Source organism: Zootoca vivipara, chromosome 2 (assembly GCF_963506605.1).
Source record: "Zootoca vivipara chromosome 2, rZooViv1.1, whole genome shotgun sequence".
In the NCBI taxonomy this organism is placed as follows: Eukaryota; Metazoa; Chordata; class Lepidosauria; order Squamata; family Lacertidae; genus Zootoca; species Zootoca vivipara.
In genome coordinates, this window is record NC_083277.1 from 61,902,067 (window position 1) to 61,974,155 (window position 72,089).

The following is a 72,089-nucleotide window of genomic DNA, read 5'->3' on the forward strand; positions in this document are numbered from 1 at the left end:
TGTGTGCTGTGTGTCAAACACTTGAACCACTCAATAAGTAAAGAATTTAAAAAGTTAAAAGAGAAATTCATGGGATTCTAACATATTACATGTGATAGATGGGGTGCTACCAATAGAGGCATCCCTGTGTCGAGTGCTTCATCTCTTCCTTGTAATAGGTAGGGATACTTGCACATATAATGGCATTATGTATTTTCCCACCTCCACCAGTAGCAGCCAATAAAATGGGGAGGAGACAAGGAAATTTACAATATGTTATTGTCTCACAGTGTGTGGCCTTAATCTGTATGGGGAGAGAGGGAGAACTCAGAAAAGGAATGCTGTTTTCAGTGGCCTTCCCATATCACCTTACTTGATTCCACCTTAATTTCATATTTACCACTAATAAAATAGTCACTTGGTTTAGCAAGCAAATTACAGGAATTTGAGCTGTACTGGTAAAGTAGTAAAATCTACTCTGTGGGGACTTAACCTGGCACAGTGCTCTTCCTATTACTGTACATTTTGCCAGTAAACCTTCCTCCAACAAAATCTCTGATGGGAAAATTCCTTCAAGAACCCCTACAGAGTTATTGGTTAATTGAAACCAAACCCACATTTTGCGGATTCTCAAAATGGCCATTCGCCTCTACTTCCTACAGTCGTTGTGGTGTGCAGGACAAAGGGAGTGTAAAAATCTAAATGGAATCGTTCCTCCCTAAAGCATGTAGGCTACCTACTTAGGGATGAGTTTAATAATCCTAATAAAGATTGCACCCCCTCGGTTTAAATTTTATAATTCTTCCAGGTCCCAGAAATGTGCAACAATGCTGGACAAATACTCCCCTTGGCCAGAATGTTGCATAGTGTTCGCTGGCCTAAATAATTCAGAGCCCTTGGCACACTTTTCTGTGGCTTTAAGTAGCTGATATGTGAATCATTGGTCTACTGTTAGTCCCTAGGGGTCCGCAACCCATGCTTAGCCTGACCATTAATTCATACTCCAGTGGGTAATTGTTTCATGAAACAATGAGAAATCCTTTCCCTCTCCTCACAGTGCCTCACCAGGAAACACTTAGGATTCTAACTGAGCCAGAAGCAGCAACCAATGACCCATGAAATCAAACAGATTTGAATAAAGTGTATGAGAAGAGGCAGTACTACGTGGTGCTAAAAACCACCCTCTTGAGAAATGCTTCCTCTAAAAGTCCACACCATACTGCATTACATCAAAAGTGGTCAGGAGAAGCTCACATGTGTAGCTGAGGCTGCCAAGGGCACCAGCAGGTCGACCCACAAGTGCATCCACACAGCTCCAATCTCACCGCCATCTCACCCACCCTGCGTGCAGCAGGTGCTGTTGTTGTGAAACTATTGCTGAGGCTCCAACCCACCAGGAAGTGGAAGTATGGGATTCTGTCTATGCGGAAGTGTTATGTATGACCTCTGTAGAAGCTATAAAATGGAACAATGAGGTTCCAATTCAGCAGGGTTTTTTTGTTCACTTAAAAACAACTCAAGTAATAAGTGCTCCTTCCTAAAGAGGACTGGCTTCTGTTAAGACATGTCCATAGGACCATTGCCTTGCTCCGACCAATACGTTATGTTTCTTGGCAGGTCCTTTAAAAGTTGAATGAAGCTCAGTTTTTGCATTTTCCCAGCAGTATGCTTTCCCCTCTTTGTTTGACGTGTTTATATTGAGGGCTTATCCAAATTTAGCAACACATGTCAGGAAAAATCACTGTGTGTGTGTGTGTGTGTGTGTGTGTGTGTGTGTGTGTGTGTGTGAAAGAGAGAGATTTCCTGCTCTCCATGAGTTATAACTTTTCCCATTTTTTTATTAATTCTTTATTTGCAAATTTAACAAAAAAAGTAAATTAAAGATTAACTTACCTTTGAAAGGATTATACACACACACACACACAGTGATTTTTTTCTTTAAAAATGTTTAGGGGTACTTTCATTTTGACTCAAGAAAATCACTATTTTAATAGTTCAAATCGGGGAAAATAAATACAGTAAATGGACTGTACAATGATTCACAAAATGAACCCCTGCATCCCCCCCCAAAAAAGCAGTGTGTGTGTGTGTGTGTGTGTGTGTGTGTGTGTGTGTGTGTATCAAATCATCATCATCAAGAATACAACTACATTCATTCATATTAAGTTATATATGTAAAATAATTTAAGTTCCCCAGGCATCCAAGTCAGAATCCACACAACACTGATGTCTATATGAAATATGTTCTAATATAGCCAGGGCAGTGAGGTCCTCAGACCATTGTATGATAGACAGTGGGTATTTAAGTCTCTTAGTGACCATAATCCACTTTTGATGTTCTGCCATTAATCCCCAAAGCACAGGGATATAATTTAATATTTATGTGGAATCCAAATTGTAATGCAATAAAATACAATATTTAAGAAATAAAAGAAGTGATGAAATGCAATTTGAAAACTCACGCAGCAATTAGCACACACATGAAAATTTCTACGACAGAAAAATCATTTGGTCTTCCACAAAGATGCTCAGCAATTTTCACATGGTCAATGGGGAGAAGCAAAGATGAGGAACCATGGCTCTAGATCACAGCACACTTTATGAGTGTGATTCATTATCTTCTTATTCAGAGAGCCATTAGCGGTACAATAAAAGCTAATTCTGGTTCCAGTCTTCATTCTGGTCCACAGATGCTAGTCCCATCAGCCTCAATGGGAGTTGTGCCATTGCGTTCCTTTGGGCATCCAGCCACACTGATTGAAATCATTTCAACACAACTATTACTCTCAAGTTTCACATTAAATCATTTCATTAATGTGGCTAAATTCTACAATCAGTCTCACAGACAGGACAGGACATCGAAAAAAAGAGAAGAATGCAAAATGAACACACAGACCAACACAACCAACATTGCACTTTCCTCCTGTCCCATAGAAGCAAGTGCTAAATTGGCATGAAGGAAATTAATTAATTTTTACTGTCTGCTTTAACTATTGCTCTCTGAGATAATTAGAGAGGTGAAGCTATGGGAGGGAAATAGTAATTGGCCATGGCCTGGCAACATTTTGGCTGTCCTAGTCAGACAGCTGCTAAAAACATAAGGCTGTGATTTTTTTGTCAGCGTAAAGAAAAGAAGGCCAATCTGTTTGACAAACTTGCATTTTTTCTGCATAGCTATGGAACAGACAGCTGCTGGTTAGTTATTTTTATAGAAATCAAACAGGTATGGCATAATCAAGAATGCTTTCTCCGAGATTATGATGCAACTCACAAAGAAATGTCAGAAAGCAAGCTGTCATAAACCTAGACAGTCTACTCATTCGAATGAGCTTTCGCTGTGACTCTACGTACCCTCTTCTACAAGGGCTAGCACTTAATTTTTTTCCAGTTTTAGGGCTGCATTCCCTTGTAGACAACATTCCAGGGGCCACATCCGTGACAGTGGTGACCTGGCAAGGAGCAAACAGACTGGAGGAAGTCTGCTGATGTATTTCTGACCTCACTGCCATCTGGCTCCTCCCTCTCTTCCTCTCAGTAAGCAGCATTGACATGACTGCAACAGGACTGCTACACCATGTTGTCTGCTACCGTTTATCAACTGCTCCATAAAACACCCGAAGGTGATTTATAGATAGCATTAAAATTTCACGTGTAATACAGGTACTACAGACTCAGATGAAATTCTCCACTTGCTGAAAAGGGAAGACTCTGGTGGTTTTGCAATTTGCATCTGCTTGCTGCTTATGATACATCTGGGGTATACATTTAAGAACCACATTTTGCTGGTCATAATATAGCCTTGTGGACTATGATAGCAATAAAATTGACTGCACATCAAGGAATGTAGTTGGGTAACATGTATGGCCCCAGGAGATAACATTCTCTCACACTAATAATCCATCACTTGATTCAACACAGAAAGCTGTGCTCTTATGCATATACAGTATTTCTTTCTTGAACTTAGTTGAAGCAGGCTCTATTGTATCATTACTTTCTCTTGTTCTATTACGGGTAACATGAGTTAATCCTGTCAAAGTCTAGCTAGAACAAAAGAAATAAAAATTCAGTCTTAAGACAGCTCCTCTGAGGCTCATTCTCTCTGATTAAGCTTTGCTGATGCCTTTTTAAGGAACCACTATTCCTTTACACTCCCCAAAGCACCAAAGAGCCATTCTGCACACGAGTCTGTCTATCACAAACGACTGGGGAAGGCCAGACCTCAGAAAAAGATTTGTGCTTTGGCAGTAAGAAGGCGATAGTGGTAATGGGGAAGGCACAGGAGGAGGAGACAGAAAGGGAGAGAAGGACAGAGAGTAAGACTCTAGGAAAGAGGGAAAGAAATGGCAAGTGGGCGGGGGTAAAAAAAAACTAAAAAAACTTGGGGTGATGCCAACTGATCAAGAAGCTATTAAATTCCAGTTGCTGGGGAAATGTTCAAGAACCACTCTCTATTTCTCATCAGACCAAATCACACACCTCCCCTTGCCGGATAATCTGACTCTCAGAATTTATTTATTTCGTGTATTTATTACCTGCACTCTGGGTAACACACAAATAAAGCAATGGAATATGTAGTCAAAACAGCTAAAATCGCTCCATTGTAACTGATATAAAAGCACTAACAACAGAATGAACAACCAACCAAACATGCCCCAAAGCTTGGACACTGTTTTATATTTATTTTTCCTATAAAAAACACCCACTATGGCTTATTTTCAGGGGATGTCTTATTCCCCCCCCCCTCCTGCCATGGCCGGCATTGCTGCTGTGCCTATCACTATGTCTTATTTTCGGGGTATGGCTTATATTCCTTGAATGCTTAAAAATCCTGCTATGGCTTATTTTATGGCTACGTCTTATTTTCGGAGAAACAGGGTGTGTATGTATATATATATATATATATATATAGAGAGAGAGAGAGAGAGAGAGAGAGAGAGAGAGAGAGAGTTTGCATTCCATAGCTTTAGTTGCATAGCAAATGCCATGTTTTCAAGTGTTTCATAGCATTTAGTGACATTCCAAACAAATGGAATGTTGGCTTCGCTTCCAAATAAAGAGCGGAGGAGAGATGGACATAGAAAAAGAGAGAGAGGTCCACACTGCCCCATTGGGACCAGACATGAATTAGCAGGCTTAAGCTGATAAGGTGGAAGCAGAAGGTGGGTGACTCATGGGAATCAGGGATGGAGCCTTTAGGCTCTCCCTTTTCCACCCTTCCAGTGCTACAGAAATCTTCATGGGAGACTGAGGAGGGCAATGACCATCCGTTGGAGAAACAGACTTACATGCCCAGTAGGAGTACAGATTTACAAACTCAGCAGTTTCGGAAGCCAAGAGAGTCTTACATGTAAACTTCCCATACCTCATCTTTAAAAGCTTGGCAGGAGCAGCAGGGGAACTTGTTGGGACATCTTTATTGCTTCTGCTGAGTTCTTGAACTTCTGACTCTTGACTTCCACTGCTATGCCTGCTTCTGGACCTGTACCGTTGCTTGCTTGAAAAAAAATCTCCTGCATTGCAGGGGATTGGAAAAAGATGATCCCTGGGATCTTTTCCAACTCTACAATTCTATGAGTCTATGACCTCTGTTTTATGTGTGGGTAGGAGCCTTCTGTTGTTGTGTTTGGAGTGGGAGTCCGGGCACGCAGATTCTTTGATGGAAGCCATGGCTGTTAAAGTGGTACAGGAGTGATTTAAATGCATGATATGGATGCGACCTTTGTGAGTTTCCCTTTCTTAGGGGATTCAATTGACAATTCATTCTGAACCAGGGGAAATGAGTAGGCGGCTGAGTAGTGGGAGAAGTGTGTTGGCTGAGGGTTGCCAGCTGCCCTCAGCATTGTCAAGCAGTCCTGGCCTGTGTAGAGAGGCTTGGATGAGCTTGGCTTTAATAGCAGAAGCAGGTCTGAAAGGCAGAATTTTCTATGAAGGTGTGACTGGAATGCCATTTTCCTGTTGCTCAGTATGTGGTTTGTTTTTTTTGTTTTTAAAAAAATCACTGTTAAAAATAAAACTACACCAGCCAGATACTATCCGTGCAATCCTATACATATCTACTCAGAAGTAGGCCAGATTATGCTCAATAGACTTACTCAGGTGATTAGGTGTATCAGGCAACCTAAATGTATCAGCTCAATAACCAAAGAGGTGGTGGGTACTTGAAAACTCAAGGACACCCCCCCCCCCAATTTAATATGTCTGATTTTTTTTTGTCAGTTCTCCCTTTTGTCTGCAGCTTATCTGCTTCAATGCTTTTGAATAACCTTATGGTTAAAGGATGGGCTTTCTGACATATCAATGGTGCAAGTAATTAACAGAGTAGAACTGCTGCAACTGGGATGAGAGATGGATAGCAGGACATTCTGTAGATGGATTCAGATTCTGTGATAAATGACACAAAACTTGAGCTCGCCTCTCATCCCGATGGCAGGCATTGTATGAGAGCTCACAAATGGGACAAGTATTATTTGATGAGAACACCATATTTAAATTCAACAAAGAAATGTGATTATTACGCTGTCATCCAGTATCACTCCCATCTCTGAAATAGAGCAGTTTTGTTCCACTTTCAATACCAAACATTTATTTGATCAATTGTATATATTAAATACTATTTCCTGTCCTTGCTCTGAGAAAGAACAAATTTCTAGATGCAGAATGCACCTCGTTACTTGAATGTGAGCAGTGCTATATTTCTGAGGGGGAAAGTACCAGAATTCACCATGAATGCCTCCCTGCTTCTTTTAGAATGGTAATGGCACCCTCCTGAGAGGTGCTAAAAATGAGTTCCTGTGAGTTTCCCCCTGAAAAAAAGCCCTGGATGTGATACACCACTTCTTCTTCTTCTTCTTCTTCTTCTTCTTCTTCTTCTTCTTCTTCTTCTTCTTCTTCTTCTTCTTCTTCTTCTTCTTCTTCTTCTTCTATCACTCGTAGCTGAGTAAGATTGTCTTCCATAAACACGGTTTTAACAATGAGTCCGTAAGTGACTGTGGAGGCCAATTCTGGATCCACACATCCTTCCACAGTGGGGACATTGGTTTCTGGCCGCTAGTTGATCATGGTGTGGATTTGCCAAGCGTACCTTCGTCTTGGCACGTTTCTCCCTTGCATCTTGAGTTCGAGTGTCTTCAAAGCCCATGACACCTTTGGTAAAGGCTGTTCTCCAACTGTAACACTCACAGGCCAGTGTTTCCCAGTTGTCAGTGTTTATACTACATTTTTTTTAGCTTTGCCTTGAGACAGTCTTTAAACCTCTTTTGTTGATCACCAGTATTACACTTTCCATTTTTAAGTTCAGAATAGAGTAGCTGCTTTGGAAGACGATCATCAGGCATCCACACAACATGACCAGTCCAACGAAATTGATGTTGAAGAATCATTGTTTCAAAACTGGTTATCTTTGCTTCTTCTGGTACACTGATATTAGTTTGCCTGTCTTCCCAAGTGATGTGTAAAAATTTTCGGAGACACCATTGATGGAATCTTTCGAGGAGTTGGAGATGGTGTTTATAAGTGGTCAATGTTTCACAAGCATACAGTAAGGTTGGTAGTACAATAGCTTTGTAAACAAGCATTTTGGTTTCCCGGTCAAGCTTTTTGTAAGCTTCTGAAAAGATATTTAGGATAGTTTGGAGGTCATCCTCTGAGCGTGCGCACACTATGTTGTCATCAGCATACTGAATCTCTATGACGGAAGTTACGGTAACCATACTCTTTGCTTTCAGCCTGCTCAGATTGAAGAGCTTTCCATCTATTCGATATATGATTTGTACTCTGGTAGGGAGTTTCCCTTTGACAAAGTGTAGGATCATGGCAATGAAAATAATGGATAGAGTTGGGGCAATAGCAAAGCTGAGAAAAGTTGGGGGGGGGAGTTGCCTTGTCGGTCAGGATCTGGATTCATAAAGGGTTAGTTTGAGAGGACCAAAGTAACTTGACTTTGTAACTTTGTGGATGATCAGCGAAACTGCACATTTCCTGAACAATAAAAGAAGTTCAGTGTTATTTTTGTTTTCTTAGTTTTGTTATACTTGTAAATCAATGAATCAGTCATTAAAACTTCGTAAAGGGCTATGACTTTTAAAAAAAATTACTTTATTTTTTATGATATGATATTACTGCAAATTCTACATTCTAAGGAGAAATCTGCTCATTATTATTATGTAGAAAATAAAGTTGAAGATGCCACATGCAAAAACAGCAAATAAATAAATGAAAGAAGTTCAGTCATATGCTTGGATTTGGCACATAATTGCGGATCATAATGTGCCATAAAATGTATTGGACAATTTATATTGATCAACCAAAAGCATACTGATAGACTGTTCCAAGAGCTTGCAGTGGTGGCATCCCAAACAGAAAAAAGGGCTACTAAATCCTGTTTCTCACTCCTGTTGCAGTACTGCTTCCCCTCCCCATACACACACAAAAAAAATGTTGCCTGAAGCAAAGATCACACACACTAACATGCATTCTGTGTATAGGAACTGCAGTTGAACCTCACTTCACAGCTAATGACCAAACAGAATCGCTTCACCTGAAGGCAGCAGGCTAGATTATGGAGAGCAAGACGAGCTGATGAAGCACACAGAGCTCTGTCCTCCCAACATCTCACTTCTGTAACAATTTTTCAGTTATCTACTGCCTGAGGCAGTTGCTCACTCACCTAATAGTAGGGCTGGCCCTGGGGAAGGGGATCCCTCCCCCACCCACTGATTGGCAGAAGAGCAGGAAACATGTGAGCTTGTGACTGTCTGAATGTGTTCCTGCATGGGTGCCTGTGCAATGTGTGGTGAGTGTGGCTGTGTGTGCACTACATACCTGTGTGTGATTGTGTGTGTATGAAGTATGCGGCCATGGGGTGGCAGAAAGTTAGCCACTTCTGTGCTAGAGTGCTAAAATCAACACATCTGTATTAGTTAGTGAATGTCCCATGCTAATTTTTGATGGAGGAGAAGGGCAGCTCATTACAGCGAAGACTTTCACTGGCCTCTCCCTTTACATAAGAGCTGGCAACAAGAATGCACAGATGAGAAGGCCCACATTATATTATGGGCATGAAATATTGAATGGAATATGGAAGAACTATCAGTGAGATTCTCCCAACAGTGGTGAATAGTTGTCCAATTCTCAGTATCTGCTATTTTCATTCACAGTTTACCGGTAGAGTTAGATGAATGTAAATCCAGACTGTAACATGGAAATCTCATGTTCCCACTTGTTTCTTTATAAACCTGGGTGTAGATCAGCCATATGTTTCGCACCACAAATGGTTATTGGGACTATCACATTTTTTTTACACAAGGAAAAGAGAATGGATTTAGTAAACAAAACCAAAAACTCCCAGCCATAATTGTGTGAGCTTTCGACACTGCAACACTATTAGCGGTTACACTTCAGAAGAAATTCTGAAAGTATCAACCACCATCCTGCAGTAGGAAAACAGTTTCAGGCAAGCAAGCTGTGACTCTTTATGGAGGAAGCAATCTAGGCAGAGGAGCAGCCATGGCGGGCAAATGCATTCAGTTCACATTTTAAGGTGAAGTTACCCAATTCACACTTTCCAAAACAATGGACATACTTCTCTGAATTTTGCAATGCAGCTTTCCAGCCAACACATGCATACAAAATTGCATATACTAGGGTAAAGAGTGCCTAAAAATGCCCATATTTGAAAACTAATATAATTTGTAATATAGAATACATATACATTAGTAAATCAGCTTTAACATTCATTCTATCAGGGGAGACTGCATTATGAAAATGTGTTTAGTAGACAAAATTTCATACAAAAATGTGCATATTAGGGGGGAAACCCCACAAAATGCTGAGCAAGTTTCATACAAAGAGTTTTTTAAAAAAATAAAAGAACTGAAGAACTAAAGCTGAGTGGGAGAAATCAAAGTTGGCATATTCACCCACCCCTAGAAAGGAGTAAGTATGTGTTGGTCAGTCCCTGAAGCCTAGATTTCATCCACTGCCAAGCTTGAGCCTTGTGTTTTCTGGCAGGCTGGCAGGCATGTAAAGCGGGCAAATGCCAACACCAAAGACAAAGGGCGCGAGGCTGGTAGCAGGCCTTAGGATCTCAAATTTCAGCGGCACCCTGTGTGATGCCAAAATTTGGTGCCCCCTGCCACCTCTCACCTTGCATTCTACCTCATAGTTGTGGAGGCCCTTGGAGTGCCCCCAAAGCCCATGCCCAGTGGTCATGCTCCCCTAAATCTTCCACTGGTGAGGCAAGTTTTCTTTAATTCAGGGGTAGACAACCTTTGGCACTCCATATGTTGCTGGACTCCAGCTTCCAGCAGCTCCACCCAGCATGATGATGAAAGCTGTAGCCAAGCAACGCATCCTGCTGCAACAGTCTGTACTAACAGTTCCCTTTTAACTTTCAAGGAGCCTGTATTTCCAATCCAGAATACTTTAGTGGCACTTATGCTGCATTGAGCGAATGGGACAGATTTGTCACAACTAAAGTATTTCAGTGAGAATAAATAAATTCAGTGAGTTCAACAAAATCATTCCTTGTTTTGCCTTCAGATGGAACATTGGGTGTTTTCTCTAGCCATCTCAGTGTGTTTCAGTATTTCCCGATCTGTATAAATGAGAGCACATTTCTGGACAAAACTGCTGACTATGGATGACCTTAGGTTATTGTTCTTAATATGGAATTTAATTGAAGTGGTTTTAGGGTGAAAGTGTTGGTTTTGCATAGATTCTTAAAACATATTTCAGTGGAATATGCCAATCTGTGTTTTTAAAAGCCTTGTGTTAAACCACTCATTCATTTGAAACAGTTTTCATGCTATTCCGTGGACCATTCTGGGGCTCTTCAATGAGAAGAACAATACTGGCAGACACTGTTTCATAAAAGATCATTTACCAACCATGACCAAATTTCCCCTGCAGAGCTCATTTGTGAGATGTGTTTTGTATTCACGTGGTATAATGGTGTGGTCCAGTGGCTTGGACAATGTTCTGCTTAAAGTGCTCACCCCAGGATTGTCTGCAGTGTGTCGGGCTGCTTGGGAGAGGTAGATATTCTGTGGCAGGTGAGTTAATAATATGAACAGGTAGAATGAGAACCACCACTGATTTTGAAGACCTGGTCAAGCTGGTTAGACATGAGCTGTGTATCTAAAGTATTGCATTTGTTAGAGCTCAAAGCTAACAAGAATACCGAAATGAACAGCATATGCAGGTCATGTCTTGATCACATGCTGACAAGCCAGAGTTCGTCTGAATGAATAAAAAACCCCATAAATTTCATTTTTTTGTTGAGAAAGAGCATATCTTTGCAATAATCTTCAACATCAAAAACTTTGATGCCATCATGCCCACACACTGAAAATTGAGGTTTTCTAAACCTAGGTTTCCCACCAAAAAAAAGTACATTTATGAAAAAAAATTACGCATTCATAAAATCTTTTGAGTGTTGGTGTATTTTTTCCTGAAATCTTCATCCTCTTATTGAGTTTTGTGTAAAATTTCAAAGAGGTCTGATCATTGGTTATGGAGGGAAAAAATGTACAGTACATGTGTCGATAGACAACACATATTTCACAAAACTTTGAAGTGCTATAAAATTAAAACTATTTGAGATAGAGGGGAAAATTTAAGGGGGTTTCTTTCAGCCATAAGGGAAGGGTGTACACCAAGTTTAATCAAAATCCGAGACAGTGGGTGATGAACCCCCCCCCCTTTTTTGTTGATTTGATGTGGACTGACCCTAAGCAAAAAGGCCATGCAGAGCTGCCATGACATAGAAAGAATGTTAAGGGGGGGGAGTAGGTGCAGTTCTTCCATTTTGTGGACATGACCAAGCCAATCTGATTGAATTGCATTTGAATCTACAGGCAGGTTCAGGAGCCTGGGGTTGAGTCAGTTCACTGCATAAAATGGACAAAATTATTTCTTGCTGGTGTCTATTCTTACATCATTAGTAGCCATAATCCTCCAATATCAGAAGTAGTAAACTTTTGAGTTACTATGGATCACAACCAGGGGAGTGCTGTTGTGGTTATGCCCTCTTTCACGACCTTCCAAGGGAATCTTGTAAGAACAGGATCCCGGACTGGATGGGTCCTTTTTCTGATCCAGCAGAGCTCTTGTGTTCTTAAATTCCAGATTCACTTCAAATGTTATGTTAGGCAAAATTTGGTTTTAACTCTACTTAGGAGCAAACTTTGAAGGACTATCCTATGCGGAGGGGTGTATTAATGTGCTGGAACGTGATATAAATCCTATCTGTGCTTATTTAATTCTGTCCTGTGAGTGGAGAGCTTGAAATGTTGGGGTGGGGAAACCATAAACGCTGCAAATCATTTGCTCTACCTTGTCCATCAAAGGCAGACCTTGCTTCAAAAGCAAAGAAAAAGGTGAGATAAATATGAAAGCTGAAATAAATTGGTACTTGAAAGAAATCGGCATAAAGGGGGGAAACGATGTGGCAAAATAAATTAGTCTGACGTTTTAAAAAAAATGAGGAAGAGGGAAGGAAAGACATGAAGAAACTCTCAGAGATGTCACCCACTCTCAGAGATGCAAATAATGTACGAAATAGTGTGTGAGAGAAAAGAAATAATCTCCTTCTAATCCCTTTCCAGAGATTCTGACTTTAGTAGGAAGCAGCTGGCAAGAGAGAGTTTCTTCTAAATTGCATGGCAGACCAGCCTGGGAATTTTTTGCTATCTCCCCTAAGGAGTAGAGCCCAGTCCTTTCATTGGGCAAAAGAAATAGCTTTGTGATTTTGCAGGTGTGAAATAAACAGATCCGTGAAGGCCCAGGGGAAAATAATCAGTTAGCCTTTAAACCAAGGCATCTATTTTACATATGTGATTCATTCCCAATTGTGTGAAGCACTTTGGAGAAGCATTCATATTTGGTTGTGTTGTGTGATATAATGTTAGGCAGTGTACTGTGCAGAGAGATAGGATTTAAGAGAGGGGGGAAGTTCCTTCTGAGCTTCCTTGAATATTGAGTGTGCAGGCTGTGGGTAAGGACTGTTCATTGATTTATTTTTCATATTTTGTTTATTATGCACTCAGCTTGGGCCTTCCAAGGAAGCTGGTGGTGGCAACCTCTGAAATATGAAAAACAGATTTATAAATTTAATGAAACCCACCATTTTAAGCCAACTAACCATTCTTTAAAGTTGCCATTATAAACAGCTGCAGCAGACTCAAAATCGATTTGAGACCATCTGAGCTTCCAAACACCCAGCATGATGTCTATTATGGAATAATGGCTTCACCAACTTTCTAGACATTATGGCTCAGTTCAGACATGCTTGTATTTTGTTTCTGTTAAGAAAGACAGAGGGCAAGGCTTGGGCACATAGAAGTGTTTTTTCAAAAAAAATTAATAGACCTGGTTCTCATGCCTGGTTCTACAGCTATGAGCTAAGCCAGGCATGTCAAACTTGCGGCCCTCCAGATGTTTTGGCCTACAACTCCCATGATCCCTAGCTAGCAGGACCAGTGGTTGGGGAAGATGGGAATTGTAGTCCAAAACATCTGGAGGGCCGCAAGTTTGACATGCCTGAGCTAAGCCATCGCTTGGCTTATCCTGTCATCTAAAACCATGCTTCTGGTTTAGCTCTCACCAGAGGCTTGCCCAATGGTTTACAACTCAAGGCTTGGCTTAGGGCTCGTCCACCCTCCCACTTGTTCCACCACTTTCCCCCTGAAAAACTCACTATTTACCACTGAACTGGAGCAAACATCACTCTGTTTTTCTGCTGATTGATGCTTGTTCCTGTAAACAGTGGGTTTTCCCAGGGAAAGCAGCAGGACAAACGAAAAACTGCTTGGACCAGTGCCTTAAAAAGCATAGGACTAGCATAAAACTTCTTGGACCCATGCTTTTGAGGCTTGGGCAAGTGGAAGTGGCTACAGTTTTATCACAAATTTTTGTCTCCATTCCTCCTTCTCCTACTTTTCCTCTCTTCCTCCTTCTGCTTCTTTTCAGGACCCTCTAAGGACAAAGTTCTGGCGGGAAACAAGCTGGAAAGGAACTACAACTCCAGGGATACAAAAATATTTCTCCAATTCATGGTTTGAAGGACAGAAAACATGTGGCAGACCCCTTTTCTCACTCCCATGCTCTTCTTTCTTTCGTCCCACCTCATGCGTACATCTTCCATTTCTGTTTCCTACTTGTTATCATCCAAACCAGAGACAGAAAACCACGATCTAAGCTAGATTTCTGATTCTGCTTTGGCTAGAAACTGCCAACCATAGCGTGTTAATTGAAACATCATGAAAATCTCTGGTTTGTGCTGAAAGGGAAACTGAGTGCAGAGCCCCATGTCCATGTGAGAGAAAGGGTGTGAGAAAGGAGAAAGCATGAGTCCATAGTTTCACAATCCTAAGGAACAGCAACATTTATTCCATCTATAGCCCAACAGATGACTGAGTCAATGTTGTTGCCACTCTTCAGCAGGGATGTATTCACCCTCACCCTCCTTCCTCAAAGAGGACTTGGAAGAACAGCTCCCAGAGGGCAGTGGTTGAAGGGTGGAACATGTGTGAGCTGCTGGCCAATTGGAAAGGAGCTTAAAGGGCTGGCTTTAGAAGCCTGCTCTTCTCCTGAGCTCTTCCTCTATCCTTTCTGCTGCCATTTCCAATCAACTCCAGCTGCATCCTTTTAATTCCTTTACCAGTAAGGTAAAGGGACCCCTGACCATTAGGTCCAGTCGTGACCGACTCTGGGGTTGCGCACTCATCTCGCATTATTGGCCGAGGGAGCCGGCATACAGCTTCCAGGTCATGTGGCCAGCATGACAAAGCCGCTTCTGGCAAACCAGAGCAGCACATGGAAACACCGTTTATCTTCCCGCTGTAGTGGTTCCTATTTATCTACTTGCATTTTTTTGACATGCTTTCGAACTGCTAGGTTGGCAGGAGTCATACCTAATTCGTGACAACTTGGCTTACTGCATTTAATGAAGCAGGTGTAGTGAAATGAAGTCTTCTGTAGTGAAATATAACATTAGCTCTCTTTGATTTTATATTTTAACGTAAGGCAGGCCAAGCTTTGAGATTCGCCAAGGCAGCCCTGGTCAGTGTGCCAGAATGTGAGGACCAAGAGGTGTGTTTGTGTGTGTACACACAGTCTTGTGACTAAACACTTCCTGGACTTGTGGCAGATTCTGGTAAGCATCCTCCCCAGTTGTCCTCAAGAACACCAAGATCTCAGAATTCATTGGATTCTTGCTATTTTTTTTACCACAACCATAATATCTGTAGAAGTAGTCTGAGCAAAACAAGGGTGGCAAACATCAGCATTACCTTTAGGGTCCTCCAGGTCTCTTTATTTAATATCCTCTGGATTGTGTCTGCAATTGCAGGAAAAAAAGAGAAACCTATATCCATAATCTTGAGAAGCAGAGCCTAATAAGGAGATCTGGAATTACTTTTCTAAAAATCCCTTTGACTCTTGCGCATTTGCTGTGACCAAATGGATGGGAAAGTGCTGACAGCGTCACTTCAAGAACCACTCATGGGAAATATCTTTCCTAATCACCCGTATCTTAACAAGGAGACTGAGTTTGCTCTGCTCTTCAAGATGGCCTTTCCTGACGCATTAGATTCAGTTCTACTGTGAAAGAAAGAAAGAAAGAAAGAAAGAAAGAAAGAAAGAAAGAAAGAAAGAAAAAAGAAAGAAAGAAAGAAAGAAAGAAAGAAAGAAAGAAAGAAAGAAAGAAAGAAAAGCTCTCATATCAGTGGCTGATGATAACGCACCTGGTAGCTCCCTTCCCCCTCTCTTGGTACTTTAAGTGTTCGTCTCTCCAATTAAATATCTGGGGCAGTAGTTTTCCCACTCAGTAGTTGCCAAGGGCCAGTTTGATGTAGAAAACATTTAATAGGGCCTTAGGTGTATTAAATATATCTCTCGTAGTTTGCGGATTTTGAAATGTAAAGAAGGAAAATGGTTTGGTCTTTTAAGCTTCCCTTGAAACGCTTACCAATGATTTTAGCTGGGCTGGGCTGGGCTCTCCGAATTTGCCTCAAATTTCACTCTGCCTTCCTTTGCACGCTTTGGACTGCAGAAGACTGGGGATCTGACAAGAACCACCTTCAGCCACTCCTTTCGCACACAGGATATGAAAAAGCCATAGCAGAGGGCCACGACTCAGCAGTAGACTATCTGCTTTGCATGCAGAAGTTCCTAGGTTCGATCCCCAGCTGGGAAAGGCCTCTGGAGAGCCACTGCCAGTCAGTGTAGGTAATATTGAGCTGCATGGACCATTGTTGTGACTCAGTATACGGCAGTTTCCCATGTTGCTAATAAATCACATAACCTTTAACACAGTTGTGTCCCACTGGCCCTAAATGCAATTTCCATGCATTAGCCAGAATTTCTGCAAGGGGTGTCTATGCACATTTGTACTCTGTGTGGCATGGCTTCCAGATTGTGTGGTCAGCCCATGTGTGCTTAGAGCTCAGATGCAACATGCGCACAATATCTGTATAGGTGCTGCTCATGGAGGCCTCTCCCGCCGGTAACAGGACACTCATGAAGCGTTCGGCAACAGTCCTGTATCTCAGCGACTCATATCTGCTCATATGAGCATGCAAACAGCAGAGTAAACGAAAGCTAGGCTGTGGGAGTATGTAGCATCACTATTTATTGCTGTACATCAAATCAAACCAAATCAAAGCAAATCATAATAAAGAAAATAACAGTGCGAGGAGCAGCTCACGCAAACACCCTGTCTGTCTGGGAGACAGAACAAAGAGACAGAAAACAAAAGCACATAGAACGGAAGTTCAGTGTCTGAATTTCCGCTTCCACACTCCTGTCAATATGGAATGTAAATAAGGATCACATGATCCAGCAATGAGAGAATGAAATTGCTAACACTGCTTCCAGCACTTCCAGCTATAGCACAGAGGACTGGAACAGGGCAGGAATAGTCTGGGGGATCCCCTTCCACATGTTTACTATAGAAGTGGAAGAAGTGCCCGAATGTGGCTGAGATGTGTGGTAGATCTGTGATGAGAATATCCCTCCTACGAAAGGAGGGTCAACTTCTTTGTCTGTGCCATTTCCCTTGTTTATATCCACTCCCCAGCCCACTTGTTGTTTTGTTCTGTGGGAGGATATACAGGTATTCAGACCCATACTGTATCATATGGTGCCTGTATGTCTTTTGCCACAATAAGAAATGCCAGGTTTTGGAGGCAATTTCAGTTAGGGAACCACCAGTGCAGCTGCTTTCATCTGATACCCAATGAGGGACAGGGGAGAAATTCAATTTTGTTTGCATTTTAATGAGAAACAAGCTACCATATTTTTCAGTCTATAAGACGCCCCCATGTATAAGACGCCCCCTAATTTTTTGACATTATTTTTAGGGGGGGAAAACCCTAGTCTTATCCACGGGAAAATACGGTAATTCACATTTCTCAAACCAATAGATGAATCAAAGCAATTATCATTCAAAATCCACAGTTCTTCAACCAAGCAGTACGTACAAAAAATGAGATCAAAATGCATTACGGTAGGGAGAAATTTCTTGCAAGCAAAATGTGTATATTATCCAAAACAGCGTACGAAAATGTTCATTTGGGAAATTTTGCAGTTAAAGGCTGATGGATTTTCATGAGATTGCTGCAGAAATGTGGGGGATTTAATATGGAGAACTAAGAGAAACTGAAAACAAACTGCGGGAGGCAGTGGAAGACAGGAGTGCCTGGCATGCTCTGGTCCATGGGGTCACGAAGAGTTCAGACATGACTAAACAACAACAACAAGAGTAACTGAAAGAGTAATGCATCTATATTCCTAACCCACCTCAGTTTAAAAACTGACCTGCCGAAAACCTTGGAGATCCTTTTAATGGATCTTCTATATCTCATACTCATTAAGTTGTGTCTTCATTGATGCTTCCACAATCTTGTATTTTTCCCCCACTGGTGCTAGACCTCATTCTCTCAATAATGAGCTAAAGCTTGCAATGGGAATAAGGATGGGTGGATATGCCCACACATTGTCTAGAACACATACATACACAACTAACTTTTCCTCACAGTTTTCTCAATTCCTTATACTTCTAAATTCCTATAGGATACTCTTATATGATGCTTTGGTGAAAATGGATTACCCCAGTAGCTGGGTGGATGGTATATATAGTTTATAATATGAACAGTAGCCCTAGTGATTTAAATTTATAGCTGATAGCTATCTTTTTTGGCTTAAATAAATTTGAGAAGGAGAAGTGGTATAATCCAGAAAAAGGCACAGTTTCATTTCCTAAAATAGCATTTATTGGCCTCAAAACAATACCAGGTGTTTTTCTTTTAAATTATCTGATCTTATTAATTTGCAATGTGTTTGGAATTTCCGAAGGCTGAAACGTACCCATAAGCTTCTCACATCTCCTATCTCCTACTAATTCAGAACAGTAGGATGAACTACACAGAACAGAGCAGTTACTGGGACTGCAGAGGCGGTACCACTACAATTGCTTAACCCAATCAGAAGTTTGGGAACAGGAATGTGCGCTCAGAAAGGAAACTCAATTTGCTGGCACCAACAGACTAGTAAAGCTGACTGATGTGATCTAGTTCCTCAGGCATAATATTCACATAATAAATAATGCTTGAAGTCTCCAACTACCGTAACTTTATATGGAGATGAAGGACTCTGTAAAACAAGAAAAACATCTGAATGGACAATGCTAAACAACAAATCAGTCCTACAGCTCTCTGCTAACAGTAGCACTCACCCAGAATCCATATCTCAAATTTAACAACTAGGAGATTGTCTCTTAGTACAGCAGTCCCCTTTTCCAATGCAATTGTTTTATTTATTGTTGCACCTTACGGCATTTCTTAGGCAGTCATGTTTTATGGCAAAATGCCTTATACCGACACAGCTAAGATGGAGCAGATTGGAATGCAGGTTTGTGGCACCAGAATTCAATTTATACACCTACTCCTTGCTGGTAATCAGCTGCTACATCATCATGTCAGCGACACAAGAGTTTGAGCGAGACCCAAAGGATAAGTTGAAAGACATTTTAAGTTATTTATCTTGTGCCAGTATATGCTTCTGATTTAACTCCTTCCAGAGAGTTTTGTAATTCGTAAATCCTTGATGTACCACATGCAGTCATCTAGGTTCTGCTGTTCTCAGAACCCAAGTAGTAATGGCAAGCCATGTTTGCGATGCAACAATAAACTGTGGCTTGCTGCAATGCTGCAAACCCAAGTTCAGAGGGAGGAGAGCGTCCCAAGACTCTTCAGTGTTCCAGTAATTACCATTCTTGTATCATACTATACAACAGGTGTTTGGTTTCCTGCTTGGTCCAGTCTTATTAGTACTTTGTGCATTTTGATAAATTACTTCTTGGGAATCATTTCAACTGTTTAGCGCTGCCTAATGGAAACAGGAATATATCTACCGTCCCACCAGGAATACATCTACTGTATTGTTTCAAGTTCATTACCTCTCTGTTTCCTACTTAAATCAGGATATATAAAATGGGTTTATCAAGATGGACGCCCATTTTCTTTGAGCCCTGCTCCATCATATCATAGAGCAATGTGGTTGTAGTTCTTCATTCTCCTCCTTCTTCCCTCCCTCCCTCAATTTCTCATTCCTTCCTCCGTTCCATTGGTTTGGCTTAGAGGGTTTCTAGGTAATCAGCTCTGACAGACACAGTTTAAAAGTAGGGAGGAAGTGGGTTTGATGGAACTCATAGTGTGTTGATTGATGGATGGCATTTATTGTACTTTTATGGTATGTTTATTTTCTATTAATAAAAATTGTTCACTGCTTTGGGGGACTCTGGGCCCAGAAGTGGTGCATATAAATAAACCATAACATAACATTGTGTTAGCTGTTATAACAAATGTGGTTACCTGGGCTTCAGAATAAATAATAAAGTTGCATCTAAATAATAAATGCAAATGCTTCCAGAGTTTGCAGTTTGTTGCAAAAAAATAAAAGCCATAATGTACCTGTTTGCAAAGCATTTTGTTGGTAAGGCACAGCATCAGGTAGCCAATGTTCACATCTTAGGTTTGAGGGTCCTAGTTCTACTCTTAATGGTAGGATCTGGGTCTGCTGCACTAATGATTCTGTAATGATGCAGTGCATGAGAGAGAAAAAATAAGGGCATTCTAGATTATATGAGCTGCATAAAAGCAGCATGGCCACTGTAATTATTTGTCCCCTAGTACAAAATATCTCTAGGCGACTTACAAACACAACTAAAATCAATCATCAAGTTTCAAAAAATACAACAAGAGCACCTTCCAAACATGGAGAAACAGCAATAAGCATGATCATGGCAAGCCAAAAGCCTGGGAAAAGAGATACATCATTTATCAAAATATTAACCACAGTGTAGAAGAGCGAGCAGTAAGAGTGGGATCAAAATGTAATAAAACGCATCCTACTCAATGTATGCCTAGAGGGGTGTTGTTAAAAGTGTTGACCCTCTCCTGGGAGTTGGCAACTTTAAATATATCTCTAGATTGCAGCCGCCCCAAACGCTGTATATTAAAATCTTCTCCATTTAAGAAATCTTGTCCTCAGACATTGGAGGATCAATTTCTCCCTTTTCCTAGCAACTGCTACAAACTGGCTTTCGCTGCTCTAATCTGCGTCCTTTCTTTTCATTTTGCAGGGATGCACCAGTGTTCTCGAAGCTACGAACATGAGTTTGACCAAACTGCGGGAGGCAGTGCAAGACAGGAGTGCCTGGCGTGCTATGGTCCATGGGGTCACGAAGAGTCGGACACGACTAAACGACTAAACAACAACAACAACAACCAGTTCTTTGCTCAGACACAACTACCGGAAGTCCCATTTCATATTCATAAACAAAACCAGATGCCTTTTTGCCCCTCTCTTTCCCAGATGATCAGAGCCTGAGCTCAGTCATGCAGATATTTGTTTTAGCTTCCCTGTTGTGTCATCTGATTTGATTCCTGAGAAGGGACAAATGCCTCATCCTATTGTGAGCTCTTCCTAAGCTTTCTTTTCCTATAGACTTGCTCAGAGACAGCAATTGCTTTGCGAACAATAGCCCATCAGATGATCAGCCAACAGCAGGAAGCAATTTGAATGGCATGGTGTAATGAAAAGTATATATACTCTAATCACAACATGAAAGCTGTGCTCTTCTTAGGGTTTTTTTTTTATGATGAGTTGCATCCTTTGCTGAGATCCCAGCTGCAGATGAGCTGTCTAAAAGGACAAGCGGATATACAGATAAATTCGTGCCATCAGCAAATTTCTGCGGTGCTCACATTTACTCTTTCTACTTCTGCAGTTTGTATGGCCCACATCTTTGTCAGCTCTATAATAAAATCAACACTTCCTTGGATTTGGGGGGTGGGGCAACAGATGTTTACTGAGCACATGTTAATGGATTTGAGATTTGCAGTGGGGGGGAATTGGACATTTATCTTTGTGATAATGAAGAGCAACCCTCTCAATTAGCATTTGTCACCTACCAAAGAGGATTTTGAGAAGCAGAGCAGAGGATGTAAGCTACAGTAATGGAGCAGCAGAGCAGGATGTGGTTTCTATGGAATGAAATAAGTAATCGGGAATGAAGTCCTTTTTATTGGCCATAGTTTTGTATCCTTTAGCAAACACTGGTCTCACTACTTGACACTTTTCTTTCATCATAAGAATGGAAGAGCCTTGTAGAATCAGACTAAATCAGACCTTGTTGCTTGGGAAAGACAAATTGGTCAGTTTTTGTATCTCTCAGCTGCTCCTTTACCAACTTCCTTTATTATATTTCATAGAAACATAGAATCATAGAGTTGGAAGAGACCGCAAGGGCCATCCAGTCCAACCCCCTGCCAAGCAGGAAACACCATCAAAGCATTCTTGACATATGACTGTCAATCCTCTGCTTAAAGACCTCCAAAGAAGGAGACTCCACCACACTTCTTGGCAGCAAATTCCACTGTCGAACAGCTCTTACTGTTCTTATTTCTTATTTCGGCTTTAGATGTGTGAATTTCTTCTTTAAAAATCTTCATCAGTATTTTTGTGTGCATTTCTCTCAATATACACATTTCCACATGCAAATTTGTCAAATAAGCAGTTTCAGATCCCCCAAGTGTCCCTATATTCCAGGGATGTCCCTGATTTAGAGAACCCATCTTGGCTTCTGATTTGATTATGGAAAGTCCCACTTTTCCTTAAGACATCCGTAATTTCATTGGAGAAAGGTTGGAGGGAATGGGGTCATCCAAACCCCGAGGCATCTGAAGGCAATCCTGTATAGGGAAGGTTTTCCTTTAATGTTTAATGTTTTGTTATGTTTTTATATATGTTAGAAGCAGCCCAGAGTGGCTGGGGCAACCCAATAAGATGTGTGGGGTATAAATAGTAAATTATCATTATGGAATGGAACATCCCTATTTTCATGAGAAAATGTTGGAGGGTATGCAGTTTTTGGAAAGTGACTTAAATGCATTTTGTATGCTATTTTCACTGCTATTTGCATTTTTATCCACACATGCCCCAATGGACATATTTTGTACACCCTTTTTGGCTGGTGAACATTGCAAAATTTGGATAAGTGTGAATTCTGAAGGATAGCTGTGTTTCAGTTTGTGTATTGCTTGGGGAACTGCAAATTAGATAGGTTCACATTAAAACCTAATTGAACTCAATTACTCCCCCATCCTCTACTTCCTGCCATTACTTGGGCAAGATGACCTTCCAGGCTTTTTGAGCCTTAAACACTTTCCAGAGCCCACTTATGCTGCTGTGTGTGCTTGACAAGCCAGCTGTAAGGCAGAGAGTACTTGTGCCAGTGGAGCATTTTCTTAAGGCTGATGAGTTTATCCACATAATTACAGTGATTGTGGGGAACTACAATTACGAACTGGAAATCATGGCCCGCTGGTAGCACATAGAGCCTCCACCTGAAAATCTGGCCTGGGAAGGTAATGGTCCATGAAATGAATAAGTTGTGCCTTTTAGTGAAGAAGTGCATTTAGGTTCAGAATACAATGGGACAGATAACCAAGTTGTGTATCCCGTGACTGGCATATTTCTTTAGAGCAAACATATATCTGCCCTCTTTCTTTACTGAAGATAAGTCTCAGTGTATAATTGCAAAAATATGGAAATAGGATTCTTGTTTTGTTAATACTGCTAAAGAAATGAATTGCTCTTGAAGCTGAATGCATCTTCCATAGAGATTCACAGAGGCATATACAAACCTGATTGTATATGGTGACAATTAATCCAAACCATATTTAACTTATATATGAAAAACAAGGACAATTAAAACTTGGATTCAGCTGCACAGCCATGAATTATTCTGATCAGGAATGGAAACTGCTTTTTTATTCAAAAGGCTAAATAAAATACCACCCTATATATCAGCTGAATTTCATTACAACTACCATTTTATTGCTGCACTTCAAGAAAGAGATTTAATCCCTTGCTTGGATATGCATTGCTCTTTAGGACAAACAAATAAAAATGAAATACGAAAAGAACCTTTGGCAGTATTCATACTGAAATATGCACTTGCTAGGTAATTGCACTAATTGTGACAAGACGTATGTGGTGGTGTGTTAAGGGTGTGAAATGGAAGTTGGAGAACCCAGAAGCAAAGGTTCTTCTTACTGTTGGTCCTATATAGTGGCTTAAGACAGTGTGTTTCAATAAGACTATTTCATACCATGCTAACTGAAAGCTATGTTTCTTTTCTTTTTTTATAGCTGGTAACCATTTTGGTTTTCTGGGTCCAAGGCAAGTTTCTCCAGGAGCAGTGATACAACCACCTCCTTTAAGGCAGCTGGGACTGGTCCTTCTTGAATGGAAACCTTCACAACTTCCTTGACACAACTGATAAGTTCCTCCCCACTTGGTGTAATGATCCAAGAGGGGCAAGGAAGCATATGGTGAGCTACAGCTGTTCAAACCTCTTTTCAACATCCCCAAGCATTCACAACTGGAATTCAGTAACCTGTAGTGCCTGGACCATGTGCAAACTGACCATAGATCCACATAAATCTGTTCAAGATCAGATTATATGTGACATTGTGTAAGCAATTTAACACTGCTAATAATAATAATTTAATATTTTATTATTTATACCCCGCCCATCTGGCCGGGTTCCCCCAGCCACTCTGGGCGGCGTCATATTTTGTGTTACAGGTAGGTAGCCGTGTTGGTCTGCCGTAGTTGAAACAAAATAATAATAAAAATCCTTCCAGTAGCAACTAAGTTTGTCATTTGTATGAGCTTTTGTGTGCATGTATCGTGTATCTGGAGAAATGTGCATGCACACGAAAGCTCATACCAATGACAAACTTATTTGATCTCTAAGGTGCTACTGGAAGGATTTTTTAAAAAAAATTGTTTCATATTCTGTGATTAGAGATAAAGTATTTCCTCATAAGCTGCCCCTTGAGTACCTGAGCAGTCATAATATCTGTAAACCATAGTGTCGACCAGTACTGTGGATAATTAAAACTCAAGGGATGAATACTTCAATTGTTATTATTGATAATGTCTGCCACAAACTAATCATGTGAACATTTGTAAGATACACACACACACACACACACACACACACACACACACGGTCTGATGTTAATCTAGTAAAGACTTTTCTCTCTCCTCTCAGTTTCCTAGTATAAGGGATCACAGATGACATGCCACTGTTGAAGCCCTATATTCCTGACATTGGCCAGATATAGCCAATGAGAGAGCCAGTGTGGCATAGTGGTTAGAGAATTGAACTTGGACATGAGATATCAAGGTTCAAATCCCCAGCTGACCATGGAGCTCACTGGGTGACCATCACTGTCTCTCAGCCTAACCACGGGGGAGGGGAAGAGCCATACCATACTGGCCAATGGCCATGCATGAAGAAGGCAAAGGAGCTGATCAAGGGGAAAGAACTGCTTCACCTGATGAGGGTATTTTAAAATGAGCTTACATCACAAAGAGAGAGTACAGAAAGCATGGCCCACACACCCAGACTCACACACACTTCTTTGTCTAAAGCAAAATTATATTTATGGAGCGAAACACACAATAGTCAGAAACGCTTAAGAAAATAATTGGTGGGGGTGGGGCAGGGGCAGTGAATGTGTCTCCATTCCATAAACTTCTGCTCCCTGGTGGTTTGCATGTTATCACACTGCTATCTAAAAATATATCTCCACTTCTGAAGCTTCAGACTTCATCCAAGTAGAATAATCCAATCAACATCTGAACAGAATTTCCAGGAACTTACCAGTTCCCAAGTTCAGTATTCTTTCTCTCTCCTGGTCAACTTTCGTTTCACAAATACATTGTCAATTGCTTCCCTTGAGACCAAGGTTGGAATGAATTGTAATTATATGCCAAAATGACCATTTACCTTTATTTTTGATTCAAATATTAAATGCTGTAAACATAGGGAGAATAAGGAGCTAGTCGCTTTTTTATATGAACAATGATCTCCCATATCTGACTTCCAACTGAGCATATAAAATGATACATGGTGTTTATACAGTTTCACATACTTTGAAATGGACTTACTCATGACAAGGCAATTGCCTATTGATATTTAAGCATTTCATCATTACAGTACCCTTTAGATTGTCTCATCAATTTCAATATATCAGCATTACACATTAATTGAGGTGCACTTGTCCAACATATAAAATAAATGATCCACAATGTGTAGGGGGTTCTAAGAAGTGCTGGCGAAAGGCACAGTTCAGAATATGAACAAAATAGTAATGGTGACACCTACAATTCATGCAAGAAAGGACACTCTGTTCAAGTTAGTAAATCCAATGAAAAGAAATAAGAATTCTCATGGAGTAAACAAACAAACAAAATTCCTTGCAAAAAGACTTGCTTTCTGGTATTCTTCCAGGGGAGATCCATTCATTATGTCTAACATCTGCCATACTATAGAAATTGAATTTAAAATATTTGATTAAAATGTAAGCCGCCACTCTCATTAGTCCTTCATTCTGATTGCCAATAACGTTTCCTTGCAAATAATGTTCTATGTCAAGTTTACTGCTGCTGGATTTCTAGTTACATTTTGTAATTTGAGGGTGAAGGGAATGTTTCTCTCTCTCTCGGGGAGATTCTGAGTAGGACTGTATTTGAGAAGGATAAAGGATTATTCATATTGAATCAATGATTTTCAAGTGCTAGGTCTAAATGACAGCACTAAAAGAAAAACAATACAAAAGGATATAACTAAAGACAACACATGAACCTTATTAGTCATTTTAATTTATTTATTTATTTACAGGTTTTCTTACCAACCTTTCACCATAAGGTCCCAGAGCGGGTTGCAACAATACAAAATACAACTGTTGATATGCACTTCTGCGGCTGGTGAGCCTACCAAGAGAGTGCCCTCTGCAGATCTTAACAGTTGAAATGATCGGAGGGGATGTCTTCCAGATACAGTGGTACCTTGGTTCTAAAATGCCTCGGTACTCAAACAACTTGGAACCCAAACACTGCAAACCCGGAAGTAAGGGTTCCAGTTTGCGAACTTTTTTCAGAAGCTGAACACGCTCTGTTTTGAGTGTTACGCTTCCAATTTGAGTGCCACGCTTCTGTTTTGAGTGTTATGCTGAGGTCTGTCTGGTTTTGCTATTTATTTTGCATTTTTCTTATTGCGGCGCTTTTGTTTTGTTTTTGTGACTGTGTGGAACCCAGTTCAGCTACTGATTCATTGATTGTGTGACTGCAGTACATTGTTTATTGCTTTCATTTTATGGATCATTGGTCTCGTTAGATAGTAAAAATCATGTTAAATGGCTGTTTTAGGGGTTGTTTTTAAAAGCCTGGAACGGATTAATCCATTTCCCATTACTTTCTATGGGAAAGCTCACCTTGGTTTGGGAACACTTTGGTTTTGGAACGGACTTCTGGAAGGGATTAAGTTTGAGAACCAAGGTACCACTGTATTTGGGGTCTGAGATGACTATTGTTCTCCACCTGGAGCACCACACTTTTAATTATGTTTCCTGCTTTTATGGATATGACCATACCTGCCAAGTCCTGGACGGAAAAATCCAGGATTGGCAGCCCGTGACACCAGAAGTTGCGTAGACACAACTTTCGGTGGTGCTTTGCTCTTCTATGGGCACCAGAAAATGGCAGTGCCAGCGCCAGAAGTCGCTTCTACGCATTACCGGAAACTCGTAAAAGCGACTCCTGGCGCCAGCGCCGCCACTTTCTGGTGCCCATAGAAGGGCAAAGCGCCATCGGAAATTGCGTCTACGTGTTTCCGGACACGTTTAGAAGCAACTTCCGGCACAGCCATTTTCTGGTGCCCATAGAAGGGCAAAGCAGCACCAGAAAAATGGCCACCAGCAGAAGTGGATTTAAGGGAGAATAACGGGATTAAAAACCTATACGGGAGACCACCGGGAAACGGTAGGGAAAAAAGGGGGTTTCCCGGTGAAAACGGGATACTTAGCAGCTATGGATATGACTTTACTAGGTTTAGAATTTTGTCTGTGGCTTTTCGATTGTTATTTTTCTGCATTTTATTGTTTATTTATGTAATAAATAAAAAGCTACACCGATTATGAATTCTGCATATGCAAAAAGGTTGCATTAAATGTTGCTCCTTTGAGAAATAGTAAGCTATTCTTGAGAGAGAGGGAAAGAGAGGGGGGAAGAGGGGGGAGAGGGAGAGGGATAGTAAGAGAGAGAAGTTTCTAAAATCTGGACAAAGATGGCGATACTGTGGGTGGGAAAGCAGACAGCTAACATCACAATATATATTTCATACAAATGAATAAGACTCAGCTTCCCAATGCAACATTTGCATTGCCATACCAAGATTACTGTACCGCATTCAGAATATTGAAGTACCCAGCTTATATTGAATTTCTGTAAGTTTACTAATTTAGAATCATAAGGGAGTCCTCCAGTTAAATGATTTGCCTTGCTTCTGCTTTCACTTCAGCTATTTCGGTTGACCTGGTCCTCATAAATAGGACAGTGAAAATAATAAAGCCTTGATTCACCATTCCACTCTCTTTTCATTACCACTACAATAAAGTTTATTATCTGGGGAAAGGATAGGAAAGGAAGGAAAAGGGGGGGGAAGTCTGGCAACACATTAGTGTTAAGTGGCTATGATTTAATTAGTGCCTAATTGATTTCTAGGCAGTAATAAATGGACTTTTATTAAAAGGTGACACAGATGTCAATTTAAAATCAACTTATAACAAACCCTGCCAAAAAGAGAGCTAAATTTCAAAGTCTTCTGAGGAAAACTAGACAAATCAATTAACCTCTGGAAGCCCCTTCCTAGTATCTGAGCAGTTCAGCCAAAGGGTAGCCAGTGACCCTTTGCCTGATGACATTGGGACAGTTTAAGGAATCATTGCCAGGGGTGCCAGAATCACAACTATAAAAATCAACTGCAAAACTACAAAATTTAGTGTGTTAAAATATGGCATTTCATAATTTGGACCATATTGTTCTCATAGCAGAAGTCCAGTGGGCTAAATGGCACTTGCTCCCTTGTAAGTGTGCATAGGACTGCACTGTTAGTCTCCTGCAATGTAGGATCATTCATTATGAAAGACTTGAGGCCACATAGAAGTTTTACTATTTCAATTAACACCCCCTAATTAGTTGAGTTGGCACAAGCGCTTCAGTTATCATGAGCTGCTGTTCTGACATCTTTCCTTAATACCGTCTATTATGGTCATACTCTCTTGGTTTTAGTAATGCCAGACTAGTCTCTCAAAGCGTTTAAGCACTAGATACAAAGATTTACTTCTGCATTTCAAGTATGATGTAGTCTAATGAATTCCTGTGCTTTAGCTAATCGATATGCTTTCAATATGATCTAATTTCATGCTGGATTGCCATGCGGAAATTGTAATGACAATTTACAAAGAGTGAAATGTTATCTGGCAGAAGAAGATAAGGGGACAGCCCTGCGGCCTTGAGAACTATTGCGAAAAGTGACATCACTGTAAGGCTTCCTGCCAAGAAACAGCAAGAGTAACTGGAGTTTGGAGAAGGTTACTATCAGGCAGAATTAAATTACTCAGCACTTGGCTGTTAGTCATGTGATGCCTGCCATTTTGAATAGCGATGGAATTCTATTTGTTCTTGAGTCCTCACACCTCTTATCAGTAGCCCTGTTCAGCCCCGTTCAGGTGACAAAGCGGATCCACTAAACATGTGAAGGAGGGGGATGTCTTAACCCTAAGATATAGATTAATACTCTAAGATATAGATATATATATACAGTAACCTCTAAGCAGTTTACAAAAAGACACACATTTAAAACAGTAAAAAATGGGTATATAAAAACACTCAAAAGGTAATTAAAAACAACAGTAAGCTTTAAAAAGAGATAAAAACACATGTCCAGTTATACATGACTGGATAAAGGTAAAGGGACCCCTGACCATTAGGTCCAGTCGCAGACAACTCTGGGATTGCGGCGCTCATCTCGCTTTACTGGCCAAGGGAGCCGGCTTCCGGGTCATGTGGCATGTTTACTTTCCCGCCGGAGCGGTACCTATTTCTCTACTTGCACTTTGATGTCCTTTTGAACTGCTAGGTTGGCAGGAGAAGGGACTGAACAAAGGGAGCTCACCCCGTTGCGGGGATTCGAACCGCCGAACTTCTGATAGGCAAGCCCTAGACTCAGTGGTTTAACCCACAGCGCCATCTGCGTCCCACATGACTGGATAGGTTGGCCTAAACAAAAATGTTTTAAGCAGCTACCAAAAAGAGTACAGCAAAGGAGTAATGATCTTGTATGGCAACTAATTCCTCTTCCCAGGGAACTCTGGAAAATGGTGCTTCTCTTGCACACAAGGTTTGTGTGTGTTTTTTTGGGGGGGGGTTGTTGTTGTTTTGCAGCATCTGCACATCATTGGTATCAAAATGTCAGTCTCTATCCCACCCCCAATTTAATCTGAATCTAGCCTTTCCATGGAAAATCTAGTATGTTGTTTTAAAAAACTGTTGCCAATTACCCATTTTCAACAATAAGCCCCTTAATTCCCATGAAGTGACATTCCTTGAACATCGTGGGTCATTGTCAAATGATATTGCCTGGACATCATTCATAATGATACAAAACAACAACAACACTAGGCCTATTGTTCAGTGTCAGACTTCTCACAATTTCATAACAGTGTCCCTAGTACACACTACAGTGTTTAAGCTTATTTTGGAGACAGCTGTAAAGAATTGTAAAGTTGCAAGATAATATTGTATGTTGTTCCAAAAATACCAGAGTTTCATCCAAAGCGGGGGGGGGGGGGAGACCTTAAATCCTCTTAAAATGCAAAGAGCAGCAGGCTGCAAATTCCAGAGATAAACAACAGATGTACTTGGTTCCCGGCACTCCCCCCCCCCCCCCGGCCAAAAATATTACTTTTCTTTCTTTTTTACAAAACAGATTCTGAAGATTGAGAGAGAAGCAATTTCTCATTCACAAAGGATGCCCAATTGACAGTAAACATGTGGTTCCAGATTCATAAATTTCCTTTTTTATGCTCTTGGATATCAGAGCAGAGAGAAGGTGATGCAATGAAAATAGTGAAAGCAAGTGTGTAACTAGAAACAGGGTCAGAAGGATGGTGACAATTTTAAATGAGAAATGCTTCCTTGCGGCCAAATCGACTGGGTAAAACAAAAAGAGAGAGGTGTGTGTGTGTGTGTGTGTGTGTGTGTGTGTGTGTGTGTGTAGATTGTTGTTGCTGTTGTTGTTGTTTAGTCGTTTAGTCGTGTCCGACTCTTCGTGACCCCATGGACCACAGCACGCCAGGCACTCCTGTCTTGCACTGCCTCCCACAGTTCGGTCAAACTCATGTTCGTAGCCTCGAGAACACTGTCCAACCATCTTGTCCTCTGACGTCCCCTTCTCCTTGTGCCCTCAATCTTTCCCAACATCAGGGTCTTTTCCAAGGATTCTTCTCTTCTCATGAGGTGGCCAAAGTATTGGAGCCTCAGCTTCAGGATCTGTCCTTCCAGTGAGCACTCAGGGCTGATTTCCTTCAGAATGGATAGGTCTGATATTCTTGCGGTCCATGGGACTCTCAAGTGTCTCCTCCAGCACCACAATTCAAAAGCATCAATTCTTCGGCGATCAGCCTTCTTTATGGTCCAGCTCTCACTTCCATACATCACTACTGGGAAAACCATAGCTTTAACTATACGGACCTTTGTCGGCAAGGTGATGTCTCTGCTTTTTAAGATGCTGTCTAGGTTTGTCATTGCTTTTCTCCCAAGAAGCAGGCGTCTTTTAATTTCGTGACTGCAGTCACCATCTGCAGTGATCAAGGAGCCCAAGAAAGTAAAATCTCTCACTGCCTCCATTTCTTCCCCTTCTATTTGCCAGGAGGTGATGGGACCAGTGGCCATGATCTTGGTTTTTTTGATGTTGAGCTTCAGACCATATTTTGCGCTCTCCTCTTTCACCCTCATTAAAAGGTTCTTTAATCCCTCCTCACTTTCTGCCATCAAGGTTGTGTCATCTGCATATCTGAGGTTGTTGATATTTCTTCCGGCAATCTTAATTCCGTCTTGGGATTCATCTAGTCCAGCCTTTCGCATGATGAATTCTGCATATAAGTTAAATAAGCAGGGAGACAATATACAACCTTGTCGTACTCCTTTCCCAATTTTGATCCAATCAGTTGTTCCATATCCAGTTCTAACTGTAGCTTGTAGATTGTTAAAATAGTATCCATAGTGCATTATCTTAGAGAAACTTCAAAATGTGTATATTAGGCAAATCACATGCAAACATGTATGCATTGGGGAAATGTGTAAAAAACAATGCTAACAAATTTTCATAAGGTTTTTTTGTTTTTTTTACATTGATCACAAACAGTTGTGTACCCAGCCACAGAGCTCCCTGCCCTGGCGTGACTAATCTAGCAAGGCGGTGAAATAATTGGACATGACAACAGTCTGGGATTCAAATTGGCCACAACTTTATTGATTTCAGATGTAGGAAGCCTTGGCATAGGCACTGGGCATATATCCCTCTCAGCCCCCTGTTGCCAGGGGGGACTGAGCCATGACAGGGTCTATTCGGGGGTGGAACCATTGCAAAACACAGGTTTACATGGATGGCCCCCAAACACTGAGGGAAGCTCCATGGCCCACTAGCCCTATGCAACTGGCACTTTGGACAGAGACTTCCCTCCAGACCACTCTAATGGGGGTACCCTCTTATCGTCACCACAGAGAGAGGGGGGTGGGTGTGTCACCACTTCATCGCACCCCGACCGGATGATGAAAGTCTATAGGATTCTACTGAAGGCCTACACTGCCAAAGCTGTGACTAGTGCTATGGGGAAGGCGAAACCTGTAGCGCATGGGAAATTCCTTCCCGGCCCCAAATATGGCAACCAGCCAGAGACCACAGCAAAGCCAAGGTTGTATATGGCCTTGGTCCTGTATACCTGAAGGAGCGTCTCCACCCCCATCATTCAGCCCGGACACTGAGATCCAGCACCGAGGGCCTTCTGGCGGATCCATCACTGCGAGATGTGAGGTTACAGGGAACCAGACAGAGGGCCTTCTCGGTAGTGGCACCCGCCCTGTGGAATGCCCTCCCAGCAGATGTCAAGGCAATAAGCAACTATTTTACTTTTAGAAGACAACTGAAGGCGGCCCTGTTTAGGGAAGCTTTTAAAGTTTGATGCTGTACTGTTTTTAATATTCGGTTGGAAGCCACCCAGAGTGGCTGGGAATAAATTATTATTATTATTATTATTATTATTATTATTATTATTATTATTATTTTAGACATGCTTTTAGGAAGAAGCCTTCACACTTCAGTGGGACTTACCTCAGAGCAATGGCTGTAAGATTGTTGTAAACACTCAGTCATAAACTACATTTGTGTGTGTGTGTGTGTGTGTGTGTGTGTGTGTGTGTAAATGTTGAATTTCTGAGTTGACAGTATAGACACAACACCAGCTAGATAGAGGGTTAAATATACAGACTAAATTCTAATCTAATTTTTGTACTGACACAAGTACATGTGTGTTGACACCACAATGCAAAAAAAATAAATAATAATATTATTTTTTAAAGGATTTCAATTGAATATTGTTTTGGCTTAAAAGTTTTATCTGTACTTTCTACTGCTTTTCTGCTTCCCTGACCCGTGCACATCTGTTTCCATTTCAAACACAATTTACACTTTTAAGAGAACTGGCAATTCCACAGCTTAATTAGTGGGTCAAAGAGTTTGAGGCTCCTCCATGCAGAACAAAACTTCACACTGGTTAATTAAAATCGGGTCCTCCCTCAAAGAGGGCACATGTTGCGGTGAGACCTGGGAACTGACCACCTGTGTTGTGGGTGGGTAAGATTGGTCAGCCACAACACCCGATTGGTAGGTCCCTCGATGTTGGGTTCAATCTGGCCAATGGGGCGCAGTCCAAACAGATTGAGGGACCTATATATACCCCTGCACGTGACTCAGAGCTTCCTCTTTTGGTCATTCGGAACAGCAACACAGTTCCTCTGTGCAACCGAGAGAGAGAGAGACTTCCCTTCGACGGATTGTCCTGGTGATTTTTTTCCTTTATTCCCCCCCCCCCCTTGATTCTTCTAGTAGTTATTCTTCCCTCCCTTCCTTTCCTTGCCTTTCCCTTCCCCCCAGAGGAGCTTTCACCCCACGGGGCTTCGTCCCCTTGAGCGCTCCCAGTCTGAGGAGCTTGCTGCTGTCTGCTTAATTTGCCGGTGGGCTTTGCGCAGCGGCTTTTCCTTTCCAGTCCCAGCTATGGCTGCAGCTTTGGGGCTTGGAAATTTTATTGGGTATTTTGTCTGTTGGGATATTTGGCATTCTGTCTAGCCGATCGCTTTTGGGCATCGCGGAGAGTTCCTTCTCTGAGCGAATTGCTGAGTTTTGCTACTGTTCTGCTTGGGGGCTGGTGAGGAATTTCCTAGGGCTGGGAACCCCCCCCCCCGGTCTTAACATGATCATGTACCTTCTTTTTGAGTAGGGGAGGTGTTAGCCCCAGCTAATTTTGGCAGGAGCGCCATTTTGATTGCTGGGTGCCTTTTTAAAATTCTGTCTGTATTTTCTGTAATTCCCCCTGTTTAATAAGAAGGTTTTGGGATGCCTATTAAGAGGAATCCCAGTCCTGCTCTCCCTTCCAAAAGGGTGATCAGAGGCCCGTCTCAGTCACTGCGTTCAGCGCCTTCCCCAGTGGTTCCCCAGCATACGCTGGATCATTTGGGTGCAATTATGGCCGATATCGGATCAGATCCTGCAGCCATGTCAAGGTTTAATACAGAGCTGGAGTCTTTGACTCAGCAGTTTGGAAGGCAGCCTGTTTCTCAGCCCAGCCCTTCCACGTCTTCCACTGTTTTTGAGGCTCATGGTCCTTTGGATGTGAGTGAAGAGAGTGATGCTTTTAATTCTTCTGGTGCCTTGTTCTCCCAATTTCAACCTTCCAGGATCCCGGTCCCAGCTAGCCCTAGGGGTCGTCCTAGGACTGTGGGTACTATGATGCAGCATGCCTTCCAGCCTGGATTGCCTTGTTCATAGTCAGCACCCCCAGGGCCTGGGAGTTCAGGGCCTCAGTTTGCACAGCATGGGGGGGGGTCATATTCCCAGCCTAGCTCCTCAGATGTTTTTAGTTCTGTGGAGGTCCTGTCTGCTCCTTCAAGGGAGGCGCTCACCACCCAGTCTTCTCAGCAGTGGCGAACGGTGTCACTTGGCTGCCTGGGGCGGCGCCCCCTGATGCATGTGTAGTGAAGTCACAATGCATGACGCACATGAGCCAGGACAGACTGCGCATGTCCGCACATGTGCAGTCTGTCCGGGTTAGCGCTGCTGCTGTGCTTGGCCAGCGGCGGCGACTCGGGGGCGGAGGTGAGGGGCGGGCCAGGGGCCGGGGGTGCCAGACTGGAGCTAGGGGCGGCTCACCCCCTACGCCTCTCCCTTGCTATACACCTACTTCTCAGGAGTATCTCCCGGTGCCTGAGCCTGTGGAGGAGGACTTGAAAGAGTTGAAGGCAGCTCTTCCTGTACTCAATTTTTTTTGGTGCAGCTGTTGCAGTGATGTGTGTGGCATGGAAGCTGATGCCCAGCTGCAACTGAGAGGGCCAGGAGGCGCGTCCAGAGTGCAGTGGCCAAGAAGGTTCTGACTTTGGGCGGGATGGTGATCCATCACCTGGGCATTACCTTCCATGCTGCGTCCCTTTACAGACTTGATGGGGTTCATCTGTCTGTGACTGGGAATGATTTATGGCTGATAGCTGTGTCAGTGGGGTAAAGGGATTGGTTACAGGTGTGAGTGGTTAGCGGCGAGCACGGGTGCTTGTGTGGCAGATATGCACTGATTCAGGTGATAGGGATTGGAGAACGCTCTTGCCATCCTTATGTGAAGGGTATTCCGTTAAAGGAATCCAGGGACTCAAATGGTTTGGTCAACCCCTGTGAGGTTGCCTGATTGCTCACAGTGGACATGGCTTGTTCCCGGCTTTCTGCCTATCCAGGTGTTCACCCTTGGCTGACCTATGCTGGTGCCCTGGGTCAGTGCTACCTGCAATGGTGCAGGGAGCTAATCGAACCAGAGCCTATGCAACCACTCACTTTCTATAATCAATAAAGTTGTGGCCTAAATTCTTCCAAAAACCAAACCAGGTCTCTGGGTCTGAACACACAAATGGCTATTCGTTTTAACTATTGAAAAGATAATTTTGGACAAGAGGCCATTTGGTTAAAGACCTTGGAGGCCATTCAAGGAAGGTTTGCCAACACAAAATATACTGCAGTCCTTGAAACGCACTCCTAGCTTGTAAGACATACTCACCTAGGAGCAAGTCCCATTGAGCTTGGTTACTTACCTCTGAGTAGATATGCATTGCATTGCACCACAGTACACATGTCACTAAACAAGATTTAGACCCCTCCCTCTTTTCCTTATATTTATCCTGCAGTGCAAAGATGGTCTCAGTGGTGTCTCTCCCTGGTGAAAGCAATATGGTTAAAAAAAAAACACCCTGTCATTTCCTGTCCCTGATATTCTTCCTTGGCATTTTTAATAGGCGGTTCATTATACTGACACACTATGTTTTCCTGCTCTTTAAATAGCTGAACTATGCATCTGGTGTGTCGTCCTCTTTTAGGATTGGTTTGTCTAACAGCAGCTAGTCTTGTGCCCTTCAGCATCTCCACAGGAATTCCTTCTGGCTCCAATGAGTTCCCTTGTTTTCTTCTCCTAAGCACCATCTTTATCTCGGCTCTTATAATCACCTTCAAACACTTCTTGGTTAGGAGCCAACTCTTCTCTCTTTCTCGTTTTCTACAGTGTAGAGGTTATAAAAGTATCATTGCCATCTAGCTTCCAATCAACAACTGCCTTTGGGCTCTCATCCTTAATGAAGTATACTCCAGGGAAGTTTTCTATTTTGTTAGCTAGTATGTTTTGTGTTTTCTCTCTCTGGCATTTCCAGCTCCTTCAAAACGTTCTTTAGTTATTAAGCTGCTACTTCTGTAACTTGACACATCTTCTGTTTTTACCCTCCGGATGATCTTCCCCTGCATTCTTTTTTTCCCCAACAAAGCAAAACAACATTTCCCCCCCACAATTTTCGGAGTCCTCACATTAACCTGGATATATTTTCCTGGGTTTGTCTCTTCCCCTATTCTATGCTTCCTTTCAAAACACCTTCTTTAGATATATTACCTATAATAAACTGACAGTCTTCTTTAGGATTACGAGATGTGCAACGCCACCTCCAAATTCCACTTCCACCACTTAATTCTCCATGTTTCAGTAAGAATCTGACTTCCTCTTTTTTTGCCAGCCTACTAGTAATTGGTAATAAAATTATCATTACTTATTTTGTTTACGAATCACTTTATTTGAGACATTTCAAAGTGATTAAGCACTCATCCATACTTCTGCTTGCCCTGTGCCTAGAAAGCATGAGCCCGAGCAGTTTGGCCTTTGTCCTGCTACTGTCCCCTAGAAAACCCACTTGTTAGTGCTAAATTGAAACAAATCCATGGAAAACCCAATTGTCATTTGCTCCAATTCAGTGCTAAACCATGGGTTTCATACATGAAAGTAGTAGGGCAAATGGAAGTGTCAATGACCCCTAGCAACACACACAAACACACCTGCATAAATGATGCTCCCTGATCAATCTTTTAAACCCTGCCCCCCACTAGTGCATTACTTGAGTGGAAAGGTATTCAGTCCAACCAACTATATTGAACACATTTCTTTTTAGCTTTCTAAAACACAAAGGTGGATTTTCTAAAACACAAAGGTGGATCTAATAATGTATTGTTTTCCATTCTGCCCTATATTTGTCACATGCAACACTATTTTGGCAGAAGTTTGCCTTCTGCCAAAAGCTATGTTATTCATCTCTCTGTCCACTGTGGTGCTTAATGAAAATCAGGAGACAAGTAAGAGAACACCAGCCATTTCTGTTTCTGTTTTCTTCTTAATTTCCTTCAAGAGTGTAATTCACCCCATAGATGAGCTAATCACAGGTGCAAGGGCAGGCAAGCTAGTTGCTATGGTAATGGCCCAGTGCTCTGACTATATCTGTGATTAAAAGATGTCAGCTCAGTGGTGTCAGTCTGTTAGTCTGCAGTTTGTCTGTCATTCAGTGATATTACATATTGAATTGCTGAACTTATTTAGATGCCATGGACAGGTTGGATGCAGAGGAATGGTGGGAGAAACCAGCCAGGGAACCACCAAGGGAAGAAAGCTCAGAGCCTAGGGAGTGGTGGTGGGACAACGATGAATGGGCAGAAAAGAGAGAAGTCTTAGAAGAGGATCTGTCAGAGGTAACAGAGCTTAGTGAGCTGGGAGAGTCTATGGTGGAAAGAAGTCTAGAATCAGAGGCAGAAGCTGAGGTGGGAGAGTGGGAAGAGGGAGGCCAAGAGGCAGAGATGAGTCAGGCTTGTCTCCCAGAACCTTTGCCTCCCAGAACCAGAAGAGGCATGAAAATGGTGGATGAGAGGTTGGCTGCCCACAGGTATAGTCCCTGTTTGCTTGGGGAAAGCCCTGGAGAAGAGGGGACTTAGACGGCTGTGAGAAGGTGGGGACTTACAGTCTCTGCAACTGATCTTCATGCAGTAAGACCACCATGAATGAGCTGCTGTGCTTACTAGGCCGGACACTCAGCCAAGTAAATGGAAGGTGTGTTTTTGCTAATAAAGAGTCAACTCCAACTTTGAACCATGTGATTACTGACCAGCCTGCTCCTGTAACATTAGAGTAATGGAGATACTTTGTACTTGCATGTTTCAGTATACCATCATACCTTGGAAGCCGAACGAAAACCATTCTGGAACTCCATTCAACTTCCAAAATGTTCAGAAACCAAGGTGTGGCTTCCTGCAGCCAATCGGAAGCAGTGGAAGCCACGTCGGACATTTGGCTTCCAAAGAACGTTCGCAAACTGGAACACTCACTTCCAGATTTGTCGCGTTCGAGAGCCAAAATGTACGAATGCCAAGGTTACAGGTAGGTAGCCGTGTTGGTCTGGATTGAAGTAAAATAAAAAAAATTCCTTCAGTAGCACCTTAAAGACCAACTAAGTTTTTATTTTGGTATGAGCTTTCGTGTGCATGCACACTTCTTCAGATACCTTCAGAATGCCAAGGTGTTCGGCTTCCAAAGTATGACTGTATATCTGTGTCTGCAAAAGTCTACAAGTTGTATTTATCTATATCCAGAATTGTTTTACTGAGCCTTACCTTCTGCAACAGCAAGCTAGCTGAACCTTTTAGCTCTGCTTCTGTTTGGTGACTGGTCCTGGGAGAAACTTCCACTGTGTGAGTATCTCACCTGAGATTCCCAACAATCCCTAACCGTCTGGCACAAACCTGTTCTCCTTTTGCCTCCGTGACTTCTCAAGGCTGTGTGAAGTCTGACTACCACATCCTCTCTTTTCTTTTCTTTCTTTTTAAAAAGGATATCCATCGTGCATCATGCCCTGGAATAATGCTATTAACCTATTGCTTCCATTCTCCTCCCTGATACATAACTCCCCTGTTTTTGTTTAATAAAAATTCTGCTGCAAAACTGAAAATAAAGCTCTACTTAATTGTGCATTGCAGCAATTTAGCCTGAAAATTCCATCATCTTGGGTTTTTTATTGATCCCATAATTTTCTATATTTCATGCATCTATTTTTGACAGTGACTAGTTTACCTTTATTCAAAAGTATGAGCAAAAACCAATATTCTTCGAGACTTGAGTGAAATGCACATCTGGTCATGAGAAGCCAACCTTAGTATATCACAGCAAGCCAAGACAATGATCACGTTGAGTCCACCCACCTCTCTACATACAAAAGCTCTTTCGAAATTCAGCTTGTGGTCTCAAGGACAGCGGGAAGGAAGATGCACACTTGCTAAAAGGATTTCATTTTGAACCGTCTTCTATGAAGCTGAAGCCGCCGATGCCACAGAAGTGTATGAATAATATCAGGCCACATTCTTCCAAAGCTATATTTACTGCGGTCCCCGGTGTTATGACAAGTCCTGGTTTCTGACTGTGACAGAAATGAGTATTTCTGCCTGGCTTTGTGGAAGTGGCAGAATTCCAGGTGGAAGAGAGCCCAGGTGGGTGGCTACAGCCTGCAGACACAATGACTAAGCCATGGAGGCCAGGGAATGGTAGCAGAAACTGAGAAATTGCTAAGGCAACCAGCGAGCTGACTACTCAATTACTGAATCCCTTTAGAAAGTAAGAAAAAGGCCAAGCCAGTTCTTCCAGACTACGGTGCTTGATTTTTGAAGCATAGAGTTCTTTTATCCTTACAACAAACCCTGTGATTATGTTTAATGACCTCCTTTCCTCTCTTTTTCATTCATCTTTCTCGAGTTCTCCAAACTCAGGGAACATATACAGTGAAAGGGAGTTTGTAAGTTCTTATTACCCAAAGACATTGTGACCCAGTAGCATTCAGTGGCACTCAGTGTAATGGGGCAGAGCCATCCTCACAACATGGGTGTTTCTGCAGCTTTCCTGGATGGGGGTGGTGTAGGGCAGTGGAGTGGCAATAGCACCCGCCCCATCCCTTCCACATAAGCCACAGTGACACTGACATTGCAAGGGCAGCCCGGTGGCTCTCTCTCTCACCCTACCTGCCACTCCTGGCATCACCTCTGCTGTCCGGTGCTCTGAAATCTTCTGAAAGCCTTCTGATTGTGTTTCCAAAGCTCTCTTGCACAATATAGTTGTTCTGGACTATCCGGGAGTTTGGGAAATGTTAACTGTGAATCAAAGCATTGTACATACACAAAGGATTCCCCTGCATCCCACGATAAAACAAAAACAAAAACCTGGCACAGTATTGAAATAACACCAGCTTTATTGTGCAGGGAAAATATATTCGGAATCCTTTTTTTTTACTGATCAGTAGAAGAGATATCATTAATAAATACATTTCTACCTTATATGTTTGCTTGGATTCCTTAGCTGTGTGTCTGTTGTGTGTGCGTCAAAAATTGCAGCAAGGGAAGGGAAGAAATTGGGATTAATAAACTGGATCTACTTAAACATTTGCTTTCCCCCAGCTCTTTGAAGTTAAAATGCTTCCCTCCTTCGTGAAATGATTGATTAAAGGGTGTCTAGTTATTTGGGCATTATTCACTTTGCAAGCAGCATGTAGTATTTTACTTGGAAGCTATGAGAATATAATCTGATTTTCCAGCCCATGAGACAGAGCCACTTAAAATAGGATCCTCCAGTCATCTTATTTAAAGGCTTGATTGAACTGGCCAGAGGGGTGTTGTGGGGCTTGGCGTTCGACTAGGCCTGCAAACAGATTGAGCAGGAGGCCAAAGTGGTGAACCATCCAGTGAGAAAAGAAGTAAAACTGCCATGCACAGATCATCTCTTTTTATCAAGGCTCATTGCACTGAAATTTCCTGGTTTTTAGTTTTCACATTTAAGCTTGCACTTCTAGCAGGGCAGAGGTTTCCCAATGCGTCGTTGGGCACGTTATGTGAATAGACCATTTTTGAAACTACTGTATTTTCCACAAGATCTGATTCAATCCTCCCCTTTCCATGGAAAGGACAATTCAATTAACTTTACATGTAAAAGATGTCACGATCTGCCTCGTGTGGGGCAAAGCACACCCTAGCTTCCTCCTGCTGCCAGGAAGGAGAGAAGCAAGCAGTTTGGGGTGTGTGTGGGTGTGCAATGGGAATATACCATTGGCTGCTAGATGGATATACCTATCCATCACTGCTGCTAGTGCATTTGCACCAAGCCAACCTCTTTCCCCTTCTCCTCCCCTCTCCCTCCCAGGAAGCAATAGTGACCCAACTGATGGGAAGATAGTGTAGCAGCTCTGCTGCACCCATTAAACCACTACTGCTTAATATGAGCCATAATGAACTGTCTCTTGGGGAAGGGTTATAGCTCAGTGGTAGAGCATCTGCCTTGCAAGCATAAGGTCCCAGGCTTAATCCTGGGCAACTCCTGGAAGAGTTGGGAGAATCCCCTGCCTGAAATCCTGGAGAGACAATACTGAGCAAGATGGACCAATAGTCTGACTTAGTTCAACTCCCTATGTTCATCTGATTGCTCTGCACATAATGTTAATGGGGCAGGGCATCTCCATCAGCCCTACCTCATAAGCTTGTAAAAACAATATTCTTCTTCTTACTGAATTGGCACCGACATTTTATCCATTAAAATATTCTGCCTTTGCCTGTGCACTCAAATGGTCCCTGTGGTTACTCAGGCTTCCATGATCCACTGAGTTCTCTTTTCAAGTCAGCACTTAGCAGAGATGATTAATAGCTTCCTTTTAATAAGGGGCATCAAATGCAAACATCAAACAATTCTTTAGTAAGGCAGATAAGCTTATGCAGCCTTCCAGGCTCTTTACCCCCCCCCCCACACACACAAAGGAGCCTGGGTTCCTTCCTGATGCTTTGAACCACAATGCTTTGGATCAGTCCCAGACAACATATCCATAGACTGGGGCATAGCTGTCAACTCTCCCATTTTTTTGTGGGAAACTCCCTTATTTCAATCCATTTCCCACTGCTAACCCGGATCATTATATAGCCCGTAATTTTCCCAGATTTCAAAGGAAGCAGCTCCTCTCCCTCCCTGCTGGCCAGGGAGGCTCCACTCGCCGCCCCCGCCCCCCGCGATTGAGTAGACAGCCGCTGCCTGGTAAAATGCCTCGCTCGGCGGCTGGCTGCTTGCTCACTTGCTGAGTGCTGCTGAAAATCACCTTTGCACATGCCCGGGCATGCGCTGAACCGATTTTCGGTGCCACTCTGCCCATGTCTGGGCATGTGCAGAAGCGATTTCCGGTGCCCAGGCATGTGGACACGGGCAGCCTGGCACCGGAAGTTGCTTCTGCGCATGTCTGGACATGCACAGAACCGATTTCCAGTGCCCCGGACATGCGCAGAGGTGATTTCCAGCAGCACTCGGCAAGTGATCCCTTATTTTTAAATCCTAAAGTTGACAGCTATGGACTGGGGCTGATGGGAAGTGTAGTCCAAATCTTGTGATTTGGTATGGGAAGGCTGACTTGGAGGAAGATGGAACATACCAGAGCAACAATCCATGGGGCTAAACCACAATAAGCTAGTTTCAGAGAGGAAAAGCCAATGGTTTGATTCAGTGCTATTATTTTCTAGAAAAAGAGCTGCCGGAACTCACCATGAATACCTCCCCCTTTCTCTTGGAATGGCAATGGCACCCACCTGAAAGGTGTTGGTATGTTTCCCCTGAAAAAAAGCCCTGGTTTTATTACAGGTCCCTTAAAGGGGCATTCAATATACACATTCCCCCTTCTTTACTTGGAGGGCTCCACTGAATATGTATAGATTCTCCTTGTTCAGATATATACCTGCCTAACGGATGCTAGGACCAAACAGAGAATTGGTGACTCATATCATACATTTTTTGTTTGTGTTGTTTTTCAGATGGATTACATAGTTCTTTGCTTTGATCCAGCAAGGCGAGTCCTACGTTTCACTTTCATCAGGAACACTTTATACATCTCTCTGGCTTCTCTCTGCCCCCCATTTCCTTTGTCCAGAGCATTTGTGTCTTCTCCACCATCCCTTTTAAAAGAGAAAAGGAAGCCAGCTCATGCAGCTGTGTTATGCCATGCATTAGAAGAGCCTGTGTCTCTGAAGTCACTGAGGAGACAACATGCCCGGAATGAACACGCTCACGCCCTTTCCTCACTTTGATCTGTGGTTTTGCATGAAGCAAGTGGGTTTTCTGAAACATTTCTACTTTTTTCGTTTGTTTAAATATATATAAACCACACTTCCATAGAAAATGTAAAAAGATTGTGTGCAACATAAAAACTCAATAGTAACACTGCAAACATCAACAGCATATCACTAGTACATTTCCAAGCACAGTTCAAAGTGTTGGTGCTGACCTAAATGGCCTTGGCCCAGTATACCTGAAGGAGCGTCTCCACCTCCATCGTTCTGCACTGAGGTCCAGTACCGAGGGCTTTCTGGTGGGTCCATCACTGCGAGATGTGAGGTTACAGGGGACCAGGCAGAGAGCCTTCTTGGTGGTGGCGCCCACCCTGTGGAATGCCCTCCCATCAGATGTCAAGAAAATAAACAACTATCTTTAGAAGACATCTGAAAGCAGCACTATTTAGGGAAGTTTTTAATGTTTGATTTTTTTATCATGTTTTTAATATTCTGTTGGGAGCTGCCCAGAGTGGCTGGGGAAACCCAGCAAGATGGGTAGGTTATAAATTTTATTTATTTATTTATTTATTATTATTATTAGTAGTAGCTCTTGAAAAACGCACAGGCCAGAGGGCTGTCTAAACAATACTGCTTTTAAAGGAAAATTGCTGAAAGAAAACAGAGATGGTTCCCGCCAGACTTCTACTGGCAAGGCATTCCACAGGGCAGGACTTGCCACACTAAAGGCTTAGCCCCGGGTAAAGGCTGACCAAACCACCTTGGCATAGGGAATGGGAAAATCAAAGATCGAGTTGGGGCATAAAGAGTCAAGTGATCCTCAAGCTACATTAATCTGGAGCATCTGCAAGAAGTTACTCCAAATAACAGGCACAGTCTAGGCTTCTGCATTTCCCCACATCTATTGCAAACTTTGCTTCATCCAACTTTCTTGGGGGTGGGTTTTCCTGGAGGTTTGCACTGCTTTGGCCTAACTGCATACCATGTTCCTTAAGCAGACCTATCTCAAGCCTAGCCTTGGGCCAGAGCACCTGCTCTCCTGATCCACAGCCTGTGCGAGAAGATTTCTTCCTTGAATTTGCTACCAGTGATGCCTTTGAAGTATCATTAAGGGCAGGGAGAGGAGAGACCATGCTATGAGAACTGAGAAAGGGCCTCAAGAATCAAGATACCACTGTGCTTTGGTGCAATGCAATGCCTCTGAGTAAATGCAACTGTGCGCTTCCGACTTCAATTCTAAAGGGGAATATTGCCTTCCTTTTGAACAGAGAGATTGCATTGACTTAACGTACAATAGTTTGACACAGTCTCTTCAGTTGTTAAAGCTGGAAGGCACATTGTTGCTGCCTAGCAGATGGGGACTTGTGTGAGAGGTGTGTGAAGTGGCTTGCTAAAGATCACACAAAGCAGATAAGGGAAAAGAACAAAACAAAAACTGGAACAGAATGTCAGAGATCTTCCTGTTGCTCTGCGTCATCTGCCCTGTGAACCAGTGGGAGCAGTTTTATGAGTGCACTTCTTCCTCCTATATAGAGCATATAGGATGGGAGGAAATGGCAAAGGTTTTAGTCTCACTTGGAGTAGGCAGTGTTCAATCATCAAGGTGCCCCCTAAGTCGTGTGTATGAGCAATTTTAAACAGATAAATATAGATTCACCACACAGGATCTCATATTCCCTGGAAGCTATTTGGAAATAAACATAGGAGATAACGATGAATAATAACCTAATAAATTATCTTTCAAGCGTACAGTGTATCTCAAACAGGGATATCAACATAAATCTGAGGAAGAGGCAAGTTGTCCCTTGTGGCACATAAAATTGTGTTTTGTAAAGCAAAAAATCTATTTCTTTAGATTTGCACGTTCCACGTTTTCTTAGGGCCATTAAATTTGGATTACAAGTTATTGGGCAGGATCTAGAGTTGCCTTCTTGTGAACAGAAGGGTTCCTTCCATTCATAAGAAAGTCTCAGATCCAGCAGATCCATTGGGAGAAGGCGGGAAGCAATTTCCATCAAATTCCCTGACAGCCGACAGCATCAACCTTCCTCTGTGAGTAGCATCATTCCTATGGCACCATGACTGGTTTGCAGTTGTGTACTGCTTCTGAACTCTGCTTAGCATTTGCTCCCTATAACTGCTATGAGCTGTGCCCCAAGGGAATCAATCTAGGTTACGACTGTTATTTATTTGTCTTTCTGATGACTGATCTTCTGTTTGAAAAACCCTCATGCAGCAGCCTTGAACAAATTCATAAAGTTAGGTACTTTCAAGGCATGCTGCAATATCATGGCTTGTAAAAACACCGCCCCTGAAGCATTTATAGCAAGAAGGTATAAATTATCCCTTTCTTTTCACATGGGCTAGAATATGGGCAGATGATGGTGATGATGATTACTATTATGAAACAGAGTTCATTGCTTCCTTTAACAAAGGAGACAGACATCTGAGTACCAGTGATAATCTACTCCCAAACTTGTTTCAGATTAAGAATGTTAAAATTTTTACTCTTCTGCTTTCAATACAGAGTTAAAACTGACTGACAGCCAGAGGCAGAAGTCTAACCTTCCAGATTATAGCATAGTTTGTACTTTAAAACTTTTTTTCTACAGCGCTTCCCCAGTTTTAAATTTGTAACCAGGTGGGCAAGCCCCCGCTTCATACTATTTATTCCAGCAGAATGCCCTACATGCCTTGTGCACAGTAATTCTGTCAGAAACAAACAGGAATTAATAAGGTTTGTACTGTGGCTTTGACCTTGGCATGTTCGGCTGCTTGGCTCACTGGACTGTGGCATCAACACTCTCCCACTATCCCAGCCTAATGCTTCAGCAATTCTGGAAGCAAATGAGGAATCAACAATGCCAGAGAGTAGAAAACATAGATATTTTTTTTTTTGAAAAAAATACATATATTCTAGTTTGAGCACAGTTAGTTCAAGGGTAACTTGTGAAGCAATAAGGAAGAGGTGGGAAAGCTCAGCCCATCCCTTCAAATGTGGCCCTCCAGGTCCCTCTGTCTGGCCCTCAGAACCCTTCTCCTGGCCACAACCTTCAATGACTCCACTTTGCATCATAAATACTTTTGCCTGACTGAGGTATAACCTTGAAATATAATAATGCCTGTTGCTTTTCTAGATGGGGGTTAGAGGAGGTGTGCAAGTTTTTGTTGTTGTTGTTGTTGTTGTTAATAAAATTTGTATACTGCCCTTCATTCAAAGATCACAGTGCAGTTCACAACTTAAAAACACAAAATGAGAAGACAAAGTGCATAATAAAAACTAGAACAAACTACAACCCCCCTCCCCCAAACATTGGCTCTCAGTACGTTTCCGAGCACAATTCAAAACATTGGTGAATGGCTTTAGTATACCTGAAGGAGCGTCTCCACCTCCCATTTTTCTGCCTGGACACCAAGGTCCAGCGCCAAGGGCCTTTTGGCAGTTCCCTCACTGTGAGAAGGGAGGTTACAGGAAACAGGCAGAGGGCCTTCTCAGTAGTGGCGCTTGCCCTGTGGAACGCCCTCCCATCAGATGTCAAGGAAATAAACAACTATCTGACTTTTAGAAGACATCTGAAGGCAGCCCTGTTTATGGAAGATTTTAATGTGTGGTGTTGTGTTGTGTTTTAATATCCTGTTGGGAGACGCCCAGAGTGGCTGGGAATAATAATAATAATAATAATAATAATAATAATAATAATAATAATAAGGAATAGAATGTTTATCAGCCAAAGTGGTTAAAGTGGAACATTTTCGTCTGGTGCCTTTTTTAGGTGCCAGCCAAGCCTCCCTGGGAAGAGCATTCCACAAATGGGGAGCCACCACAGAAAAGGCCCATTCTTGTGTTGCCACCCTCCGGAACACTCTGAAACACCACAAAGTCCTCCTGAGCCTCAAGCAACAGCAAAGGATCCAGGAGAAGCCCCAGGCTGTGTACCCACTCCTTCAGGAGAGTGCAACCCCATTGAGAGCAGGCAAGCCCCAAAACATCTGGTCTAGGGAAACCCTGGGAAAAACCATATGTACTAAAGACAGGAAGCTTGTTATAGACTTTTTGTGAAAAAGAAAACGAAGTTATGATATCTGGGTTTGAGTTTTGAAAAGGGGATGGGACAGGGATCCCTGCATGGTTTGCACCTGCTCAATGACCCCCCCCCCCCGCTATGGCCCTGGCCATGCTGGCTATACTCTGCCTCCACAGTTGAAGCAGTAATGCTTTTGAATACCAGTTGCTGAAAACCACAGGAGCGGAGAGTGCTCTTTTGCTGGGGTCCTGCTTTGGCAACTGGTTGGTCACTGTGAGGACTAGTTGAGTCACTGGCCCGATCCAGTTTCTTAAGTAAATGAGCCTTAATACTTAGAAATGCCAAATGGAATATCCTCCACTTCACTGACGGACATAGGAACATTTATGTGAAGATGCAGGATGGAGGGCCAACACCAATCAGACCAGAATGCAGGAAATTTTTTTAAAAAGTGCATATAGAACAGATAATTTCAGAGGGCCAAAGCCACCAATGAGCAAAACCGTAGCCAACTGGGAAAATGAAAAAAACACAGTGCACTTGTATGCAATACGTGTGATTCAGTTAAGCATTCATAAGATATTGTAGAATGCAAGGACACAGAGTTACACATCAGGCTGCTTCCCAAAGCAAAAGACACAAGTAGCTCTACTTCCAAGATTAGCAGCAGTAAGTCTCTGTATACCAATTGTTGGCAGAAGCGTTTCATTCAGTGGGACAGAGCTTGAATACTGCCTTTCCATCAGAGGAGTCGCTGGTGCTTAGTGGGAGGGGGAAGAGGAGGGGTGAGGCACTGGAGAGGTTGGTGCAGTGTGGGTGTGATGAAATCTCTGACCTCCCTGCTGGTCCACTCCCTCTTTACTCCTTTTTGGTAAGTGGCAATGATTCCACTGATGGGAGGTCAGGTGTGTGGCACTGTCCCTCCCCCCATTTACTACTGGTTGGTTGGGGGGGTGGGGATCATAGGAGAGGCTTGTTGCCCTCACATTCTGTTGTGGGCTTCCCAGAGGCATCTGGTTGGCCATTATTTGAAACAAGATCCAAGACTACATAACATTTTGGTCTGATTAAGCAGGACTCCTTAAGTTTTTAATTCTAATCACAAATTTGTAATAATACTTCATCAGCAGTAATATCGTAGATGGTTTGCGATAGTAACCTTAATATATCGATATCAATCGGAGCATGACAATAGCGACTTACCCTAAAAACTTATTTGGAGTCCGTTCCCCCACCAGGAACAGATTAAAAGTGAGTATATTATTCACTTACCCAATGTGAATATTGCTTATGACAGTTTTATATTGTCATGCTATTAGGGCTATTTATCTTCAGGCACTGCTGCTGACACACTTTCATCCCAGTGTCCTGTGTGCTGGAGAGTGGCTGCTTTTCATCTTCATAAAGAATGAAAGACAAGGAGAAGGTGGACTTGGCCTCTCTAGCAAGATTAATTCCCAAAGGCAGCTTGGGTTTGAATCTCCATGTCCATGGCTGGATATGTATGTAATGTCCCTCAACTTTCATGGCCTTGAAGGTGAGGGCCTGTGACACATTAGAGGAATGCTAAAATACACAAGCAACCACATGCAGGTTTTATGGATCGCAGAATGGGTATGCATTCTATTGAATGCAGTATAGCATATTCCAGGGGTGGCCAACTCCCAATAGACTGCGATCTACTCACAGTATAAAAAAAACTGGCAGTTATCTACCCATTGTCGTAGAAAGACTGGCAGTGATCTAATTGTGGAGCATTGTTTTTAGGAAGCCAAAGTTATGGAGCTTTTTTTAGTAAGGCAAAGTTGGTGGTTTTTTTTTTTTTTTGCTTTTTTGTAAGGAGATTGCTGAGGGGCCAGAGGTCAACCAACCAGGATCTACCAAGAACACCCTGTGATCTACCAGTAGATCATGATCCACCTGTTGGACATGCCTGGTATATTCTATGCATGTACTATTGAATGTCATTGTTTGCATCCATAGAAGAAGTTCAGCTGATGAATGCAGGTTAAATCACATACCGTATGGCAGGTCAGGCGATTTTAGGACTGGTTGGAGAACTCCAGCCCATGAGCTGAATTTGACCCCATCCAGGCTTCAGGTACTGCCCCCCCCCCACTTTCCCTTTCCGTCTCCCCACCCCATTACAATCATTGTGCCTTGACATATTCTGCATTGGATTATAAACCAGTTCAGACCCCTCGAGCATATAAATGAAATTAGGTCAATGGTTCCATCTGGTCCAGCATTCTGTTCATAGCTGCCAAGTACCCCGTATTCCCCAGGAAACCCCCATTTTTCCTTACCATTTCCCGGCGGTCTCCCATTTGAGCTCCTCTCCCTTAAATCCGCTCCTGATGGCAGCCATTTTTCTGGTGCTGGTTTGCCCATCTATGGGCACCAGAAAATGGCCGCCGCTGGCACTGGAAATAGCTTCTATGCATGCCCAGTGGCCATCTTGGAGGTGGCCGCATGGCCACCCCTAAGATGGCCACCACCATGCGGCCACGCCCAAGATGGCCGCCGGGCAACTTCTGGTGCAACTTCCGGTGCCGCTGTTGCTGATGATCCCGTATTTTTTTCTGCTGGAGACTCCCTTCTGGTAAGTGGCAATGACTCAGTTCTGTTCTCTCAGTGGACAACCAGATGCCCACAGGAAGTCTGCAAACTGGAACTGAGTGCAAGAACACTTGCCCCCTCCCGTGGTTTGCAGCAAGTTGCCATTGATAGTGATCCTATCTCAACAGGTGTCAGGAGTATGGGCAAGAGTCAGGCTCTGGGGCCTGTAGTGCTTTGCAGGACTGGGGCCTGCCTCAGCTTGTGCTGGAGCAGCAAGGCGTGGCCACACAGGTGAAGACCTCAGCTTGTGCTGGAGAGGCAAGGAGTAGTCTCTCAGGTGAGGCCACTTGTTATCTCACTGCACCTGGTGGCAGGAGCTGGAAGGGATAAACGCCCAGCATTTCCCTTCAGCTCTTTGCCACAGCAACGCTATCCCTGCCTGGTTGCATCTGGCCTCCTGTTCCTTGGACCCTTGCCTTGTTGCCGCCGTGCTTCTTGGACTCCTGCCTCGCCTTCGCCTTGCTCCTGCCCCGTGGACCTTCGCCTTGCTTCTTGTTCCTGGATCCTTCACCTTGCTCCTTGGACCCTTGCTTCGCCTTCGCCTTGCTCTTGCCCCGTGGACCTTCGCCTTGCTTCTTGTTCCTGGACCCTCGCTTTGCCTTCGCCTTGCTTCGTGCCCCGTGGACCTTTGCCTCTGCCTTCGACCCTGCTTCTTCACCACCATCTTGCCTCTGGTCCTGACGTCCGCCGACCGGACCGTGACAACGGGGATCTCAATGGGGATCCTGCTTCATCCTGCGGTATCTCAACAAGAATGCTGCTCCAAAAAGCAGGGGCAGCCACACTGAAAGCTCCGCTCCAATATGAACATCCTGATAATCTTTTTAAAACAACCGAAAGGTTTCACACAAGTGCTTTAATTAATAATAACTAATGAAATAACATTTCAAGTCTGTTCCCTCCACACATGACCTACTTATTATTTATTTATTGTCGTTAATTGCATTTGCATTGCACTTTTCCTCCAAGGAACTCAAGGTGGTGTACATGGTTCCCCCTCTCCTCATTTAATCTTCTCAACAATACCAGGAGGTAGGTGAGGTTGAGAAACAGTGACCGGCCCAAGGTCACCCAGTGAGCTTCATAGACCTCTAACTACTACACTTGTCAGTGTAGGCAGAGTTTGCCCTTCCATGAGGCAGGCTGAGGCAACTGCTTCAGGTGGCAGAATCCAAGGGGTACCTATGAGGGCCTGCCCCCAATGCGGCCCATTGCTGGAGAAACAAAGAGAAGCAGCTGTGACAGTTTCCAGGTTCTGGTGAGGACGTGCAAGAGAACCTGCAAGGGAGAGCCCCACAATAACTATAGGGGTCCGCAAACTTCTTCAGCAGGGAGCCGCTCCACTGTCCCTCAGACCTTGTGGGGGGCTGAACTAAATTTTTTTTTGGGGGGGAAATGAACGGATTCCTGGGCCCCACAAATAACCCAGAGATGCATTTTATATAAATGACACATTCTGCTCATGTAAAAATACCAGGCAGGCCCCACAAATAACCCAGAGATGCATTCTAAATAAAAGGACACTTTCTACTCATGTAAAAACCCGGGCCGTCCGTGGGCCGGATTGAGAAGGCGATTGGGCCGCATCCGGCCCCCGGGCCTTAGTTTGGGGACCCTGCCTCACCAGAATCCATAAGCCGCAGCCATGCAACTCTGGTAAGGGAGGTCTTGGCGGGGTGTGGCCAGTGGGGCAGGCAGCACATGTGTAGGACAGCTCCTTCCTGTTTTGCCTCAGTTGATGAAACAGAATGGGCTGTCCCTGGTATAGGGAAAGGCACTTGAAATGAGGATCCAACTATCTCATCCTGACAACATAAGGCTTACTGCAAGCACAATGGGACTTCCCCCATAAACACTCTACTACACCCTCCCAAATCTTCTGCAAAGGATTAGAGAAAACCCCAGAACAGGGGAGGGGAGGGGAGGGGGCAAATTTCACCATGCAAGCAGAAATCCTTGCATTGGTAGAACTACTTCCGTAATGTTATGTTAGATACAGCCCTGGGTGGCTGGTTTTTAAAATCCCTTTGCTACACAGTTGCATGTGGCATTACTGACTGTATTACGAGAAACAAGAGTGGCAGCCCAGGTCAGGCCAACATCTTTAGTTTGCATCCAGCAAGAAAGAATGGATGGATGGAAGGAAGGCCACAAGTCATTGAAGTTTTTTTTCTTGTTACATCTGACCTTGCCTGTAGGATTACTTCATTATATCTTCTCATTACAGCAATTGGAACATTAACTAAAGATTTTCCCATCTTGCAAGTTCTGAGGAGGCTGGGGATTTAATGATAACTCTGAATAATGCCAAATGGCAGAGGCAAAAGGTGAAATTATCACCGGGCTCTCTTTATTTCAGAGCAAGAATGTGTGAGGTCAAGGGGCCATGCAGACGAGATAATTGCTAATTAAGATTCAGAAGGGCAGGTGGGTAACACAGCAAAACATCCTTGTGCTCCATTGGGTGGCCAATTGATTACCAGCTCTGGTGCTTGATTAAAACTTCAGCAATGATTAATTGATTAATACATAAACCCTCTTTTGGAGTGGGCAACACATGGGGAATTCTAAAATGAGGCCCTTGCGTTCACCTCAAGGTAATCTTCAAAGCCTGAAAGATTTACAGTCCTGCTGCTGTCCTCATTTTTACTTTGGCTTTCTTAGCACCAAATACAGAATGAAAATGAGATCTTATTGAAGTGGCCAGTTGGATTTAACCCTTGGCTTGATGGCAGAGCTTGTATGACCTTCGGATTTCTCTCTGTATAATGTAACTTTTGTATATCTCAAAATTGTAAGATGACACAAACGTTTTTAAAAGAGATTACTCACACTAGCTAGTGGTCCCCATGTAAACATCTTGGAAGCATATGGAGCTTCTATTGAGCTTCTGCTCAATACAGTGGAACCTCGGTTTATGAACACCTCGGTTTACGAATTTTCGGTTTTACGAACGATTATACCCCGGAAGTAAGTAAACCGAGGTTTCAAAGGTTTCCGAGGTCTACGGAGGCCTCCGCGGAGGCATTTGAGTGAAGGCCTAGCCTCCGGGAGGCATCGGAGCAAAGGCCCGGCCTCCGCAAAGGCATTGTGATTGTGGAAGAGGACCCTGAGCCCCCATCATCAGCCCAGGTAAGAAATAAATGTTAATTTTTTTCACCTAAAATACTGTCTGATTTATTTTATAATACAGTACTATACATTGATTATTGCCTTCATTTTATGGATCGATGGCCCCATTAGACAGTAAAATTTGTGTTAATTTTCTGTTTTTTGGGGTGTTTTTCATCGTCTGTAATAGATTAATCCACTTTCCATTACTTTCAATGGGAAAGTTCGCATCAGTTTAAGTATACGCTTCAGTTTAAGTACAGACATCCAGAACCAATTGTGGTTGTAAACCGAGGTACCACTATATTGGAAGTGTGATCTGGTCATTAAATGCTCTGAATGAGCGCTGTGCCAAAACTGGATTTCTCTATAGCTGTCTTCCTTCCCAAGGAACTTAATGGTTTCTTCAAGATTTCAGAGGGTGTGGGGTTAGGGTTTAGGATTCTGAGATTACTATTAAGTCAAAGCAACTTGACAACAAAACAAAATATAAACAGATCAAACCAACTGTATTTGAAATGATGTACAGTACAAAATTCTTAAAATGATCATCCAAAAATGCAATAAGGAGGCCAGGTCCAGACTAACCCCAGGAAAAGATGTGTTACATAGTAGAGGCTATCTTAACCACAAAAGCCTGGATAAGCTTACTTTATTGTTGTAACATGGCCAAGGGTGGTGTGTTTCTCTTTTTTCCTGGTAAATATTTTCCAGCTCTCTGCAGCCTCCTGGCTGCCTGTGAGTCCTGATCTAAAAAAAGAAAAAGAAATTGGAGGAGTTTCCTCACGATGTTGTCTGCATTGTGGAACATGAGCACCTGAGAAGGGTACAGATTGCAGACCACAGAATAAAGATGATTTGTAGAATGCAGGAAAATACATGTTTCTTTTCATAAACTCCTCTTGGCCACCTCAGAAATAAAGTAAGCACAACAAAAACAGTGTACCTCCCCCATGAGAATTTCACCAAAAATTTATCTGCCCTTTGATCATTTTTGAATAGATAAAGATGGTGAGCAGGGGAGAAACTGGTGGAATCTTAAGCACAGAATTACTCTGAACCAACCTACAATAACTTTGAGGGAAATCTCTCCCTCTTGTGGGCATCTGGCTGCTGATTTTTAGGCACATTCCCAATCTCTATCAGTATGAGGGTGAACAGAGGAGGTACACTCTATGTTAGTAGGGACCTTTCTCTCCTCACACAGCGTGGGACCCGGGAGGGTTGGGATGTGGCTGTCATACAGCCATTGATGGCATTTCTGAGCCAAATCATGCCATCTTCCCTTCTTTCTGCATTATTAAAAATAGAGCCCATACTTAGTGCAGAATCAAAATTCCTCCCACATTTCCCCTGAAGACATTCTCTTTCACTGCTTCACACTCTTCGCTTTGCTAGGAGACTTGTTTATCTCTTTCAATTATTCTTACTATTGTTATTATTATTTGCACCACATAAAAGCATCATTTGTGATGTCCAGCATTGGGCTTTGGGTTGCCTTGAGCACAAAGCTGGAGAGAGAGGGAAAGGAAGCACATTCAGGTGAAAGGGAAGAGAATCTCACTTGTTTGCTAATGGTGTGCCTGGCAAATAACTAGAATTTTAGACAAAAGAGTAATGCTGAGAGTTTTCTGCTTGAGTAGGAGTAGATGACAGGAGGGGAGGTAGAGTAGAGAACAGTGGGTGCATGGGGCATTCTCTGGCAGAATAAATTTTCCTTTCTACTAACAAATGATTGGACCCCTTCAGATTTTATGTGGGGGGCAATCTTTTACTGTTTACTTGTTTGAAGGGGGCAGGGATAGAGAAACATCTCTTTGCAAGTACAAAAACTAGCATGCAAGAGAAAAGAAGAGCCATCCCCAGGACATGAAAGTCTTTATAGTTTTTATATGGAGAAGAACCTTCCAATGTCACATCTCCCAAGCCTGCAGCAGAGCATAAACTGGTCTCATCACATGAACCTTTCCAGCTCATAAGGGAGTAAACTGTCTCCCTCCCTCCCTCCCTTTCAAAAAGAAGTTATTTCAGAGCTTGAGATCCCATCCCTGCCCCATTCTGCATTCATCAGCCTAGACATTCAATATCATGCCAAAGCTGATTTAGAGGCATGTCTAGGGCTGGGGTGCTGGAGGAGACTCTTGAAAGTCCCATGAACTGCGAGAAGAGCAAACCTATCCATTCTTAAGGAAATCAGCCCTGAGTGCTCACTGGAAGGACAGATTGTGAAGCTGAGGCTCCAATACTTTGGCCACCTCATGAGAAGAGAAGAATCCTTGGAAAAGACCCTGATGTTGGGAAAGATTGAGGGCACTAGGAGAAGGGGATGACAGAGGACGAGATGGTTGGACAGTGTTCTCGAAGCTATGAACATGAGTTTGACCAAACTGCAGGAGGAAGTGCAAGACAGGAGTGCCTGGCGTGCTATGGTCCATGGGGTCACGAAGAGTCGGACACGACTAAATGACTAAACAGCAACTAGGGCTGGGGAAAGGCCATAGCTCAGCCATAAAGCACCAGCTTTGAATGCAGAAGTTCCCAAGTACAGTTGCTGACATCACCAGGTAGGGCTGGAAACCCTGGAAACTCCCTTTCTGAAACCCTGGAATGCCGCGACCAATCAGTGTAGACTATGGACCCATGGTCTGACTCAACACAATACTTCTTGTGTTCTTAAGGCAGCTGCTCTGTAAACATATGCTCAGAAGTTGTTTATGCTTCACCCCTTACGGTGTAACTTATGCAAACTTTTGCAAACTTATACAAACAGTTTAAATGGGCATGTGATTTGCAGAAGGGTTGCAGCTCAATGGTGGAGTGCTTGTTTTGCATGCAAAAGCTTTCAGTTTCAGTCCCTGGAATGACTTCTGATCGGAGCCACTGTTAGTCAATGTAGGCAGCATTGAACTAAGTGGATCACTAGTCTGAGTCAATATAAGGGAGCTTCTTGCTTTCCTATTTACACCCATCACCTTGATTGCCATTCCAAGTGTGACAAAGTCACCTATAAAACATAGGGTTTAAAAGCAAGTATATTTTCCTATAGTTTTCCTGATGTATTTAATTGTGGGAACGGTTGTATATTGATAACTCTATTTTGGTCATCCAATTTAACAAGATTGTGGGTGGAGATGAAATACCTGAATCCTGGCTGGGGACATGGATGGTGGTACAGGCATTGCAAATTTTAGGGAGCCCATATTGCTTCATAATACAATAAACAAAAAATAATATTATAGACTGCCAAGCTATCTGATGAAGTCCATGAAAGTTTATGCCACAATAAATCTAATCATCTCCAAAGAGCCACAAGAAGTTTTTGCTACAATAGATAAAAATGGCTACAATGTCACAGAACCATTCAGCAGCAGCAGCAAATACATTGTAAATGAAATGTATCACTTTCCCAATTGACTATCACTTTCCCAATTTCTAATAGTTGTGGTCAATGACCACCCTTAGAGTAAGTGAAAAAAAATGTTATTGGGAAACCAAACTTGGTACAGTCACGAGAAGTCATTTTTGTTCTAATAGCAAGATAGTGGCCACTCATGCTTTGCAATGACATCAGAAAGTATATGAAATTATAATTAATGTGCATGCTAACTTGGATCACTAAATTAATTGCTAGATAACACTGAGTACTTCAGTACTTGGAAGTAGCAGACAGAGCATTAAGAGCCTGTCAAACAATATAGTGAAGTCAAATGAATGATTGTAATCAATGAGAGATTCAATTAGACACTGCACTGGAGTGGGAATAAATTTCATGCTAACAATTACTACAGTGAATCACAACAAAACGAGGGGTCTCGTGGATGTGGTTTCTATTTTTGAACTAAATGCTTCAGCATAAGCAATTAGGGAATGGCAACAATAGGGAGAGTGAAGGAAAGGTCAGTGCTGTAGACAGATCTGTTTTCCAAGTCAAGTGTGCCCAGCATTGCGTCCTAAACAAGATGTCAAGAGCAGCCAAAATGGGAAATGGTACCAATAACTCTTAGAGTATCCCTCAGTGAGATACATTTTGTTTCATCTTCTAGCCTATGAACATACCTGGCCAATCAGGATGGGAGAGAAATTTGATTCATTTAGCATTAAAGCCAAATTTAGCAAATGTGCACTTTCCAGAACAATATGAGACCGGAAACGCAGCCATCCTTTGAAATTTGCACTTATCCAAATTTCTCCAATCAACCAACATTTACAAAAATGCACAGAATAGGTAAAATTGTGCAGAAAAAAATGATTATATTAGTGAAATACACAAAAATGTGTTATACAGTTATACTTCTGGTTACGTGCGCTGCGGGTTGTGTATATCATGGGTTATAAACGTGCTGAACCCAGAAGTGCTGGAATGGGTTACTTCTGGGTTCAGCGATTCGCACATGCACAGACAGCTGAATGACATCACGCGGATGCGCAGAAGCGCCAAATTGCGTGCCGAGCATGCGCAGATTCGGCTCTTCAGGTTGCGTACTGCTCTGGTTGCATACGGGGCTCCGGAACGGATCCTGTTTGCATCCAGAGGTACCACTGTATTGGGATAAATTGCTTACAAAAATGGGCACATTGGTCAAAACTGCATGCAAAAACGCTGGTGTATTTCCCTGAGCAATTTAAAAAAGACAATTCACAAATTGCTGCAGAAATGTGAACTAATTTTAAGACTGGGAAAACAACAAATGGAGAAAACAGAAATTGACAGAATCTTCCATTCTTAATTAGGAAAAAAAACAACTGCAATTGATAGAACCTGCATATCCATCATATTTGTGTAAGCTCCAATTTTATTTTGAATTGGTGGCCACTTAATGAAAGTGATTCGGGTGCAATTAAGCTCACACAAACAGCCACAGCTCCAGCTAAGAGTGTGATACTGCGAATCATTTGATCTAACAAGGCACCAGCTGAACTGGTAAACCTCAGCAGGTTTAGGGTGAATACAGATAACCACCTATCAAATGGTACATTCCAAGGTGGGCATACAACCACATATCCAGGTGTGATTAGAACATACAGGGCAGTATTCACTATATAACACAATTATGGAACAGTCATGTTAATCATCTGCTAGAAGTTGCTATTCTCAAAGAATTGTGTTAGTATAACATCCTGCACACAAAGAGGAAGGAGGACCAGAGCTCTGGAAGAAAATATAGCTTTAGGAGAACAAATCCTGCTGCACAAAAGGCAAGGTGCTTTGAGACTGTGGTAAGTGATGTCATTTTTATTTTTAATATAAACATTGTTCATTTCATTGAAATATTTCCCCTCTTACAGAGAAAGGTATTGTGCAGAAACATTAAATATTAATACAAAGCCATAGATGATTAGATTTCATATACACACATATATATTCTATTAATCTGCAGAATGATACAGTAAATCACACAGACTATGTTTTCAAGACATCACGTATTTATATTCTAATATATATTTTAAAAACCTTCCAATGCACCATACTACATAAGAGGGGACTTTAGATAACAAATTTGGGGAGAAGTGTTGTTCTCTTGCCATCTGCTTAAAAGGATCATTAACTCCTCAATTGTTAAAAACGGAACAAAACAGGGTGAGGGTTTGTTGTTGTTGTTTTATAATGGGAAGAAAGCTAAGGCTGAACAGCAATGCTTCCACACTTCTGTAGCCCCATTCTCAGGCTGTGAAGACAGTGAGGCACTTTCTTCACACTTCGGGGTGCCCTGGAAAATTTCTGAGTCGCACACTTTCATGAACAGGGAACTTACATGTTTAGCAGGGAGGGACAGTATTAGTCTGAGGTTTCTGTGTCTCCCCCGACCCTATCCCCATTTTTTGTTGCTGTAAACAATTTCCCCAGGCCAACTGATTTCCCAAAGTCACTGCAATTCTGCTCCGTCTACCCAGAGCTATAGCTTCTGGTGCATTGTGGGATATGATGGGATATGATGACCCTGAAGAGAAAAAGCGTTTTTTCTCCCATATTGTGGGATATGATGACCCTGAAGAGACAAAGCACAATGGTTGTTGCCATGGGGAAGTGGCAGGAAAAACAGTTCACAGCCAAAAAGGGAAGTGGGCGATCATAAAAATTAGAAGCTTCAGAATGCTGTCTCTCTCTGCATTTCCATGGGCTGACTTTTTTTTTAAAAAAGCTACAATAACAACTGTGTGGGGTTAGGGGGAAAATACAGATATAATTATAATAAATTGTATATACATGAAACCACTACCATGGGTATCTGGGGGAAAGACGCCAAGATTGAGAGTGGTTCTTTAATTTTGCTTGTCAGAAAATTATTCAGTTATTAATATATTTCAGCTTTGTTTGTTGTGGAAGTCAGTGAATCCAGCTGGGGAAAGCAGCACTGAATAATCTGTTCTCAAGCCAGAAAAGCACTCTGATGCTTAATAATTTTGGGCCCAGAATTCTAAACACATGGCTCCCTGGTGGATTCGAGCTTTGTATTGAGCCACTAACAGCGACTCCCGCTAAGACTTCAGTGACTGAGCAGCAGGGATATGAGGGATTAGGTAGTTCTTGAGGTATCCTGGAACCAAGTTGTTAAGGGTCTTTAAATTAATACAAGAACCTTGATCCTGCCCCAGTAGCATAGGGAGCTGTATTTCAGAAACATCTGGAGGGCCACAGTTTCCCCATCTCCAGTTTAAATAATCATTTCTTTAAGTGGTGACACATTGCAACAAATCCCATGCTATGCAATCATTTGACATAAATAAAAAACACACGCCCAAATGTAATGTGAAAAATGGTCGGTCATTATTCTTGGTGCACTGGCAAGCATAGCACAAACATGTGAAGTCTCTCACTATGCACTGAGAGACTGAACTGGAATGCTGTTAAGTTGCTGTGCTTGAGTGTATCATCCCTGGTGCGATTTCATACCTGCTACAGTGTCAAACGGGACGTGGGTGGCGCTGTGCCTTAAACCACTGTGCTGCTTGGGCTTGCCGATCGGTAGGTCAGTGGTTTGAGTCCCCGCGACAGGGTGAGCTTCCATTGTTCAGTCCCAGTTCCTACCAACCTAGCAGTTCGAAAGCATGCCAAAAAATTGCAAGTAGATAAATAGGTACCACTCTGGTGGGAAGGTAAATGGCATTCCGTGTGCTGCTCTGGTCTCAGTGTTCCATTGTGCCAGAAGCTGCTTAGTCATGCTGGCCACATTACCAGGAAAAACTGTCTGCGGAAGCAGACAAACACCAGCTCCCTTGGCCTGTAAAGGAAGGTTTCGCCAGAAGCGGCTTAGTCATGCTGGCCACATGACCCGGAAAAACTGTCTGTGGACAAACGCCGGCTCCCTCAGCCTGTAAAGCGAGATGAGTGCCGCAATCCCAGAGTCGTTCACCACTGGACTTAACTGTCAGGGGTCCCTTTACCTTTACCTTTACAGTGTCAAACAGCCACAATAATAAAATGCAATTATTGCACAGGCTCATGAAACAAGCACAGTCTCCGCCACCACCTCCACCCACTGAGAACTGCTGAAATGGGTTGCCCCACTGAAGCAGCAGCATAAGGCTAGACTAAGTCTCTCCAGTTGCTTCCTTCTCTACTAGTGCAGCAGAGTCATTCCACGTTCAACTAGTGCTTCCTAAGCCCTTCACACCCACACACGCATTCTTCTTTGTTTTGTTGCCTCCAGCCTGTGTTGCCTGGCAACAGGTCTCTGCAATCTCCTCACAGACAAAAGCTTTTACTTCTGTCATATAGATGTACTAATCTGGTTATTTACAGGGGATTGGGTCTCATTTTGAGCACTTTCAAGGTCAAAGGATGTCAAGAGGATGGCAAAACGGGTCCCACCGGAGAGTAACCAAGTCGGTTGAAAAGAGGCAGGTGGGCAAAGGAAGGAAGGACATGGAGAAAGTCAAAGGTTACATTCTCAATGGTGTATCTATTCGAATTTTTTAAATTACAGTGGTACCCAGGCCTGGCTCTAGGTAGACCCCCGGTGGCGCAGGGCACCATGGCGCCGGCCCGCCAGAAAGGCGCCACGAGCTGCGCCCGCCCGCTGGCCGGCCGATCCGCCGGTCCGCCGCGCAGCTGCGCCTGTGGGAGCCGCGCTGTGTGCGGTGCCCACCCGCCCACCGCGCTGGGAAACGGGGCGGGAGGGCACCAGAGAGATCACGCTGTGCCTGCCTGCCTGCCCGCCCGCCCGCCGCTGCGCCCACCCGCCCGCCGCGTTGGGAAACGGGGCGGGATGGCGCCGGAGAGATCTGGCGCACCACAGCGGCAGGGGCGTTTAAGACGGCCCTGGTGGTACCTCGGGTTACAAATGCTTCAGGTTACAAACGCTTCAGGTTACAAACTCCGCTAACCCAGAAATAGTACCTCAGGTTTGCTTCAGGATGAGAACAAAAATTGTGCTCTGGCGGCACGGCGGCAGCGGGAGGCCCCATTAGCTAAAGTGGTGCTTCAGGTTAAGAACGGACCTCCGGAACGAATTAAGTTCTTAATCTGAGGTACCACTGTATTATCCTGGCAGGATGGCAGCCGGAATCCACACCAAGGGAAATCGCAACATCCACTCCTTTTGGCAAGAAAAACAGTGTCTTGGTGACACTGCTTCACACTTGCAGTGTAAGCTACAATAATAGATTAAATGAAATGTGTCCTTCTTCCAGATTTTACTTAACCTACTTGAAAACAAACACCACTGCTTTTCAGATGCCACAGAAGTTTTCTTCTGAACTAGCAGCAACTTACTAGCAAGGCTTCCAACACCATCTTGTTATCCTAGTAGTAACATTTGCTTACCCATCTACTCTTGAGTGTCCTGGTGGCGTTTCTCCAGAATGGTTTCATTCCAGGATTTCCCCTGCTCTCCAGTGTTTCCCAGGTGTTGAGTGTTTTATTTCTATTTTTATTTCCATTTTTAAAAATGCCAAAGAGCATGTGCCATTGCATTTTATGCATGCGTTTTATGCCATATTTTATTGGTGTTATCTCTGTGGCGTTTTATGTATTGTATTTTTACTGATGCTGCCCTGGTTATTTAGAATTTAATGGTTTACAGTAATTCTTAGAGAACATTTTGTTTATTTTCATTTGCCGATCTTTCGTTGGCATTATCTTGTGATATATGTGAAATGGATTATTTAATTTTAGTGAATTGTTTAATCTTAGCTGCATTTTTGAATTGTTATGACCTTGTGATCTTTGTTGTACATTTTGCCATTGCTGTGGGTTGTAAAGTGCCTTGCGTACAGTTCCATCTCTGTGTAAAAGGACTCCAGAGAAAAGCAAGTTGTTCACTGTCCAGCAGAGATAGGAGGAAGGCATGCCAGTCACACTCTTGTCTGAACGACCAAAGGCCATCCCATGCTATGGCTGCATGAAACTAAGTACTGAACTGAAGCCACTCTTACCTTCCACCCAATGGTTCCTCTCCACATTTGATGCAGCAAGTCATAGATGGCCATGGTCTCTAAGGGAGTTTATGGTTGGGTAAATTGATTCTGGGCCTGATATGTTTCGTTTATAAGATGTGGAGCAAGTTCCATACTGCCTGTTTTGTCCTGAACTCTGTTATATATTTACTACTTTTCAATACGTTCAATGAAATATTACTATAGAGATTCTTTTATGCTAAAGCCAGCACTGGGAGATAACATCAATTGCTTTAGGCAGGGCTGATGTGCCACTGAATATATAAGTTTAAAAAAGGTATATATATATTAATGTTCTCTGTTTCTACAGAATCTTGAATCTTAAATTATTCAGTCTTTGTTCAGAGGGAAGCTATGACAACAGCAAATCATTTATCACAGCTCAGGCAATAGTTCCAATCTCATTTAACAACAGCCTTCCAGCCAATCATAATTCCCCACCTCCCGTTCTCTGATATTGTCAAATGCAGAATGAAATCTTGCATTCTATTTAGATTCAGACATTTGCTAACCACACAAGCTAATGGCATCCTCTCCTTTAATATCCCCATCTTTGTAGAAAAATGAATCATATTTTTTTCCTAATCAAACTCGTCTTTTCTAAATATAGTCCCATGTTGCAAATATACATTTCTTTAAATCTGTTCTGGGTTTCTCCCCCAACCCTCTGAGGCAAATCTGGGGATGCTAAGGATGGTAAGGAATGCACATGGAAGAGGGGAGAGCAGGAAAAAGTCTCATTCTGTAAGCATAAGTCATGTCACTCGCACATTTTATAACTCAGCCTTGAAGCTCAATGGTTAACCTTTGCCAACTCTCCTCTATCAGCCTGTCATATTTTTACAATCTTGTGCAGATAAATGGGACAGACAATGAAGTAGGTTGCCATGAACTACTTGGAGGAATGCAATTTAAGAAAAAATGATAAACCTCCAGTGTCCTACCAAGACTAAAGGTTGGAGATAACCATGCAACTGTCTATGTTCTCATGTATGACCATTCATGATGAAATCAATAGCTTTGCAGTGTCATGGGAGTGTTTGAACAAGCTTGAGACTATTAAATGCATACACAGTGCGTTGCATTATTGAAACTTGCCCTCCTTGAGGAGAAGGAATTCTTCTTGAATTCTTCTGGCTTTTGTAAAAGAGAAAATCTACACAAGAATGGGACAAAGTTTGTGTGTGTGTTTGTGTGTGTGTGTGAAAACACAACCAAAGGACATTACTCAATGAGGACAATTTTAACTTTGTAGAGTTCTATATGCAAACAGACACACTGGTTTTCCAAAGTGACAAGGGCACATGCAATCTGAAGCAAGTTCCCCGAAAACCAGCCTTGTTAAACCTATTCAGTTAACACATTTCAAACTGGACATCTGTCAGACTGAAGTGTCAGACATTGGGTAGTAATAGTCTGGTTGCGTATTCTGGTGAGTTAGCAAACTCAAGTGCTCAGGCTACAGGCATTTTCTAACACTGAAGTTCGGTAGTGATTTCCAAACATCAGTGGTTCCTTCATGAAAGCTGTCTGGAAATCCATTCCATCAGGTTCTACTGGATTCAGAGGCCAGTTTGCTGGCAAAGAAATTATTGTTATCAAGGCTGACAAATGAATGACCAGCTCCAGCTGGAAGACTGGCAGGTGACATTTAACCAACCATAGCAGTGGAGAGGAACAACGACCTCTTTATTTCCCTTCTAGCGGGGATAATTACCAGGTTCCGCTCCACAAGTTTGATTCCGATCAGCCACACGTTGCTTCCACTTGGCAAAGGAGAGGCAACTCAACTCTGTTTCATAAAATGAAATGGAGGGAAACTAATGAATAGATGAAGGAAAGAAAAACTACTCTTCATTATGATCTGTCACACCTTCGGAGGATGCAGGCATTATGCACATTAGCTAAAATTTATGCATAGATTTCTAGGCTGCATTTCCCCTCCAACAGGTGATGCTCAGAAAAGACTAACAAACACAAAAGTCAAATCAACTCCAATGTTAAAACAGCTATATAAATACCCACATAATACACATCAATACAAGCAATACTTTGCAGAGGTAATGCTGCATGGGTTTGGTTAATGGGTTCAATTCTGGGTCCAGAGAAAATGCAGATTTGGTCTAGAATAATCCTCCAAATGTTTTGGATTCCAACTCTCATCTTTCCCAGTCAGTATAGCCAATGAACAGGGATGATAGGAAGCAGTTCAGCAACGTGTACCCCATATGGGGGACACACAAAAACTTGTAGAACAAAAACAAAGTGAGAGTGTCTGAGCTTTTGCTCATCACACACAAAAAAATGTTTTTCCTCCAGGCAAACTACATAACATATTTGTTGCAATATTTTCTCCTCTGCTTCTGGAAGGCAAAGGAGGGAACTTAATCCAGTCTCGAAAGAACTTGAAAAGATGTGTTATACCTACTTAACAGCATCCTGGCTGTTAAAAAAGATGCAAAAGTCCTTTCGATTTCACAGTACAGATAACTGCAGAATTGACACAACCAAATGCCGTGGAAGCTCATCTACATTTTAAATGAACCGACTGCAGCCTTTGGGTAATCTTGAGTATTAATAGATGTATCTGTAAAACATATCAGTTTTCTTTCCAACAACAAAAACAACAAACCAGATATATCTTATTTATTTATTTATTTATTTATTTATTTAAAGCCTATTTTGTAGCTTTAAAAAAATGCTCCCAGCACAATAAGGCAGTCTCTGCCTAAGGCTTAAAATCCCAAAGACATAACACAAAAGGAAAAGGGGATTGGGAGGGAGGAAGGGTGGGGGAAGCAAACTCAGACATTTCTTCTTCTTCTTCTTCTTCTTCTTCTTCTTCTTCTTCTTCTTCTTCTTCTTCTTCTTCTAAAAAAGCACACACACACACACACACACACACACACACACACACACACACACACCAGATAGATCTGCTGCTCAGGGGCAGAGGAAGGGTGTGTGATGGGGGCAGGCTGTCCTGGGTGTCACCACTGAGGGGGGTGACAAAATGCCAGGTAGCATTCACTGCGGGGCCTGCAGCGTGCCTGAGCCACACGTCTCTCCTGGGAGTGATGCGGTGGCTTGGGCACTTGCAGGCTCCGCGCTGCCCCAAACAGCCTCCCCCTCAGCTGTAGGGCGGCTGAGTGGGAGGAGGCAGGAAAACTCCTCGGAGGCCCCGCGGAGTGTCCTGCCCCAGCTGGCCCACCCCGTGGGCACCTAGCCCTGCCCCTGGGTGCAGGGCATGCATGCCGCCCCAGGCCCCCGATTGGCTTGCTGCAGCACTGAGCCTATTTACTGTACAAATTATGCCCCAGAAGGCCACTAAGAATTAACCTTGTATCCTGACCTTCTCTTCCTCTCAGGGAAGTTAGTTCTGGTGGTTTCTGTGTACAGACAGTGGGGGCCATGTGAAAGCAGCCACAACAGGAGATGGCAGTTTATCTTTCTATCCACTCTTGGCTCTACTTTTTAATTTCCTTATTGCTTTTCAATTTGTGATAAGCAAAAAACAAAAACAAACCCATAACACACTAACCCATGGCATCGGAGACCACTGTCTGCAGAGTAGAAAACACACCACAAGCTGCACTGTCCTGAATCCCATAAGTAAGAACTGCACTTCCCTACTCAGCAGAGAAAAGAACAGTTTGATAACAACAGTGAAGCCCTGGTAATTTCCAAAGCCATTTAGATGAACATGTTCCACGGGCACCAAGGAAACAACAGACCAATATAGAGGCAGGGCAATTAGTTCTTCTTCACTCCATGTAATCAGTTCTTTAAAGTGGATCCTTTGGAGAGGAATGGGTTTTCACAGCATGCTCTGCTACATTCCACGGGATCAAACAACTAGGCAGGACCTCAGAGCATGTTCCTTTCCTTCTCTGGAACAAAATGCTTCATTATACTTACAGGGAATTTGGGGCAACACTACTCACTAATTTTTCACAAGTGATTGTAACTGAACCAATATACTTGCATCTCCTTTGGGGCCATTTCTGACAATAATTGTGATTATGTTTGGGATGAGGAGGATGCTATAGGTTACAGGGGCTGGGTTGGGTTCTACAAGCTATGTTAAGCACGCTAGTTAAAATCTGATTAGGATGCACCACTCCTTTTTCTTAATGAAAAGCAAACAGGGAAGGAGGACCTAGACTGAGAACAAAACATATGGGAATCTTCTTTAACTCTGTCCCCATTTTGTTTTCGTGCTGAAAATCCTCACCACTGCTGAGCTGTTCTTTGCTGCAAACAGTATAAGGGACAATTAGACGTTTCAAATAGACAGAACACTGTAATTGTGCATTTCTCCTGATAATGAGTCAAGAGAAGTTAATGTTAAAACTGGCCTTCCTGGAGTCAGCACTGCTGGCTTTTAATCACACTTTGAACTGCAGAATAAAAGAATTGCATACAACCTTTGAAGCCTAAATCCAGGATTCCATCTTCTTAGATGCCATCTTCCTTTTTTTTTTATTGTGAGAGCATGGTGGCCATTTGGGTTGCTATGATCTTGCGCAATTTCGTGCCGCCACCCCCCCCCCCAAGCACTTTTTCAAGCACAGTGCCACAAAATGCATATTTTGATTTTGGGGTGCAATGTAAGATCATGCCCCCAATTGCTTTTTTGGGGGGGATTGTGCTGTGAAATGACACAAGATCATGGCAACCAAAACGTCTGCCATTCTCTTGCGATAAAAAATGTGATGCCCTTTTTTTTCTGAGACACTTGTGGGGTATGGTAGATGATGATGATGATGATGATGATGATGATGATTCCTAGTGTATGACAGGGCAAAAAACAAAACAAAACCCTACACTTCCTAAAGTTCTAGTACCCAGTGTGGTGTGGCAGAACCACAGAGCCATCCCTAAGCATCAGTGTTGCTGCAGGTAATTTGTACATCTCTGGAGAAGGACAGAGTGGCAGCAAGATCAGGGCTTGTAGATGCACCAGCAAAGCCAATCTGGAATTCTACAGCCTTGTCATCATCCTGCCCCACTCCAGAACCATACATGAAGGCTTCAGCAACAGTGGTTTCAGGATTGTGGGGTCCAGCGGTGGAGCATATTCTCTCTCATACCCTGCCATGAGACATTTGTTGTTTACATCTGGGTCATGAGAACTGCCATAATAGTACTCTGTGTGGGCACTGAAGTATCTTGTCAAGCCTTGTGGGAGCTCCACTTTACTCTGCTGAGATACGGATTCTCCCCACTATTGCTCAGGATGCAGGGTTCATACACAGCAGAAACACATCTCAGCCATTTACATGGATTCTAGGACTGAAAGTTCTGCTTGAATTGGGTTGTGGAGGGGTGTATTGGCAGGGGAGTTAGGAGTGGGGAGCTATTGGTGGAATTGCTGTGTATGCTGCATGGCCTGCCCAGTGCCCCCTAGTCTGCTGCCCTGAGGTTTAGTAGTGGGTGCTGTAGCATCACCAGCATTAAAATGATATTCAGCTTCCAGGGATGCCATCTTGTTCATTGTCTCAGATAGCAAAAGGTCCTGGTGTCATTGGGCATCTTTAGCAGGACCATTTAATATGTCTCTTGACTAGAGGAGCAAGTGTTTTTTAAAAAATACTGCACGGGGTGCCACTGATAAAACAACCCCATGCCACTCTATTCCCCATGTGAACATGTCAACATCAACAATAGAGAATTTATCAGTTCGGTTCAGAAGCAGAACTAAAATGCCAGAGGCATCGCTGTGAGGCTCAGGCAAAGTCTGAAGGAAAAAGCTCAAGCCCATCTGTGTGTTCTGAAAAGATGAACTGAACATTGAATGGCAATGTTGCCGGTGGAGAGGAGCAGCAACAAATGTAAAAGCTGAAGTTGGGCCTAAGGCAAAGGACCTATTTCTGAGGAAACAAGGCCTAGGCAGAGGCAGGTCTGTGTTAAACACAAGCTGAAGGCAGAATTTTTATGAAGCAACCTTGACTACAATCACACTCACAGTATTTGCTACAAAACCAAAATTCACCGGCTGATGAAAAGCAGGCAGTGTTTCCATGACTTGAAACTGAAATATAAACAAGTACGGTAAGATGTGGGAGGCAAGTATAAGGAGACCCAAGTAACATTTTAACACACCAAGCCATGACTTGTGTCCTGCTAGTTCCTTGAGAATCTCACTGTTTCATGCTGTACGGACTTCGAGCACAAAAACCTTGAGGTTTCTCAAGCCCTGGGTAAGCTGCCACACACAGTCAACCAACACAATTAAGTGAAGGCTTCTGTGAATCCTCCTCAAGGAAATGAGAGGCAGGCGGCATAGCAATGAGACAAGGGCCAGTGTGTTTGGCACATGCAGCCTTATCAAAGGGAATCAAGTGTGACAGGGCCAGAAGAAGAGAGGGCAGCAGCAGGCTGAAATCCCACTCAGACAAGATTGCCATGGAGACAAAAGCATTCCGGAAAAGAAATGCTTGGATGTGAATGGGATCCGGAGAACTGTGAGTGAAGTTCTGCTCATGCAACAAAAGCTTTCCCACCTCCTTCCTTTCTCCTGCAATTGGAAAACAGTTCCTGAACAGTTGGGTGAACCTCCCAAATGATGATGACAGGAGTGGGAGTGGCTGGTAGAAATGAGGGATCCACTTCCTTTGTATTGGTTTTATGGTGGTTGTTTTGATCTTGACCTTGGTAGTTCTTCTTGAAATGAAAGGAATAACAACAACAACAACAACAACAACAACAACAACAACAACAACAACAAATGAAGTGCCATCCATTTCTGTGAGGGAAGAACTCCCTTGGTCTTGCCTCATATCTCACTTTCTCCTGTGAAAAATGGGGAGAATGTTCTATGGAACTGTGAAGCTGAGAGAACTGAATTTGCCAGCCTACATTCAGAGCAAATCTGGCGCAGAAGAAGGGGATGTAAATGCACACTCTAAAAAACTACATTGCTGCACTCTGAAAAATTGAAACCACGCTAAAGAACATAATTTCTCTTGCACATTGGGGATGCAAAGCATAGCTGGACCCCCCACAGAACTAATTAGCCCTTCCCCAATTTTTTTTCCTGGTGCCACCTCTGGTAATTAATTTCTGATACTCCTTCACATTCCAGGGTTGTTGTAGGGTATCCTAAATAGTAAGTGTGACCCAGCATTTAGGGCAGGGTCCCCAAACTAAGGCCCGGGGGACGGATGCGGCCCAATCGCCTTCTAAATCCGGCCCGTGGACAGTCCAGGAATCAGCATGTTTTTACATGAGTAGAATATGTCCTTTATTTAAAATGCATCTCTGGGTTATTTGTGAGGCATAGGAATTCATTCATATTTTTTTTCAAAATATAGTCCGGCCCCCCAGAAGGTCTGAGGGGCAGTGGACCGGCCCCCTGCTGAAAAAGTTTGCTGACCCCTGATTTAGGGGGTCTTGGTGCTGTGGCTAGTGGAGGTTGGTCCATTAGGGCAAAATGGGCACTGCCCCACCAAAACACAGGCTGCCCTCAGCCAGTCTTCCACCTTCCTCACTTACAACCAGTACAGGGGGGTAGCAGTGGCTGTCAGTCTCCTCCTCCTTAGTCGCTCTGTTCTCTCTCTCTTTTAAAAGAGTTCAGCAGGGAGGAGGATGGTGGCAAAACCAGAATTAGTTGGCCCCATCTGCCCATTGACTCTGACTCCACTTACTGTTGGCCTCCCTGTTTTCTGCCCTACCGATCCCAATGAGCAGCAGCCTCCATTGGCTGGGAGTTCCTGTGGACTCTGTTTCATATAAATTGTCAGAATACATGCATGAAGTAGCATTTCCACATTGCTCTGAAAGGGAGTAAGAACAACTTTCTGGAGAAAGGAAACAATGTGGGAAAATCCTCTTCTTCGCTCTTTTTATCCCCAGCCATCAATTTGCAAGTTTTAAAGCAGCGGGGATTTGCTGGCACACAGCACAAGAGATTTGCAACTTAAAACCAAAGGATTTCAGTCCTTGTTGCTTTTTCTCAGTAGCCCTATCTTCCCAATTCTCTTTCTTGATCCTGGTAGTCAAAGATGGAAATTACAGATAGGGTTTCTATTAAGAAGAAGGATTGTCCCCATGTAAAAGGTTTCGGGCAAATCTGGAAGTTAGGTAATGTCTTTGGAATCCTGGGTGAGTTAGAAGTTCACCTAGGCAAGGAAATAAGTGAGCTTATTTAGAGCAAATGAATAATAATGCCTGATTTTTATTTTTAAAAAGCAGTAGTAAGTGAACATGGGTGACAAATACATTGTTGCAAAGCGAGTTCTTCAACAGCTTCAGTGCTGCTTTTCCTCCAGAAATTATGGTACCAACTGTTTGTACAATGAACATTTTCTCTTTGCTTGGTTCACACACCTGCTCTTTCACTTACTACCATTTTGTACTCGCAACCCAGAATAAAAAGGTGAGACATAAGTAACAGGTAAACTAAAGGCTACAAATTTACTTCACCATAATATTTACATGCAGTGAGAGCCTTGACTACCTGTATGGTAACAGGTTGAGGCAAGTGTGGCTACCTTCTCCTCACCTGAGCCTATTGGGTAAAGCTAACCCAGCCAGCCCTGAGATGAAGCAGTAGATGCCCCTGCTTCTTTCAAGCCAACCCCTCCTGGTTGAGGGAAGCCTGCCTGGCACACCTCTCCCACAAGGCTCAAGGGATTTTTCTCAAAGTAGACCCCAGGCAGGGGCTCCTTTCCCTACTCCAGGATAGGGCAGCATGGTGACTGCAGCAAAAGTGAAGCATTGATGAGTATTCTGAGGAGCCTTTTGCATGAAAAGGGCATCCTTGTTCTTGGCCTTAATTGGCTTAAGCATCCTGGATAGGCATGGGTGGATCTGTCAATTTCAGTTTCTCTCTTTTTCTTATTTTTTCCCCATCTTAAGTTTGGTTCTCCACATTTCCACGTTAGTTTGCCTTTTCTATTTTTTGTGTCCTCATGAAAATTCATCAGCATTGGTGGAGTGGGGAGGCTGACTATCAAAATCATTATTATTATTATCATCCCCATTTTCCTGCTTGTTCAGAGGCATCATTATGATCACTTTTTCCTCCTGTCTGGCCCACAGCAATGGTTGTTTCCACGTTGTTTGTGGAGGGGAGAACTCAGTGCAAAGGTAGGAACATCTGATACAAGTTGTATGAGACGCTTGTAGGTGACATTTCGTCTCAATCATCACACTACTCTGGCCCAATAGTGTTCAACTACTACTCTGGTGAGGTGTACACACACACACACACACACACACACAACAGCAGCAGCACAGCGGCAGCAGACAACAATAACAACCAAAACTTGGGAAAGAAGCAAGTTTATAAAATATATTTTTCGAGAAAAATATTGAATAGCTTTTTCTATATTTGACTGAACCATTTTATGTTCCCATCTCTTTTCTTTTTCTGCTTTTATTGAAGTGACAGACATTTTGTTTAGGCCACACCCCTAGTGGCCTCAGCACCTTCTCAATGTTCCAAAATGTGTCTCCACATCCAAAGAGGTTGGCAGCCATCATCACATCACCGCTCAGTGTGGAAGAAACTTCAGTACGGGTTATGTGTCCTTCTTCACAAGGCAATAAGAACAACTCCAAGGAGCATTACTCCAACAAACAGTCCTCACACCATTAGAATGGATAGTAGCTAGTGGGGCAAATGAAGACTGAGGAGAAGAGATGGTCTCCTGTCGTACCAGGAACTTATAAGTTCATCCGTTCTCTGTGTCTCAGTCGATGGTAAGAATCCGACTTTCTACCACATTGGAATTTAGGAAGACCCCCTGCTTGATGAGGCCAATGACATTCTGTTCTGTCAGGTC